Genomic DNA, 71,393 nt, shown 5'->3' on the forward strand with positions numbered 1-71,393 from the left:
TGTTGTAATGATCACCCCTCTCCCTGGAACTCCAATAATGCCCCATGCAACTGTCCAGTACATTATGGGGATTCTCCTGACCAGGAACCCATCAGTCTCCCAGCTCGGGCTGCAAGCTGGCTCCCTTAACCCCATTTAAATGGGTGGATGGTTTGGCAGGTTCTAATGCATGGGCAGGGATGTGTTTGGCTTCATTAGTCCAGTTTTGCCTCCATGTTAAACCAGAATGTCTTTTGTTAATGGGGTTATTAATAATGTGCTTGCTCCGGAATAAATCTCCCATCTCTCCCATTCTTAATAGGTCAATTATGCTTTTGTTTCCCACATTCTGAATGATAAATCACAGTTCCCATATTTCTATCGGATGATTCCAGAGGATGAAATCTGGTACATGGGGATTGTCAAACTTCTCCTACATTTCAGATGGACGTGGATTGGTTTGATTACCCAATGCAATGAAAACGGAGAACGATTCAGAAGTATTTTAACACATATGCTCACTGAGAGTGGTATTTGCATTGTATTTTCACAAAAAATTCAGCATGTGGGGCCAGACATTACTTTATTGTCCATTCAAAAGGAAGTCAGTGTATACGTTTTCTATTCAGAGATGCGCAAGGATAGAATTATGAATATACTAGACCTTGAAAATTACATTAATCATCACATTGTGGGGAAGGTCTGGATCACAGCCATCTTGTGGGATCTCACTTTGAAGTTGGAGTCCCATTTTTCATTTTTCCAACACATCCATGGCTTGTTTTCCTTCTTAATACCGACAGACAAAGGAACAAAATACGATGATTTCCTACCATTTTTCTCTGCTATGCATCAGACTGTGGAAGAAGCATTCCATTGTTTCTATTCAAAGCATCTCTTGATTGCAAAAGGCTGGGTGAGATGTAGAGAAAAGGAGAACTTGAAGACCATTCCCCAAGAGGAGCTTGAAAGAGTCTTTTCTTTGGACAGCTATCACATCTACAACAGTGTCCAGGCTGTGGCACATGCCTTACATGCTGCCTATTCATCCAGATCCAAGTGGATGGATATGGGGAGTGAAGATAAGTTTTCACATCAAAAGTTACAACCATGGCAGGTACTCATTTTCCTCCACATATAGGGCCACTGAAAATTGCAACCACTTGTCCCATGCCAGAATTATTGGGAAGCCTCGGACATCACACCAAACCTGAGATTCGACAGAGTGGGCCAGAGCCCTGGAAGATGCTCAAGTCCTACTTCTGGAAGGATATGGTGAGCTTGGGTGTGCTGTATCTGAGCAGATGGTGATAGTGGGAGAAGAAAGGTTGGCATGTCAAAAGCTGCATGGCAGGCCTTATATTTTCTTCATATCTCTCTCCATTGAAAATTACAATCCCCTGTACCATTCCAAAGTAAGGGCCTTGGTTTCAGAGTGTGTTAGGGTTAGGGATGAGGGTTAGGGTTAGAGTATAATCACTTGTCCCATTCCAGAATCATTGGACAGGTTCGCAACTCACACAATCTGACATTTGAGCCTTGGGAAGATACTCACACTTTACTTCTGGAAGGGTATGCTGAGCTTGGGCATTTTGTATGAACCCATCAAATACTGGGGCGATTCTCACGACCAACAAAAATCAGGCTAGGAGAGCCTAGCCCGATTTTTTTTGGTTGTAAGAACCACCGGGCTTGCAGCCCAGCCTGGTGGTTCTGGAGCGGGTAACCCGCTCGAGAACCCCTGCTAAAAAGCAGGTTTGCGGAGCAAGCGCTCCAGCAAACCTGCTTTTTAGGCTCATGAGTAGCCCCAGTGCGGCTTCACGCCGTGCCTACTCATGAGTAGACCCCTGGCTGGGAGGTGAAAAGCCGCCTCCCGGCTCGGGGGTCTCCCCAGTATGCCCTGCTTGCTCGAGCAGGGCATACTAGGGCTTGCATGCGCTGAACGGCCGCCACACCCCCGCTGGATCCGTTACGGAGCTGGCCCTCGTGTGGACGGCCGATCCAGCCACCCAGGGCTCCATGCCCACTCGTCTGCGGGGAGAGCGGGCTTAGCCCACTCTCCCCGCAGTTTTAACAAAAGCGGGTCTCACGGATCGTGAGACCCGCCTCACTAACTATCCTATCCTATTTGTATTACATAAACCACCATCTGTCCCTCAGGTCAGATCTTAGCCAAAGATGTTGGCCTCTATGCCACAAATAGGGTAGCACACACAAAGATTAGTTGGTTTGTATGACATGCCCAAGCGTGGCATAATCCTTCCACACACAGGGTGCACAAACATACCCAGCCACTCCACTGAACCTTAGATTCAGTGTGATGTGTGAAGTTGCCTATTCCCTTGGAAGCAGATAGTGCTAAAATTGCGAATATAGTGATGAGAGGACATTTTGTACACTTCTTAAGCAAACCGAGTTGTGCAGTCCTCTGAAGATTCCTCTTTGGGCCACCTTACACTCTTCTCATGGGACACCAAGCTTCCTGTAACAGACCTAGGTGCTGTAATCTCTGGTGCAATCTTTCTCAATCTGAGGAAGTGGCCAATCCCCCATGCTTCACACCTGGAGTAAGAGGTGCCCTGCCTCTCTCTACTGGGAAGTTCCTTTGAGCAGGAAAATTTCACTGTCTTCATCTGAGCTGGCTACTCTTGAGTGGGCTGTAATTCTGGTGACTACTTGGTTCAAATGTGGTACCTCATTGCCTCAGCCAAGCTCCCTCCTTTGTAGAAGTGTAGAGCCAGAGGCTCTCATAGATGTCAGGAGGCCAGTGTACCGATGGCAGCAACTACACAGCACTTTGAGCCCAATTACATGTTCTTTTCACTGGGCAGACTGTGCTATGAAGCTGCCAATAGGGGTGTGCAAAACCGGTTCAACTCCAAACTGAACCTGACCCCCCCCCCCACACACACACACCAAAATAAGGGTGGCCAGTCCAAATTCGAACCAAACCAGGCCTGGTTTGGATTGAACTGGTTTGGCCCAGTTCGACCAGTTCAGGATGCTTGTAAATGGGAACCCAGCATGGGCCTGGCTTGAACATCCATGCATGCACAAAAGCCATTTGTGTGACCACATAAGCAGTTTGTGGACCGGTTGTGCAGATTGAATTCGGTTCAAATTCAAACTGAATCACCGCTAGCAGTTGCATGTACACCCCTAGCTGTCAAGATGTCCTTCATTCCTCTCGCCACAGATTCACTGGAGATAGGATTGTCTTTTATGGTCTGATGCTTTAATACAAAACGCAGATGCCACTCCATACCAATAAAACACTACAGGTAATTAAATCTGAGAGTATTCTGCCCTCTCTTGGATCCCAAAATCTGCCCTGTGAAGATTTCACTCTCACTTGGGCTGTGGATGGACCAGGCCTCACTTACAGGCTCTTTGGAGTTCAAAAATAAGGGTATGTATATTTAGACATAATAACTTCCCAAAGTGTTGAAAAGAGAATTTGGGAATTGGCATCAGGTCCCTTGTGAAGCTTCTATGAGGATGGGAGACATTAACACAACCCTTGAAGGAAAGCATTCAAGCCTAATGTCATTAAAACCTGAATATCCAACATGGTTTTGTTTTTCACAAATACAACTTTTCCCTCTGTCATTGCAGCTTCATTCTTTCCTGAAAAACGTGCGGTTTTACAATACTTCCATGGATTTGGATAAGAATGAATATGACATTGTGCAGTGGGTGGTATTTCCCAATAGGTCCATTCTTAGAGTAAAAATCGGGAGTCTAGAGAAACAGGGATCCCCAGATCCAAAGTTCACCATTGACCAGGATGCCATTGTGTGGCCCAAATGGCTCAACCAGGTAGGGGGAAGTATTTGTTTCATCTTATTCTGTTTAACATCTGTTCAGCTCCAATCATACATCAGATGTGATACATGATTAAAAAAAGACTCCTACTAAATTAACAAGATGATATCTCAGGGAACATGAATAGAGGAAACAGGGGTGTAGCAAGGTTGGATTTGGCCCAGAGATGAGATTTTAAAATGCCCCTCTCCGTCAAAGTCCAGGTCCTCTGCACACCCCAGGCCCCCAAAGATTTAAGTCTGATATTTCAAAATAGGTATGCTGCCTGGAAATACATTTCACTGAATACACACATGCACACTTCACAATATATAGTGATATACATTGAATAATATATATTTTGTGCTACTTTTAATGCCTAGAACACACTAGAAACACTAATTATCAAAATGGCCCCCTGGCTGCTGATTAGCAAAGGAGACTGTCAGCCATGCAGTGTGAGACTATGTATGTTTTCTCAGAATTCTGAACAATTTCAGTAAAGTTTGATTCCAGGAGGTTTTTCACACAGGGCTTTTAAAGCCCTTTAACACACATCTCCTCTGGAATGGAGGTGCTGCATTCACATGTTGGCTAGATTTACCCTGAAGTCCCTGTGAGTTATTGGGGAGCAGTTCACACGCAATTCAGGTTTTTCACTGCTCGTTAGAGTGTAGCCTGATTTACAGAGGTGTATCTAGGGGATAATAGAGCCTAGGGCAAGCACTGAAATTGCACCCTTTGTCCAAACATCTGACACCCATCTTTCAGATAACTTTAGCTGAAAAATACAAGACAAGCTCGTTAATCTTTTAATCTTTCAAAAACTATTTAGAGTGGACATAGCCAGACCAAAAAATGCTGGAAAACTATTTCTGTATGCGGGGGCTCATGAAATACCCAAATACTATGTGGAGGTGTACTTGGAAAACTAAAAAGAAGTGCCTGTCTAATTCTTTACTATGCATTGTAGCATCACTATTACATAAATTTTAATAATAAATGGAGAATTTGGCTTTTCCCAGATACTCTGAAAATAATTAAAGGATATGCAGAGTAAACTGTGTCACTGCTTGGAATATATTCTAGTATTTCAGAAAGATAGTTAAAACGAGAGAAAGAGAGCAAGAAACTCCCAGTGGGCCTTAATACTAAGGATTTCACACTGATTCAAAGACAAACTCGCCATTAATAGTCATATTATTAAGACATCACATTTAACTCACTTATCATAAGAAGCAAAGTAAGAGCAAATGAATACAATCCTAGCTCATAAGCTTCAGCTCAGTATTCACAAGCCCTGTTTCTCTGTACATAGTGCCAAACTGAATATGTGTACAGTAACATATTATATTAAATTCTAAAAAAAATACCTGTAGCCCCTTTGGGGGGCTTCCTAAAGGCCATGGGGGGGTCTGCAAAGGTTCCCCCTCCCCCTGCTGGCCTCTTAATTCACCGCTGCATGAAGGCCTCACAGGGAGCATAAGAGCATGTGCGGTGGCCATTTTAAAAATTCTTTTTTAATATGGCTGCCAAAAACAAAATGGCTACCGCTCATGCTCAATTGGCCTATGCGAGGCCTGGCATGGCCTAGGGCCTCACAGAGGCCATTTGAGCATGCACGGTGGCCATTTTGTTTTTGCCAGTCATTTTTAATTTTTTTTTAATTTAAAAAAATGGTGCCCCCTTCAAGTGGCGCCCGGGGCACGTGCCCTGCCTGCCCTACCCTAGATATGCCCCTGCTGATTTATATCCGGAGTTTTTAAAAAATCCACTATTTTGCTTTGGTTCTTTGGGACAACTGCAATTTTGCAGTAAAGCCTCCCAGTAAACCTTTAGTAAAGCCTGCTGTGTGTAAAAGTCCCAGGTAAGTGTGTGGAGAATTGCAGCCTCAGGCAGAAAATCTAACCACATTTAGCTGGAAGTACATTTCATTGAAACCTAAAGGACTTACTAGCAAGGAAAGCATGTCTACTTCAAAATAAACTCCATTGCATTCAACTGTCTGAGATCCTTCCCTGGCAAGTGCATATAGGATTGCACATGCTCAGGGATGTAAACCAAACCAAACAAATTTGATAAATTTTTAAGATAGATGAGACATGGCAGAGCTCAAGGAGCTCCTGAAGCTACACCCCAGTCTGTCTTAAAAGTCATTCTCCCTGCTCCCCAATGTAGAAGTAGGGCTGGTTGTGGTCTCTCACTGTTCTGAGATAAAAACCACTCTCTGTAGGTGCTCAGAAGCAGGGTCATCCCTAGTGGGGTGTGGGGCTGGGGGGCAAATCAGCATGTGCAGGGCCTCCTTAACATTTCATATCATACAGAATCATACTGACTGATGACATATACAGTGTTAATAGTGTGAGTGAGGTTTTGGGACATGTCCAACCAGCTTGGCATTTCTAAAGAAAAAATAAAATAAAATAGAAGCACAACACATGCTTCACAGTTCTCACACAGACCTTGTGGGTTGCAAAACAACTTGAACATAAGTGCATTTATAAATGAATGAATGAATGAATGAATAAAATATTGTTTGTTCCAGAAGTTTTTGTAATTTTCTGCCATGAAACAAGCCACTTATAGGACTTTTTAGATAGAAAATAAGCCAGCAAATTCTCCAATCTGTTTCAAATATTCAGAGACTTTTCAGTCTCCCCCACCCCCATATCAAAGCCCTATGGCAAGCAGATCCTTATATATGGGGGGTAACCACCAAAAGGAATTCACATCATTCCTCTATTACTAAGCAGGCAAAGGCTGGTCTGTGCTGGGCAGAGGGTCTACAGAGAACTGTGGTGGGTAAAAGGCAGACAGCGATGGCCACTTTGCCTGCCTGCCTCCTTCCTTGCTTGCTGCCTGCCTGCCTGGCACTTGAGTTCAGGCTTCACGGAGGCCTGCACAGAGGCCTCTCTGGAAGCCCTGCCCACCCACCAATCAGCTGAGAGGCGGGGAGAGAAGGAGCTCTCTAGCAGCTTGCAGGCAGGCTGCTTAGATTGCAAGCCAGAAGGGCTGGCTGAGGGGCCTTGGGAGTGGGTGGACAGGCAATGGGGAGTCATATGACATGTCTCTGGGGGGGCCCTTCAAGGAAGCGGGCCCCCAGACGACTGCCTCCCCTTGTCTAATCATAGTTACGCCCATGAGAGGAAAGGCAGAGGTTTGTATGATGAGATATATGTACATTGATTGGCAGACAGCGACAGTTGTTTCTTGTAGAGTCAGGGCCTTAGGCAGATCGACCAAAATCCACACCCAGAAGGTGTGTTTCAAGCTCGGGGTCCCTAAGGACAGGAAGCCAGAGAAACTGAAACTGCTGACCAGGCTCCTGGTAGCTATACCACACCTGACTGGTGCAAATGTCTGCCAATCACAGGGCTGATCCATACATTAAACAAGGGATCTTATATTTGCCCTGTTTTAGAAATGGGCTGGACCTTTCTCCCTGAACCCTCATCTTTCCATCTCTGATCTTGTGCCTTCTGGGCTCCCATATTATCAGCAGCTCATCCTCCTCCACATCCCCCATGGGTCACCATTAACCATCACTCTTTTATACCATTTACATCTTTTGAGCTGAGGAAGAGAGAACCATGGGAATACTGCAAAATACCTATTCCCTTAGACAACACTTATTGCAAAATTCATCTTGGTGGTAGTGGCTGACATTCCGCAGAAGGGCACGTCAGCCCAGTAACTGTGTGCTAATGCAAAAATGGCCTAAATGCTAAAATTGCACAAATGACATGTGGGGTTACTCTTGTATAACATCATTTGCATTTTTTTTTTTTACTTTTGCATTAGCACAATCTTTATATTGTGCAAATGCAAAAGCAAAAAAAAATTGCAAATGATGTTACACAAGAGTAAGCCTATCATGTCATTTGTATAACTTGCCTGCGTGCAATGTTACTCGACTACTTTGCCCTTGCATGGTTTGCCAGCCAGTGAATGGGAACCTTCAAGAATGGGTTGCCGGAGAAAAGTTTTATTGTTGGGCGAAACTATCACAAAATCTCAAAATATGCAGAAGAATTGGACTGTGCTCTCCCAGTGAAGTCAAAGGAGGTGGGGGAAATCACATGCAGACTAAGGATGCACCAGCATGACAAAGCGCTGGTGCTACATGGGCAGTGCACTGCTGCCTTTGTTGTTGTTTGTTGTTTGTTTTAACCCATTTTGGGCACTGCTGCTGTTTTCCACACGAATACAGGACATGCACCCATGGGAATCTCCACTGTTTCTGGAAGCACTCCCTGCAGTTCAGAAATAGGTCCCTGAGGGTTGTGTGACCTTCAGGTAACTGTTCCTGGGTGGCATAGTTGCATGGTTGCTTTTAGGGCAGGGTAAATGGGTGAACACAATCCTACTCCCCCTACACAGACAGCAGAGTGAATCTTGTCCACAATGCAACAGCAGCTGCACCACTTTGCAAGAAGTTCTGGTGTTCCCTTAGTTTTCACGTGAGCCCCTATTTACTTTCTACATAGGGGAGTTGTACTTGATAAGCCATGGAAGTATTCGGTAGTGATGTGCAGTTCGGTCCGGATCCGGCGGTTCGATCCCGGACCGAATCGGGCCCTTCTGGGACCGATCCGGACCGAATCCGAGTCGGTTCGGCTCCGAACCGGCTCGGGTTTCCCGAACCGGTTCGGGAGTTCAATTGAGTCTCTGGAGTCAGTGGAGTGTCCCTTTAAAGTTTGAAGTGTGTCCTCCATTTTGTGGCTCATTCCTGAAACTTTTGCTCCTAGCATCCATTTTGTGATGCTATTTTCAGGCATTGTATTGGCTGCGCTATTGATCCTTTGATTGGCCAGAATGAGTCCTTTGGTCTGGTAGGCTGCTTGGCTGTTGCACTGTTGAGAGCTGGCACCCTGTTGGCCGTGGGGGGAGTGCAAAGGTGGGGGCTCCCAAAGGAGGGAATTTCAAACCTATATAAACCCAAGCCTCTTCTCTGGAAACTTCTCTTGGCTGCAGTTGTGGGATCATCTCTGAGACCTTGCTTGCTCTTTTGCTGCTGGTGTCTGCTGTGAGTCCCTGCTGACTGTGTGTCTGTCTCTCTGCTCTCTCTGTGTGTTGTTGTGTGCCACCTTGTCCATCTGCCCTCTGTCTGTCTCTGTCCAAACCTCTTTAATACTTTCCCCTCAACTTTTTCCAACTTTTCCTGTTGTGTTTTCTGTTCTCTTCACCCTTTCTCTCTCAACCCTTCTCCCAAAGTTTTGGCTTTCCCTCCTCCCCCCCCCCCCACCCCCATCTTCTGCATTGCTTTCCTGTTTTTGTGCCTTGCCTGACTTTTGTTCCACTTTTTGAGTTTCATTCAATTATTGCTTCTGTGTAAATTTATATATTTGCTGATTTTGGTTTTTAATTAATAACTTCTGCTATTGTTATTGCTGGCTGCCTGTCTGAGTTGTGTTTCTGAGGATTTAGTTTATATTATTGCTGCAATTTGATTCCTTGTGTTCTGATTTTGATTGTTAATTTGTTCCCCTCTGGCCCTGCTCCTAGCTTCCCCCCCTCCCTCCCTCCCTCCCACCCAGATAAGATTGTTTCCCTCCTGTGCTGCTGCCTGTTGAGCCTTGCATTCTTTGGATTTCTTTGTGGAATTAGGTTCTGGTTTTGGTTTTGCTCCCTGTGTGTGTCCCACCCACTCCCCCAGTCCCTCCCCCTGGTAGTTGTTACCCCCCCCCCCACCCTGAGACTTTCTGGCTGCCCTTTGGTTTCCTTTTTTTTACTTTGTGTATAGATTGTTTTGATTCAAATTTGATTGTTCCCCTGTGTGGTCCTGCTCCTAGCTTACCCCCTCCCTCCCCTCCAGAAACCCACTCCCCCCACTGCCACCTCCTCCTCCTCCACTCCTGCCCTGCCTACCCCCTCCCACCCAGACTGAGTGTTGTTCCCCATCCTCCCTGGTGCTGCTGCTGCTGCCTGTTGAGTCCTGTCTTAGTTACTTTGGTTTTTTGTGTGAAATCAATTAGCTTCTTTTGGTTCTGGTTTTGCTGTGTGTGTGTCCCATTCCTCCCTGCTGGTTGTTGTTGGTTCCTCTCCCCCCGCCCCAGACTTTCTGCCCATTGTTCCCAGGTGTTTTTTTTTTTTTTTGACTTTTTTTCATATTGTTTGGTTTGCTTTGATTGATTCATTGATTGTTCCCCTCTCTGTGTGGCCCTCTGCTCCCAGCTTCCCCCCTCCCTCCCCTCCAGAAACCCACTCCCTCCACTGCCACCTCCTCCTCCTCCACTCCTGCCCTGCCTGCCCCCTCCCACCCAGATTCATCCCCCTTGACGCATACTAATCCCCCCAAAACACACCCTGCCCTCTGGTCTCTCCCCCTCTTGCCCCCCGACTCCCTGCTACATACCCCAGACCCCCTGAAACACACTCCACCCCCCAAACACCCTCTGTTGGTCTCTCCCCCTCTTGCCCCCCTGACTCCCTGCTACATACCCCAGACCCCCTGAAACACACTCCACCCCCCAAACACCCTCTGTTGGTCTCTCCCCCTCTTGCCCCCCTGACTCCCCGCTACATACCCCAGACCCCCTGAAACACACTCCACCTCCCAAACACCCTCTGGTCTCTCCCCCTCTTGCCCCCCTGACTGCCTGCTACATACCCCAGACCCCCTGAAACACACTCCACCCCCCAAACACCCTCTGTTGGTCTCTCCCCCTCTTGCCCCCCTGACTCCCCGCTACATACCCCAGACCCCCTGAAACACACTCCACCTCCCAAACACCCTTTGGTCTCTCCCCCTCTTGCCCCCCGACTCCCCGCTACATACCCCAGACCCCCTGAAACACACTCCACCCCCCAAACACCCTCTGTTGGTCTCTCCCCCTCTTGGGACCGTCACCGCTGCTGCTGCTGTCCTCCTCCCACACCCGAATCCCCCTCCCTGCTGCTACATTACATCTCCTCCTCTCTTCTTCCTCTCTCTCTCTCTTTCTCTCTCCTCATCCCTTCACTTCTTCTTCCTCCCACAGCTGCAGCCACACAGTATCCTACCTCCGACCTCACCTGGAGGTCCCCGCCATCGGTTATTTTTCTTTTGAAAGTTGTTTTATTTCATTTGTCTCTGCTTGGGGGTGAGTTGAGCAACAACACATAAATAGTGTGGTCTCCTCACTTCTGCCCCTCCATCGTTGAACTACCCCGGTTGCCTGTGCCTCGTGCGGCCGCCCTGTTGTGTCCCAGCCCAGGGGGTTGGCTGTTGGCGGCGCATCCGTGACCAGCAGTGAGCGGCAGGAGAAGGACCGGAAGAAGAGGGGTTAGTGCGTGTGCAATTGTGCACCTTTTGTTGCCCCCTTTCTCTCCCTAGCTGGCGGTTTTAAATAGGGACACCCCTATCTTGAAATGCATTTGGGTGTGGGGAGGAGGGAGAGGAGATGTACCGTTGTAACTTGTGTCTTCATGCCCAATAAAGAAATTGCTGCTGCTGTGTGTTGCGTTGCATTGCATGCGTCTTGCAGGTGGTTTTTGAACAGGTGCCTTCTTCCAGAGTGTTTCCTTGCCTCTGGGGCAGTCTGAGTGGGGTCAGGGGATCGGATGCTGCCACTACATGCTGGGCCAATGCCATGCCAGAGTGCTTCCTTGCCTCTGGGGCAGTCTGAGTGGGGTCCTGGGTTCTGATGCTGCCACTACATGCTGGGCCAATACACACATATGATGATGATGTTCAATCCATGATGCTGCCATCAAGTGTTTGCTGCTGCTTGCTTGCCATGGCATTGGGCGGGCAGAGTCACAGAGTGGGTGGGTTCAACCTCTGTTTAGGTGTGACTGGGTTCTGGTTTTGGTTGTGTGCAATTTAGAGTCACTAAATAGGCTGCATTGAGTTTGATGCTCCCCCCACAGGAGCATTACTTGAGAACCACCCCCCAGAACCCACACTTTGTGTTCCAGTTCACTAAATAAGGCTTTCCTCCTTTGATCTGCAGGTTCCCAAGCGTTGACTGCGTCCCTCCCCCACCCCCGGTAGGTGCTGTGCCCTCCCCCCATCCACTCTCCCCCCCAAAAAAGTTAAAAACTTGCCACCCACACCACAACTACTCCACCCAACTGCCCGTGCCACCCACACCAGGGGTCCACCCTTTAACCCCCTATTTTTTTTAAAAAACCCTCCCAGACCCATCTCCCCAATTGGCTTGGTTGACTCCCGAGTCCCAAATTCTAAAAGGACACCCTCCCCCTCACTTCAATTGGCTTCCCCCCCATCAAAAAGTCTTCCTTTCCCCCCAATTGGCTTCCTTTTTTAAAAACAAACTCCCCCCCGCCGCCGTCTCCAAATCAGCTGCCTTTTTTTTGGCCCCTAAGCCCCTCCAAATTATTTTTTTGACCCTGTCTCTGGCCTTCCTCCTAAAGTCTCCCTCCTTCTGACCTAGCAGCATGTCTGAGCGCCGTGTGGCGGGCAGGGCTCGCTCAAGGCTGGCAGGCAGAGGTGGGAGAGGCCAGGTGCGGGGTGCGCCTGCGGCACGGGGAGGGAGAGGACGCGGGGAGCCTGAGGACACCCCAGTTCTCCCCATTGGAGAATTCTTTGCTCCGGCCCCATCTTTGGTGCGCAGGATTCAGTTCCCCACGCCTGCTGCCGCCAATCGCGGCAGAGGCAGAGGCACCGTTAGGGCTGTGGCGGGTCCCTCCTCGCCGGCGGCACCAGGTGCTGCTGAGCTACCGCCAGTTGTTGAGGTGGAGGAGACTGTGGAGTTGGAAGAGCAGGTAGAGGGCGGTGAGGACCGTGCGGCTGGCAGCGATGCAGCCAGGTTCTCCCTCCCTCTGGGGCCCCTTCCCCCTATCCTTTCGCCGCTCAGTGGGGCCCCCCCTCGTGAAGCCCGACACTCTGGTGGGGAGCGGTCTGGCGAGGTGGTGGAGGAGAGGCCTGCCTCTCCGATGCCAGTTCAGCCAGGCCCTTCCTCCGCTGTGGAGGGCGGAAGGGGCGGGTTGGGTGGCAGCAGTGGGCAGGCAGCGGCGGCCGCCCCCCCCTTGGACTGCAGCCACCCTGCGAGAAACGGCCTAGGACGGCGCCCAGGGCGCAGGAGGCCAAGGGCAGTGGTGCATGGGTGCATTTTGAGGTCCCTCAAGATGACCCATTCCACGCCCGCTGTGTCCACTGCAGGATGCTTGTCAGCCGTGGAAGGGACCCTGCGCACCTGGGTACGACGCCTATGTGGAGACACATAGAGCGTCACCACCCAGGTCTCAGGGGACAGGCTGGCAGCGCTAGTGCACCTTGTGCATCTGCCACTAGGGCGGGCAGCGGCAGTGTGCCAGCCAGCAGGCAGGCTACACTGCCCGTCCAGCGGTGGACACAGTCCTCGGGCAGCCAGCGTATTGTTCGCGTGGACCATCATCACCTCACCCGCCTCATAGGGGAGATGATTTCCACCGATGACCAGCCGTTTCAGGTGGTCGAGAACAACGGCTTCCGCCCGATTCTCCAATACCTGGCTCCCGAATACGTCATCCCCTCAAAGACCACGTTCAGCCGGAACGTGGTCCCCTCCCTGTACCGCCGGTGCAGGGAACTCGTGTCGGCCGAGCTGCGTGCAGCTCCGGCCGGGACAAGCGTGCATTTCACGACTGACCTTTGGACCAGTGTCAGTGGGATGCACGCTTCTTTCCTGGCCCTCACTGCCCACTGGTGGGGCCCGGAGAGTGAGGGGACCTCCGCGGGCGATGCTTCCGGGTCCGGCGCGGCTCCCGCTGCACTACGGCACAGGTGGGCCGTCCTGCACGTGGAGACGATGGACACGAGGCACACCGCGGAGGAGGTGGCGGCCGTACTCGACCGCCAGATAGAGGAGTGGATTGGCGGGTGTCCACACCTCTCCCGCGGCTTCATTGTCACCGACAATGGAGCCAACGTTACCGCCGCTGTCGAGACAGTCATGGACTGTGTGAACATACGGTGTATGGCACACACGCTCCATCTGACCGTCAGGGACGCCCTTGGCCTTAAGGAGCTGAAGGCGTCCCAGGAGAAGGGGGCCCGCCCCATCCCAGCTGCTGTTGCTGCCACGGCCACGCTTGTGGATAAGTCCCGCAAGCTGGCCGCCCACTTCCACCGCAGCGAGAAGTCCAGGAGACTGCTTCGCCAGAAGCAGGATGACCTCGGCCTTCCTCGCCATCTCATCCCTACGGATGTGGAGACGCGGTGGAACTCCACCTTCCTCCTGTTCCAGCGCCTGTTGGAGCAGGAGAGAGCCCTTGTCGCCCTGGCGAGGGACGAGTCCTTGGATGTCTGCGACTTCTCGAACGCAGAGTGGAAGCAGATGTCCGAGGCGGTGTCGGCACTCGAGCCCTTCCAGCTTGCCACGAAGGGCTTGTGTGGCGACACCACTCCCTTGAGCCAGGCGCTGCCCACAGCTGTTGGTCTCGAGAAGCTGATGGGTGGACTCCATATCTCTCTGACCACGCCAGAGGGTCGTGCTCTGGCTGGGAGGCTGAGGTCTGGGGTTGACAAGCAGCTCGTTGATGTGCTGGGAGACAGGGAGGAGTATGTCCTCGCTTGTCTCTGTCACCCAGCCCTCAAGGGCAATGCCGTGAGTGCCGACGACTTGCCCAGGTGGAAGGGCATCCTGGTCGAGAAGGTTAGGGAGGAGGAGGCCGCTAGGGCCCGCAGAGACCAGGGTGTTGGTAGTGGTGCGGGGGCAGCCCTCGCGGCCCAACCCGCACCCAGCAGCAGCATGGGCGGCCAGCCGGCGTCAGCTTCCCCTTCCCCTCCCTCTTCCCAGTCCAGCAGCGCGGCATCCCAGGCGGCGCCATCGCAGCAGCCATTTGCTACCGACTCGAGATCCGCCCAGTGGTTTCAGCGGTTCTGCTATGGCGCCATGCCTGGTATGCGGGAGGCTCGACCTGCCAGGCCCCCCTCCAGTGCTGAGCAATGCGTTGCGCAGTACTTGGAGGAGCCTGTGGAGGGAGACGGCGTGGACTGCGCACAGTTCTGGGCGAGCCGCCGCCAAGTCTGGCCGGACCTGGCGGTGGTGGCTGTGCGCCTCCTCTCCTGCCCCCCAACCAGTGTCCAGAGCGAGCGGGTGTTTTCACGTGCCGGGGATGTGGTGACACCCTCTCGCTCCCGCTTGGACCCTGGTCTGGTGGAGCAGCTGGTCTTCCTTAAGGTGAACCTCCCCCTGTTGGGCTACCCCAAGCTGGAGTTTGAGCCGGGCGAGTGATTACCGTGGGTTGCCCCATGGTTGGTCACCTGCCTGGCTCGACCTCTGTGCTTATCCCTACCCTCCCCCCTTCCACCTCTAGCTGAGCTGACGTGACAGATGCTGAGCCGTGCCAGCCAGTCGCAGCATGTAGTGTGCCCACACAGAGATGCAGTTGTAGTAGTAGTTGTAGTGCTGCGACTGGCCAGATGTTTACAATGCCCACGCCCACCTAAAAAGAAACCCAATGCTGACCAGCACAGGCCCTTTATCTATCCACCTGTCAGCATTTGGGGACCTGGCGTGGGCACGGCACACCCCCCCCAAAGTAGCACAGCCCACAGAGTACTAGACTTAGCGGCAGCGGCGGGTATACGTTCTAAAATGCAGTGTAGATATGTAAATACTGTATGTAAATAAACATGTAAATAAATTTTTCTTTTAAAACCCCATGTTAAAATCAAGCCTCAAAATTATGCAAAAGAAAGAAAAAAAGGTGACAAAGGGAGAACAAAATGATGAATGCCAAATGAATTGATTTTATTGAAAATGTTACCAGAAATCATGTGTGGGGGGCTTGGTTTACATGGAGAAAATGATTGGGTGATTTTTTCAAATGAAACGAATGAATTATTATCATCTTATGTTCATCTTGATTGTGGTCACTGTTGATGTTGGCTGATGGCAAAAAACCCCAAACCATCAGAATAGCAATGAACTGGCTGCCAACACAACATATTGATTGATAACTGTGCAGGGGGGGAATTGGGTCTGTGTGTGTGTGGTGCAGGCTCAGTCTGTCTCTTCCTGTTGTGTGTCTGTCTGTCTGTCTGTCTGTGTGAATGGATGCCTAGCACTGTCTCTGTGTGTGGATGCTTTCTGTGTGTAGTGTGGTGTGTGTCTGTCTACATGTTTTTTTTTCCTCCCCCCCAACTCCCTCCCCCCCATGCCTCCTTCCATCCTTCCCCTCTCATCCTCTCCCCTTCCTCTTCACCACCTTCCATCCTCCCTCCCTTCCAGCCCACCACCGCCTCACCTGCCCCTAACCCCGGTCTGGCAGATGATGAGAGTCTGGTCTCTCCCACCGAAGCACACACGTGAGCACGTGTGTGCACAAATATGTGGCTGACCAACTCTGAGCCGGACCCTCCCCCCTTCAATCCCCTCTACATCCCTCTCCCCCTCCCCTTTCCTCCCCCCTGCCTCCCTGCCTCCCTCCCTCCCCCCTCCTAGCTAGCAGCGCACACATACACACACAAAACACCTGTGGTGGCAAACACCACCAGCACACATGCACTCACACTGGTGCCACCACCTCTGCCTTGGGCCTCTGTGTCCTTGAGCAGATATGTGGTGGTGGACCAGAGAAGCATTTCTTTCCAGCAAGGCAAAAGGCATGCACTCACTGCACACACACACACACACACACACACACACACACACACGAAGAGGTGAAAAGACGAGAAGAGGCAACTTCTAGAACCAGCAGCAGCAGGTGAGTGTCGTGTAATTGTGTTGCTTCCCAAGGCCACTGCCCATGCTCAATGCTCAGTCTGCTAAAACTAAAGAACTAGCTACAATCATCCTTCCTCACACGCAGCTCAGCTGCACAGCACACTGACTAACTAGACACTACAGCTGGTGGTAGAAAAAACAGAAGTCTAGATTCTAGAAGATGTCCTGGTGGATTTTAAACTTTCAAATCTGTGCTAGGATTGCCTTGCCTCCTCCTCCTCCTGCTGCCTGTAATTGTGCCCTCTCCCCTTGCAGTTGCGCCGTCGTGATGGGTTGGTGATGTGCGTGCGCCGTCTACTTAGCTCTCTCCTCCTCATGTTGGCTGGGCTTGCCAGGCACTGGCTGGCAGCAGCTGTTGGCTGTGTGCTAGGCTCAGGCTGTGGCGCGCGTGACTGGACTGGGAATGTTATTGTAGCGGCAACACTGGTTGTGGTGGTAGCAGTAGTAGCTGTTGTTGTTGCTGGGCTGGTGGCTGCTGGCCTGTGCTGACTCTGCGCACTTGGTCTGGTCTGGTCTGGTCATTTGGATGCAGATGTAGGGTGTGTGTGCATCATCCATGCGGAACATCAGAGCAGAGCAGAGCAGGTTGGCTGGCTTCTGTCTGTCGGGCCTAGTCAGTGGCAGGCACTGAGTGAGGCGGTGGTTTCTTTGGGCATCACGTCACCCATCATGCAGAGCGGCAGGTCTGCTGCTCTGCTGCTCCGCCTCCTGCTTCTTCTCTGTGTGTGCTGCTCTTGTGCTTAGTGTGCTGCTCCGCTGCTGCTGCTGTGCTGGCAGGCAGCACAGCAGTGGCCTTTTTGTTAGATCAGAGAGTGGGTGTTATCTCTCTGAGTGTCCTCCTCTTACTTGCTTGGATAGGAGTGGTGGTAGTAGGTAGGCATTAAGATGGAATGACTAGGTGTTACGTGTTAGGGCGCCCAGAGAGAGGGGCCAAAAAGATGGGGTGGCAATTGTTGGGTTGCTCCTAGTATTATTGGTGAATTTCTGAAGAAAAATTTTTTTCCATTGGCTAGAATGGGGGTTCGGGGCTGCCCCAGACCCGCCTCTGTGGGGTGGCAGCACCGCCAAAGTGGGTCCGGGGCCATGGCAAAAATGCCCTCAGTCCCTCCCAGCAATCCCCGTAGAGATAGGAGTGATGGTTCTGTTGTTTTTCTGAGGTGTTCTGAGTGAGTGTGGATTCTGTGATAGCAAATGAGAGTGGATTCATGGTGTCTCATTGGAAATCTCATAAGCTATCATAGAATCTACACTCAGAATACCTCAGAAAAACAACAGAACCATCACTCCTATCTCTACGGGGATTGCTGGGAGGGACTGAGGGCATTTTTGCCATGGCCCCAGACCCACTTTGGGGGTGCTGCCACCCCACAGAGGTGGGTCTGGGGCAGCCCCAAACCCCCATTCTAGCCAATGGAAAAAAATTTCTTCAGAAATTCACCAATAATACTAGGAGCCACCAATTGCCTTGGGATTTTTGGGGTGGAGGACACCCATGGGTGGCTACCACCCACCCCAGCTTTTTTGCCCCTAAGGGCTCCACATTGTGAGTTATGGGCAAAAAATTGTTTTTTGAAAAAAATTTGTAAAAAATCAGAGGAAGGTCCAATCGACTTGAAATTTGGGTGGCAGGTAGAACACAATGTCCCCTTCAAAACCAGCCACTTTTTGTGATCCGAACCAGTTCGGTTCGGATCCGAACCGGTTCGAAACCGAACCGGACCGGGGGGTGGTCTGGCAAAACCAAAACCGAACCACCCCGGTCCGGTCCGGACCCGGTTCGGACCCGAACCGAACCGGGAGAACCGGTTTTATGCACATCCCTAGTATTCGGATGAACTGGTTTCATGCTGTGCTGCTGCAATAGATTCTCATCATTGTATTGATGTCTTTTAATTTGATCTTTTTGTTTTAAAATCAAATTATATTGGGGTTCTCTATTCTGTCTTCACCATAGTAACCTATGTTGTACAGGTGGACCTCATTATCCACGGGGGTTCCATTCCCACATATTACCATGGATAACGAAACCACAGATAATGAGTCATTAAAGCTATTCAGAGGGGCATGCAAAACCAGGCTAAGGAAGCCCAATCTGGTTTTGCATGTGCACTGCTGGGATTGGGCCCCATCCCGGCAGCATCGCAGCGGCAAACCTGACTACGGAGCCTCCCTGTAAAACAAGGCTCCCTGTTGGCTCCGGGTACGGTAGGAGGGATGAGCCAGCTTTTAACGTGGTGATTTTCTTTATTTAGAAGGGGGGAGTAACTGGTAGGGATGTGCGAAACATTTTGGATACAAAATGTTTTGTACCCAAAACAGCCTGTTTCGGGTGTTTTGTAGACAAAACAAAACACCCATTTTCCAGATCCAAAAGTTTTGTATACAAAACAAAACGTCCCTGTTTCGGCTACAAAATGTTTTGTTGTTTCGGGCCTCCATTTTGTGGTGATCTCTGAGTCAGTCTCCATTTTGTGTTTGACATCTCTTTGAATTTCCCACCCTTCCAGCCTTCTGGTCGGTGACCTAAATCATGGGCTGACCTGCTGACAATTCCCTCCTTGTTCCCCAGTGGCTCTTTTGCTTCTTGCCACTCTTTACTGACTCCACATTGACCAGGGGAAGGGTTGCTAACCCATGGGGTGCTGGGTTCTGTTGTTTCTGTGGTGTTCTGAGTGTAGATTCTCTGGTAGCATATGAGAGTGGATTCTTGTTTTTCACTGAAAATCTCATATACTACCAGAGAATCTACAATGAACACCTCAGAAACACAAAACCCAGTACCCCAAGGGCTTGTGGGTATGGAGGTGGTTGGCACCCTATGTGCACTACACAACTCCTCACTCTGGGAAACCCCAGTGCCCCCCAAGTGGAATTATGGGGCTGCTGAAACCTCCATTATTCCCTATGGGAGAAATCTTAAAAGACACGTAAACTTCAACAATTCACAAAAGATCAGCCCTTTGCCCAATGGAGAGGAGAACTGGTCTTGTGGTTGAGCATGACTTGTCTCCATAGCTAAGCAGGATCTGCCCTGGTTGCATATGAATGGGAGACTTGATGTGTGAGCACTACAAGATATTTCCCTCAGGGGATGAAGCCGCTCTGGGAAGAGCAGAAGGTTTCAAGTTCCCTCCCAGGGAAGGACCTGTTCATCTGTAGGGAGGTAAGATTTTTGAGGCTTCCTCCCCACTAACCCTCTTGCCCTTTCTCACTGGTTGTGAGAAAGGACTCATTGAGTCTATGGGAACATAGCAGGTTAGGTTCCCAAACTAAAAAAAGCACACACCAATAAAACAAGAAAAATTCCAAAAATGGGCCAAATAAAGTCCTCTACCATGCTCCTCGCATCTCCTGGAGTCCAGCAGTTCCCTCCAAATGCCCCAAATAGTCGCCCAAATCACAGATCTTTCCCCCAATATTTGTTGCGGCTGCTGAAATGAGCCGCAAAATGGCTCCCATGGACAAAATGGAAGCTGGAAATTACCTCCGTGGTCACTTCTGGCCCACCAGGAACCATGGATAAATTGGTTTTAACCCTTTTGTGTCTGAGGATAATTAAACTAGGTATCAATTAGACAACACCATGAATATGTGAAACCACAGATATACAATCCACGCATAACGAGCTTCTCTTGTAGTCCCATTCTGTGACTATACAGTGAGGGTATTCTCACAATCCATACAATGAAGGCTAAGGGAGCTTAGCCCGCTTTCCATGGATAGTGGCAACTACTGGGCTCGCAGGCGAGCCCGGTTTCCCCAAAGCAGGACATCCACTTAACTACCCTTCCCCTTAGCCCAGATTAGCGGAGCGAGTGCTCTGCTAACCCAGGATTTTTGGTCATGTATTGCCATGGCGTAGCTCCGTGCCGCGGCAACACACGAGGAGGCCCCTGGCTGGGAGGCTGCAAGCAGCCTGCTGGGTCTGGGGGTCTCTCCAGCATGCTCCACACACACGTGCGGGGCATCCTGGAACTTCCGGGGCCTATGTGGCTCATGATCCACGCAGCCCCCACCGGCTCCATGACAGAGCCGGCAGTCATGTGGGCAGCCAATCTGGCTACCCAGCACTGCCTTCTGCTCGTCTGCGGAGAGCGGGCTTAGCTAACTGATCGTGAGACTCGCCTCAGCAAATTAAAACTATAAAATAATCAACCAACCAACCAATCAATCCATATTTCTCCTAACTTTCCATGCAAAATTTATATTACAAAAGTATTTTCATTACCTCTTGAAACCTGGGAAATAATTAGAGTGTACTCATGACCGACAATGACGGAGGGAGGGCAGGTGGAGGCGAAGGCAAAATTTCATCTACCTTCACACCAGATGATTGAAAATTGCTGCTTGTTGCATGAATCGTGCTCCCACATGATCCATGCTGCTGCACATAGTACAGAACTCCAGAGGCCAGGAGAATGTGTCCTGGCCTCCACGTATCCCACAGTGAGTTTATCCCACAATGAGTGAGGTACATTGGAAGAAACCCCCATGGGATAGGCCCGTCTCTGTGTCTGTTCAGGCTACAAGCAGCCCGAGGGGTCGCATGACCCCGGAAACAGGGTCACGGGCATGCTCACACCCTTAAACTTGGTAAAAGGCTGGGCTTCAAAGTCGGGCTAGATGCCAGGCCCAATCCTGGTGCTGCACATGAGCAGCCTAACCCAGGCTGAGCTGCCCTAGTCTAGGTTAGGATGCTTGTGGGAGGACCCTTTATAGTAAATTCCCCCTCTTAGTGAATTCTAGCCACTACATCTGTGCACATTGAAAAATGCTGGAATGGCCTGATACAACTGGTAAATTGTCAGAAGAGGGTGACATCCACCCCACAACTGCCCAATTGGGATGGGTCAGGTCAGAACTCCAACATTTCTTCAATGTTTTGTTTGAGCCTTAACCTTTCTCTTTCTTCTCCCACTCCCTTTTCCTTATTAGAGAGCATGCGGGGGGCAGGGGGCAGCAGCTGTGATGCCCTCATCACTCTGTCGAGCATGAGATATGCCTCCACAGCCATTTTTGCCTTTTGTTTCAAAACATCCCCCTTTTCATTTTTGTAAAAAAGTTCCTATTGGTCCCATAGTAGCACAGTGGGGTGTGTGTATTTTTTAAAAAATACAGAATGCAGTCAAGAATTTAAAGAGAAACTGGGATTGGGGGGATGATTTTTAAAGCAGAAGCCACAGCGAATGGCATGCAACTGCAGCAGCTGTCTGTAGTGCTCTGTAGGAGTGAAGATGGCATCACACCTGTTCTCCTTGGCCCATATGCTGCACCTGGTAATGGGTGGAGAGAGGGAGGGGGAAGAGACGCTCCTGTCAGAAATGATGAAACTCCGACAAAGTTCTGCACTGGGATCCATCCCTTGTTCCCTGTAACAGAGATTCCCAGATGTGGTTGATAACAATTCCCGGAATTGTAGTCAACAACATCTGGGCATTCCTGTTACAGGGAACCCTGGTTCCGACCTTCAGGACTCTCTGCTGTCCTTTCTGAACTCTGTCCGATCATGCCTGAAAGACACGCCTGTTGGGCAATTTGAAAACACAGCCCTACTGGCCTCCAGGCACACTGCTAAATTATCCCCAACACATTATGCTTGAGACTTTTTGTCTTGTTGATTAGACCCTGCCTCGTGCCAGGTGCACCGAAAGCTGTCGCCCTGGATATGTCAAAATCACTCAGGAAGGAAAGCCAGTTTGCTGCTACGATTGTGCTCCATGCACGGAAGGGACAGTCTCCATTCAGGAAGGTAGGTGGCTCCAGAACAACCACCCTGGGACCTTTTATATAGGGCAGTATACAAAATGTTCTAACAAACAAACAAATAAATACAAAGGAAAACCCTTGGAGAATAGAGCAAAGATTTGCTCAGACATTTTCTGTGAGTGTCCTTTACATATATACATTGTTTAAGCAGAGTCCTTTTGTATTCTGTTTAAAATATCCATAATTAATTTCACAGAAGAAATTACCATGGGGATGGAAAGTAATGTCGAGGGGCCTCTAAATGGGACAGGCTTCATAACCACCAGCCTGAATGCATCTTTTATGCTTTAAATCACAAACACACCCATAGATGAATTGGGGTTTTGATGTATTATGTTTTGCGCTGGATAACGCCATTCACACAAACAAAAAACTGTGTTCTACCCAGGTTTGGGAGCTGTGTGTGCTCCCAATTTTCGGTTGAGTGGAAGCAAGAGGAAAACCTGGGTAGAAGTGATTGTGTGGAAGCAAAGTAGGAGGAAAAGCTACCCAGGTTCTTCTCCCACCTAGTTTCCACACAACCACTTCTACCAAGGTTTTTCTCCTACCAGGGGTGTACACAAAACCTGTTTGTCCAGTTTGGTTTGAGTCCAAACAGGTTTCAAACTGGGCATGTTCCCCTCCCCATCTTTTATGGCCTGTTTTGGGGCCATTTCAGCCCTCCCTGTGGTCATGGTGGCCATTTTGGAAGCTGCTGCTCATTCCCCCGGCCATTTTCATGGCCTGGGTCATGACTTGGCCATGAAAATGGCCAGGGCACATGCACAGCAGCCTCCAAAATGGCCACTGTGACAATGAAGGGGGCCGAAACAGCCTGAAAATAGACCAAACCTTCCCATAAAAGAACAGGGGGAAGCTGGCAGGGGGAGGGGGAACCTCTAGACACCCCCCCCACACACAGTGGTAAGATCCTTTTATGTGAAGAAGTACTGAACATGGCATTTGCTAATTCCCCATCATATCCTCTAGCAATGAACCTTTCTAAGACATTGTCAGTGGCCCCTCCAACTTAGATGGCTGTCCTCATCCTATTCTGTCACCCAACATACTATGAACATTGATCCAAGTGGTATCAAGACCATTTTATTCATTTCAGATGCAGATCATTGTAACAAGTGCCCAGAAGATCAGCATCCAAACAAGGAACGAGATCAGTGCATTCCCAAAGTGATAACCTTCATGTCCTTTGAAGAATCTTTGGGGATCATCCTAGCTTCATTTGCTCTATTCTTATTCCTCACCACAGGCTTTGTGTTAGGAATCTTCATTAAATACATGGAAACTCCAGTAGTCAAAGCCAACAACCGGGACCTCTCCTACATTCTCCTCATCTCCCTCTTGCTTTCCTTTTTGTCCTCCATTCTCTTCATTGGTCCGCCTCGAAAGGTAACCTGCCTTCTTCGCCAAACTGCCTTCAGCATCATCTTCTCTGTTGCCATCTCTTCTGTGTTAGCCAAAACCATCACTGTGGTGGTTGCATTCATGGCCAACAAGCCAGGGAACAGGATGAGGAAATGGCTGGGGAAGAGTTTGGCCAACTCCATTATCATTTCTTGTTCTGCGATTCAAGCTGGCATCTGCACCATCTGGCTGGGAATCTCTCCACCCTTTCCAGACTTTGACATGCACTCCCAACCTGGACAGATCATCCTGCAGTGTAACGAAGGCTCTGCCATCATGTTTTATAGTGCCCTAGGCTACATGGGCTTCTTGGCTGCCATCTGTTTTATGGTGGCTTTCCTAGCCAGGAAGTTGCCCGGGGCATTCAACGAAGCCAAGCTGATCACCTTCAGCATGTTGGTCTTCTGCAGTGTTTGGGTGTCCTTTGTGCCCACCTACCTGAGCACGAAAGGGAAATACATGGTGGTCGTGCAGATCTTCTCCATCTTGGCCTCCAGTGCTGGGTTACTGGCTTGCATCTTTATTCCCAAATGCTACATTATTCTCTTGAGGCCTGATCTAAATAAGAAAGAGCTTCTAACTGTGAAAATTAAAAATGGTACCTGATTCTTAGCATATTCTTTTCAGTCATGGCAATCAATGTTGAGCATAGCAATAATAAAACCAACATATTTGTCTTGGAATGTAGCCCCTCAGATGCTATTGTTACTGACCTCTCTTTCCCTCCATCTTGAAATAAGGTATCAATAAACTATAAACATGAATTCACCATCACCATCATCACTGGCAGGATTGTTTGGCGCATTTGCCTCCAGGGCGCTGCCGGGATCAGGGGCTATCCTGGTGGTTCTTACACTCAGCCTAAGCCTGGATGGGCATCCCTAGCCCGGGTTGGGCTGCTCATGAGAACAGCAACCTTTTCTGCATTGAAAATGGATATTATTGGCCAACTATCAAGCATGGTAATATTCTCCCTTGGAAAAGTGCCTGGTAATTCTTAGGTTTATATCACTTTCTTTGGGAATGTGATCTCGTGATGTGATGCAAGTGTTTCCACTTCTGATTATGTTAGGAATGTCCTATCATACATCCAATAGGTAGTGATTGGAAGATAGGCTATTGTGTGGTCCATGGTTTCTTCTCAGGCCCTTCACCATCTCCATTACCCTCCTCTGAACCAGTTCCACTATATTAAGATTTTTCTGAAATTGTGGGGCCTAGAACTCGATACAGTGGATGACAAGAGCAGCTCTAGATCGATGTTAGGAAACTTTGAAAGGCGGCCCTGAAGGTGTAGGCTACGGGGGCTGCTGCAGAAAACCCCTTCCAAGAAAGCCCTACCGTGCTGCTTCCATTGGAAGCAATGGCAATAGAAACCTGCAACTATTCAGGAGGAGTTTTAAGACTCAAGCTCCTCCTCCTCCTCCATCTCTGGCAGGGCTATCAGCTTGTACTTGAAGCAGGTGCTGTCCATGTTCTCTTCCTGTTAGAAAACCAATCTGGTACATTTCCTGCGGATCACTAGAGCCCATATCTCACCATCCTTGTTTCCTGGAGCTGCTGAGCACTTGGTCCTACTCCTCTGCACATTACACCCCTAAATTCCCACACAAAATTCCCTTATTCTTGTTAGCAAGCTTCCATACAAACATATTTATTAGTGTAGCAAAATCCTTCTACTCATCATATTTATATACTGCTTTTCAACAAAAGTGCTCAAAGCAGTTTACATAAATACACAAACATGATGGCTCTGTGAACCCAAAGGGCCCTGTTGTCGACTAAAAGACATAAGTTTGGCACCAGCAACAATCACTGAAGGGCTTCTGTGTTGGGGTTGGTCAGGACCAGTTTCTCTCCATCATCTAATTATAATAGAATCATCAATTTCGAAGGTGCATCCTGTGCCTCTTTTAAAGAGATAACTTAACATGCTCCTACTCTGGACTGGGACTTTCACAGCCCCCATTATCAAGATTTTGGTACTAATCTCTTCAGTCTGTATATTGGGGAATGGGGAAGATCTTCATGACAAACCCAGTTTCTGCTTCTCATTGGTAGGAATATGAGGGGTAAATGTATTGAGTGAAGGGGTGGATGCATTGGGCAGTAAAGGGTGGTGGCCCCAGTGTTGAGGCAGGGGTGGAGTGGACAGGAGGTGAACAACTTCTGACCCCAGCACAGTCGCTGCCTGAGGCCCTCACCTCACCTGGCCTCATCAAGGAGCAAACTCCGACCTGATGGATTTCTACCTGATGTAATCTGACATTTATCCAGAGCACCCCACCCACACCTATATATATATTTCTTTGGTAAACGTCGCCAAACTGAATGTCAAATTACTTCTAATGTGTGGGTAGGGCGTATCTAGGATAGGGCAGGCAGCGCACGTGCCCCGGGTGTCACTTGAAAGGGGCTACAATGCATAGTAGAGAATTAGACAGGCACTTCTGTTTAGTTTTCCAAGTATACCTCCACATAGTATTTGGGTATTTCATGAGCCCCAGCATACTGAAATTGGTAGTTTTCCAAGCACTTTTTGGTCTGGCTACACCCACAGCTAAATAGTTTTTGAAATATTAAAAGATTAACAAGCTTGACTTGTATTTTTGAGCTGATATTATGGTAAAGTTATCTGAAAGATGGGTGTCAGATGTTTGGACAGGGGGCGCAATTCCAGTGCTTGCCCTAGGCGCTATTTTTCCTAGATACGCCTCTGTGTGGGTTGATCCTGCATTTCCCCCTTTTTAGTTGTAAAATGAATGAATAAACAAGCAAGCAAACAAACAAATAAAAAGACCCATAATACTGCACCATCAAGCCATGGATTAAGCGTAGCTTGACCCTCAACCCATGTCATAATCTGAATCCACATCAAGTGAACTCTCACAATCACATTTTCTCAAGTTCTGCACCTGCACCTGATGCCACACAGGTTGTCTGTGATATTCCATAGGTGATTCTTCCAATATAATTAATAAAATTATAATGATTCTTCTTCTGGCCAAGTCTCAAACTATGATTAATCTTACTATGCCTTGTAGCATCACTATTACATAAGTTTTAAAAAAAAATGGAGAATTTGACTTTTCCCAGATACTCTAAAAATCATTAAAGGATATGCAGAGTAAACTGTGTCACTGCTTGGAATATATTCTAGTATTTCAGAAAGACTGTTAAAATGAGAGAAAGAGAGCAAGAAACTCGCAGTGGGCCTTAATACTATGGATTTCACACTGGACCGGGTCTCACAGTCAGTGACACCCGGTTTAGGGAGCTGAGCGGACAGGGAGCCCTGGGCAGCCAGATTGGCCGCCCACACAATGGCCGGCTCGGAGATGGAGACGGTGGGGGGAGCGGGGGTTGCGCGGCCCCTGCAAGGCCCAGTATGCCCTGTGCAAGTGCGTGTGGCATACTGGGGAGACCCCCGAGCCGGGAGGAGGCTTTTGCCTCCCGGCCAGGGGTCTACTTATGAGTAGGCGTGGCACGAAAGCCCACCGCGGCTACTCACGACAGTAAAAAGCAGGTTTGCTGGAGTGCTCGCTCCGCAAACCTTCTTTTTACGAGGGGTTCTCGAGCGGGTTACCTGCTCAAGAACCACCGGGCTCAGCTGCGAGCTCAGTGGTTCTTACGGTCAACAAAAATCGGGCTAGCCTCTGCTAGCCCGATTTTTGTTGATCGTGAGAATCGCCCCACTGATTCAAAGACAAACTCACCATTAAGAGCCATATTATTAAGACATCACATTTAACTCACTTATCACAAGAAGCAAGGTAGGAGCAAATGAATACAATCCTAGCTCATAAGCTTCAGCTCAGTATTCACAAGCCCTGATTCTCTGTACATAGTGCCAAACTGAATATGTGCACAGTGACTTATATTATATTAATTAAAAAAAAATTTTTTTTTACTTCTAGCCCCTTCAAGGGGCTTTCTAAAGGCTGTGCAGGGGGGGCGGATCTGCAAAGGTTTCCCCTCCCCCTGCAGGCCTCTAGAGCCTCGCAGGTACCATTTGAGCATGTGTAGTGGACATTTTTTAAAATAGTTTTTTTTTTAAATGGCCGCTGAAAACAAAATGGCCACCGTGCATGCTCAAATGGCCTCTGCGAGGACTGGCATGGCTTCACAGAGGCCATTTGAGTATGCACAGTGGCCATTTTGTTTTTGGTGGCCATTTAAAAAAAATAATTTTAAAAAATGGTGCTCCCCTTCAAGTGGCACCCGGGGCATGTGCCCTGCCTGCCCCACCCCAGATATGCTCTTGGTGGTGAATAATGTGGTGAATGCATCGGGCAGTAAAGGGTGCTGGCCCCAGTGTTGAGGCAGTGATGGCGGGTGGGGTGGACAGGAGGTGCACAACTACTGACCCCAGCACTGTGACCTCAGTCACTGCCTGAGGCCCTCACCTCACCAGGCCTCATCAAGGAGCCACCTCCAACCTGATGGATTTATACCTGATGTAATATGACATTTATCCATAGCACCCCTCTAACTGTTATAATATATATCCCAAAATAATGCTTTGATCCTGCATCCTGTGCAAGTATTTCTTTGGTAAAAGTTGCCAAACAGAATGCCAAATTACTTTAATGTGTGGGTTGATCCTGCATTTTCCTCTTTTTAGTTGTTAAATAAATAAATAAATAAATAAATAAATAAATAAATAAGACTCAGAACACTGCACCATCAAGCCATGGATTAAATGTAGTTTGACCCTCACCTGTCTCTTACTGACCCATTACATAATGTGATTCCTCATCAAGTGATCTCTTACAAACACATTTTCTCAAGTTCTGCACCTGCACCTGATGCCACACAGGTCGTCTGTGATATTCCATAGGTGATTCTTCCATTATAATTAATAAAATCATAATGATTTATTCTTCTTCTGGCCAAGTCTCAAAGGATTTTTCCAAAGATGAAATCAACATCAGAAAAAAATCCAATCAAGAGCAACATGCAGTCATTTTTCACAACTGTACCTGAAAGGACGGGTCCATAAATACCTCCTGAGACTTTGAGCTGTGATTTAGAGTAGGCAGGGATTCTGTTGATGTGAGCTTAAAGATCACACCATTCAGATCTGTATCCATGGCTGGACTTCTTCAGAGCTAGTAAATCAGGAGATTCCTGTCCTGCAGAGTTGTTTGGGCAGCTTCCAATTTATCTGGAGATGCCATTGAGAGCAGTCAGGATCAAGGTGCCTGTTGCAAGCATACACAGAATCATTCTGCTGCTGCTGCTTCTGTCCCACGGAGCCTGTGGAAGGGGGAAGGCAAGATGCCCATGGACACTGATAGGGGAAGAAACAACCCCATTTAGCTATTACAGGCCGGGAGACCATCTCATTAGTGGGGTCATCTCTGCAACAAGTGCTTTTTTTGAACGGCCCATTTTCAATACATCTCCCTCTACCAGATTCAAGTTGTAAGTAAATATGTGTTGATGGGTTTCATAGTACTCCTGCCTCTTCTGATTTCATAATTGTATTTATTTATTCATTCATTCATTTATGTATGTATTTATTTATTAGAAACATTTGATATACCGCCCACTCTGAAAACTCTGGGCAGTGTACAAAAACATGCAAAACAAGACAGCATTAAAATTACATTCTAAATTAAACTAAAGTAACTAACCGGGGGTGGGGGGGAGAGAAAAAGCAACAAATAGGTAAACTACAAGGTAAAAGCCTGGCAAAAAAGAAAAGTCTTCAATAGAGATTTAAAAATCAACAAGGAAGGAGCTAAATGAATCTGCAGGGGAAGGGAATTCCAAAGAAGTGGGGCAGCAACCAAGAAGGCCCTTTCATGGGTCCTAGCGCCCCAAACCTCTCGGAAATCGAGGACCGACAAAAGGGTCCTCTGAGCAGATCTGACCAGACGGGATGTAACTAGATGGGAGAGGCGGGTCTGTAGGTAGACAGGTGCCAAACCCCGCAAGGCTTTGAAGGTCAAATCCAGGTCCTTAAATTGAACTCGGAGCGAATAGGCAACCAGTGCAATGACTGCAGGAGAGGTGTTACCCTTTCATATTTTCTGGTACCCATAAGTAAATGAGCCGCTGCATTCTGGACCCATTGTACAATACAATTACAATAATCTAGACGGGAGATAACAAGGGCATGGATCACTGTCAGTGCTTACCTATCAAGGTAAGGGCATAGTTGACAAATCAGATGGAGCTGGGCAAAGGCACTTCTAGCTGCAGCTTCCACCTGCTGTTCAAGCAGGATGTGCGAATCCAAAAGGACCCCCAAATCACGTACAAGCTCCTTCGGGGGCAGTGCCACCCCATCTAAAACAAGGTTCACATCCAGCTGTTGGCCGGTATGAGGGCTGAGTAAGAGTAGTTCAGTCTTGGTGGGATTCAGTCTGAGTTTATTTTGATTCATCCAAACCTTAACAGCTTCCAGGCATTGAGTAAGCACAGAAACAGCATCTCCAGAATGGTCTGGGATGGCAACATACAGCTGAGTATCATCAGCGTGTTGATGTAATCTCACCCCAGACTGGGAAGTGACCTGACCCAGCAGCTCCATATAGATGTTAAAGAGGACAGGGGCAAGAACGGAACCCTGGGGAGCTCCATAAAGGAATGGCCATGGGTCAGAGCACCTGTCCTCAATGCATACCGACTGGACATGCCCCCTAAGGTAAGAACGGAACCACTGTAAGACAGTGCCCCCGATACCCAACCCACGCAGGCGGTCAAGGAGGATAGCATGATCGATAGTGTCATAATTTCCAACTAAGGAGGACCTTTTCCCATTATCTGGTACCTGTCCCAAGGAAAGCCTTTTACCTTCTTTAGGACCTTTCCCTTCTCTGTTTCTGGTATCTGGTACATGGTGATACGACAGCCACCAGCCTGAACGGCTTCAAGAAGGCTTAGATATATTCATGGAGGACAAGTCTCTCAATGGCTGCTAGTCTGAGGGCTATATACGGTACCGCCAGCCTAAAAGGCAAGATGTCTCTTAATACCAGTCGCAAGGGAGTAACAGCAATCCTCCTCCTCCTTTTTGGTCTGAATAATTTTAATAAAGTTGTGGCCCGTTATCTGTCCTGTTAAGATATGTCCTGTTATCTGTCTCGTCTCTTCATTTGGGTCTGAGTGCAATCACTTCTACCCAGGTTTTCCCCTTACCTTGCTTCCACACAACCGAAAATTGGGAGCACACAGAGCTCCCAAACCCAGGTAGAACACAGTTTTTGATTGTCTGAATGCCCTCCATATTGTGTGGAAGCAAAGTAGGAAGAAAAGCTAAAAGCTAAAGTTGTTGACTGTGTGACTGACCTCATTACCATGTCTCCAGATGGAAGAGATCCCTGAAGGACCAGGTACGAAGTTTGGGGGTGCTCATTGATCCAGCACTGTCACTAGAGGTTTAAGTGGCCTCTGTGGCTTGGAGTGCCTTTTATCAGCTTTGGCTGATACGCCAACTGCGACCTTACCTGGACCGAGATAGCTTGGACACACTTACTCATGCTCTCGTAAGCTCTCACTTAGATTAATGCAATGCATTATATGTGGGGCTGCCTTTGAAAACAGTCCAGAAACTGCAGCGGCTACAAAATAGGACTGCAAGATTATTAACTGGGACTGGACATTTTGATCATATAGTACCAGTGCTTCGTCAGCTGCGCTGGTTCCCAGTCTGTTTCCGGGCCCAATTCAAAGTGCTGGTTAACCTTTAAAGCCCTAAATGGCTTGGGACCGGGTTACCTGAGAGAGCCTCTTGCCCCATATGTCCCTACCCATACCTTAAGATCTTCTTCAGAAGCCCTCCTCCGGGTGCCGCTGGCAAAAGAGGTGAGGTGGATGGCTACCAGGGAAAGGGGCGGCCTTTTTGGTGGTTGCACCCCAATTATGGAATAGCCTCCCCAGTGAAATTCACCTGGCTTCATCACTTTCTTCTTTTAGATGCCAGGTAAAGACCTTTTTGTTCACCCAGGCCTTTTACATTTGGGTTTTCAGATTCTATCTGATCTTTAATTTTAAAATGAGTTTTTAAGCAGCTTTGTATTGTATTTTATATTTTCTGTTCACCCTTTTTGTCTGTTATGATTGAATGTTTTATGTGTTTTTATTGTATGTTTTAATCTTCTGTTGTGAGCCGCCCAGAAAACAATTTGTTATCGGGCAGCTAACAAAGTTTATTGTTATTATTATCCCGCAGCCCTTACTATTTACTTTTCCCATTGTTCTGTCTAATACAATGACATGGTTAACAAGCACTTTAATATCATCCTTAAAAGCACCTTATGAAAATAACAAATATTCATAGCCGTTCATAGTCACAATCACCTTGAATTTCTGGTACTTGGCAGAGGAAATATATCAGCATATTATGGTAGATTTTGTCTTACCTGTATGTATTGTTATATTTATTCCACTTTTTGTAATTCTGAATGCCTGTTATTGTCACCTTTGTTTTTGTTTGGCCTATGGCTGCAATAAAAGAACTACTACAACAACATATTATGATGCAAGCAGGAAGTGCCCTCCTCTTCTTGTTCTTTTGGGCAAGCAGGGGAATGAAATGAAACACAGTGCACAAAGTCAGGAAGAGTTTAAACCTGACCATCTTTCTTTTATTCAAGTTGAGGGCCAAGAAAGTCCTTGCATTGCCATTAACCTGAAGACAGAGAAAGATAAAGCTTTGCTGGAGGAGTGATAGGTGAACTTGCTGCACCTATTGAATTTCTAGCTGAACAATTACTATAGTAGGGCTGGCATTTGGGGGAAGTGCTGTGCCTTACAGAAATGCATCAGGAAGAAATTCACCAGGGACACCTCTCCGTCATCTAATTATAATAGAATCATCAATTTCAAAGGTGCCTCCTTTAAAGATAACTTAACATGCTCCTTCTCTGGACTGGGACTTTCACAGCACCCATTATCAAGATTTGGTAGTAATCTCTTCAACCTGTATATTGGGGAATAGGGAAGATCTTCATGACAAACCCAGTTTCTGCTTCACATTGGTAGGGATATGAAGGGTAAATGATGGGGTGAGTGGTGAGCAGAGGCGTATCTAGGGAAAACAGCGCCTAGGGCAAGCACTGAAATTGCGCCCCCTGTCCAAACATCTGACACCCATCTTTTAGATAACTTTACCATAACATCAGCTGAAAAATACAAGAAAAGCTCGTTAATCTAAAGAAGTGCTCTTTTTGAACGGCACATTTTCAACACATCTCCCTCTACCACATTCGAGTTGTAAGTAAATATGCGTTGATGGATTTCATAGTACTCCAGTCTCTTCTGATCTCATAATTTCCGACTAAGGAGGACCTTTCCCAATTATCTGGTACCTGTCCTAAGGAAAGCCTTTAACCTCTTTTAGGACCTTTCCCATCTCTATTTCTGGTATCTGGTACATGGTGATGTGACAGCCACCAGCCTGAATGGCTTTAAGAGGGCTTAGATAAATTCATGGAGGACAAGTCTCTCAATGGCTACTAGTCTGAGGGCTACATAGGCCATCTCCAGCCTAAGAGGCAAAATGCCTCTAAATACCATTTGCTGGCGAGCAACACCAGGAGGGAGGGCATGCCTTCATCACTTTCCTGTGGGCTACCCAGGAGCATCTGGTGGGCCACTGTGGGAAACAGGACGCTGGACTAGATGGTCATTGACCCTGACCCAGAAAGGTTGCTCTTATATTCTTATGTTCCTCTCCAGAGGAAAACATTGTCCCTGTTTTGTACCTTTTCTGCTTTGGGGGCATCATAATCACAAGATCACCATGTAATCCCTTCCCTAGTTTATACCCTGCAAACTGAAGAGGCTGATTCTGTATCTTAAATTCTGTTTATGCCACTTTGCGTGTTTTTGTAACAGAAAGAGGAATGTAAAAAGAAAAAAGAAAAAGAAAACCCAAATATCCACTGCCTTTTATGTAAGAGGAGAGGGAATGTGCTTACAAATTTCACTCATGCTAAAAAGTATTTGAAAATTGCCACTTAAGTACTCACTGTAACTTCTGTATCATGTAAGCAGTAAAAGCTTTTCAGTGGATTCACCATCCATCCAGGATAACTTTCTACAGGTTCAGGATCTCTGTCTGGTGCATTCCAACATTATCTGCAGCATCCCACAAATGGGCAGCTAAGAAAACGTGCCCTTCATACCTTGTAGGAGATTTGCCTTCTCACAGTTCTGCTGCTGAAATCACCTGCACTGGATTCGAGATCCCTGTTCAACTCTTTAAAACTGTGCACTTGAGACAATGGCCAAAAGTGGTTTTCAGCAGCTGCAGGACTTGCAGAGAGCTAAATTAAATCTTTGATGGCTCCTAAGCATTTAAGGGATATGTCTTTAAAATCTAAACAAAAATGTAATAATGAGGTCATTCAGACAGTCAAGAACTGTGTTCTACCTGGGGTTGGGAGTTGTGTGTGCTCCCAATTTTTGGTTGTGTGAAAGCAAATGAAGAGGAATACCTGGATTGAAGTGATGCAAGCAAGGTGTGCAAGCAAGGTAGGAGGAAATGTTAACTAGGAGGCTATTCATGTGTGAGTACATAACCAGGAGGCCAGCCTTGTTTTGCATGCATGTGAGAACAACCACGATCGCATCCATTCCTGGCAGCACCATGGCGGCAAACCCGTTTGAGGACTCTCCCCTCAAAATGGGGTTAGGAGAGTGCACACTCTCCTAACCGCATGTTTTTCTGATCATGTGTCAGTCACGGCTGCAAGCCACAACTGCAAACTCGGGGGGAGAAGGGGGAATCCCAATAATGCACTGCACACTCTGCATGGTGCATTATTGGAGCTCCTGTGGGGTTAGACAGTGTGGGGTGGCGCATCCCGGCACCCCAACCCTCAGACCTATCGGCAGAAGGAAGAAGGACTGCGGCGAAGGTACCTCCAACCAGCCTTCCCCGCAGCCCCCCCACCACATCTCACTGCTCATGAGAAGAGGCTCCATGTTTTCCTCCTACCTTGCTTCCACTCAATCACTTCTACCCAGGTTTTCCTCCTACCTTGTTTCCACACAATCACCAATTCCAAGCAAGCTTCTCTGAGAAGTTAAGCCAACTCCTGATGAAGTTGATATGGAGAAATAGAACTGGGTATCATCAATGTATTGATAGCACCCAGCACCAAATCTCTTGACGCTCTCTCCCAGTGGTTTCAGGTAGATGTTAAAAAGCATTGGAGATAGAATGGAGCCCTTTTGGTCTCCATAGAATAGCTGTCACTTTGAGGAGCAACAATCTCCACAGGACACCATCTGGAATTTATTTGAGAGGTAGGAGCAGAACCACTGCATAGTGGTGCTTCCCACCTCCAACCCCCTCAGGCAGTCCATGAGGATACCGAGGTTGATGGTATCATAAGCCACCAAGAGATCCAAGAGGTTCTACAATATCTCTCCCCCACTACCAATTCCAAACTGCAGATCATCCAGCAGGCTGACCAATGAAGTCTCCACTCCATAGCACACCCCAAAGCCACTTTGCAACAGGTCTTCTTCTTCCAAGACTGACTGGAGTTGAGAAGCCAACTCCCTCTCAATCACCTTGCTGAAACCACGGAAGATTGGAGACAGTCCTATAGTTGCCTAAAAGATCCAATGCAGGTTTCCTCAAAAGTGGCCTGTCTTCCCTCAGACAGACACTGATGATACTAACAAAACACTATCCAATAATTTATCTGCTAAATTGTATGAGCCATGTAGAACAAGGGTCAAGAGAACAGGTGGTAAGGCAAAATTCTCGAAGCAACTTGTCCACATCCTTGGGAATCACAAACTGAAATTGATCCCTCATAACCATACAGGAGGAGCTGCTGGACACCTCCATAATAGACTCTGCAATAACCATGGAATCCAGTTCAGCTCAAATCTGAACTTTAACTTGTAATTTCCTTGCTTTTTGGAACATGAGTGGAAATGGTAAGTACCTTAACTCCCCTTTTAAACCATTTTGAATTTATTTCCAAAACCATTTTGAATTTAGAGACTGAGTGCTCCATTTTAACAAAGATACATCCAACCTAATTTTGACCTTATTTTGAATGACAATAGTGAGCATTGACTGATGATTCCCCTTTCAGCAGTTTGCTATCATTCAGTGAAGCTATAAATATCTGACTTAATTTCTGAAGCATAGCACACTCCTCATTCCATGCACATCTGCCCTTATATTTTTTTTAAAGGGAAACAAAAAACCATTTGTATTTATGCATTTCAAGAATAGTTACCCTGCCCATCATATGTAAACCATTGAGGCTATTCTCACAATCAGGCGAAATTGGGCAAGCGGAGCCTAGCCCGATTTTGCCTGACCATGAGAACCACCGGGCTCGCAGCCTAGCCTGGTCTCACAAAAGAGGGTCACCGGCTTAAACAACCCTCCCCTAAGCCCAGGTGAGCGGAGCGAGCGCTCCGCTCACCTGGGCTTTCCGCTCATGAGGCTCTGGATGCAATCCATCATGACTATACTTCCAGAAATATTCTGAGGTTTATTAGTGAGCAAGAGCTACGGAGCTGAACAGCTGGAATTTGATATGTTGTGGTCCTTGGGAGAATAATGTGAGCACATATGTTTTGTTTCAGGATAGACATCAGAAGGTATTGGAACATCCTGTCCTTCATGTTTGCCATTCAGGAGATCAATCGGAATCCCAGGCTGCTACCCAACATCACCCTGGGCTACAGCATCTATGAGAACTATTATGATGCAATAATGACTTCTGACACTGTGGTGGACCTATTGTCTACTGGGAAGGTGAATGTTCCAAACTACAGTTGTGGAAGACGGAGTAATCTGGTGGCTGTTCTTGAAGGGTCTTTCTCTGATATCTCCATCCAGATGTCAACCACGTTGGGCATCTACAAAATTCCACAGGTATGAAGGGGTGGATCGAGGCTAAGTATAAACTAAGGACCGGGTCTCACGATCAGTGAGACACGGTTTTTACCGGTGAGTGGGAAGAGCAGGCTAAGCCTGCTCTCCCCACTCACAAGTGGCAGGGAGCCCTGGGCAGCCGGATCGGCTGCCCACATGATGGCCATCTCCGTGACAGAGCCGGCAGGGGGTGGGGGGAGCGGGGGCTGCACGGCCCCCGCAAGCCCCAGTATGCCCTGCGCAACTGCGCAGGGCATACTGGGGAGACCCCCGAGCCGGAAGGAGGCTTTTCGCCTCCTGGCCAGGGGTCTACTCATGAGTAGGCATGGCACGAAGCCGCACTGCAGCTACTCACGAGCCGAAAAAGCAGGTTTGCTGGAGCGCTCGCTCCGCAAACCTGCTTTTTAGCAGGGGTTCTCGAGCAGGTTACCGGGTCAAGAACCCACGGGCTCAGCTGTGAGCCCTGTGGTTCTTACGACCAACAAAAACCAGGCTAGGCTCTCCTAGCCCGATTTTTGTTGGTTGTGAGAATCGCCCCTATGAGTTAATAGCAGAGGAATTTCAGATCTGTTGAGGGACATATTCTCATCTGTGATGGGAATGTGAGAAAGTGCAGTAATCAAAATAGCTTACATGTATGACCTAGGCTGTGTTCACACAGTCACAAAGAACCTAGTTTAGAACTTAATCCTAGTTTAAAACTTAATCACTTCACCTAACTACATTTAACCAGGATGGTTATCTATCCTGGTTAAAAGCTGGTTAACTGTAGCAATTTGACCACAACTGCTTTGAAAATGATGGGTTCACACAATCAGCTCTGGTGGGCTTTCTAATTCTGATTAAGCCTTTAACCAGCATCCTTGTGAATGTGTGAGACTGGATAACCTGGAACTAACCACACTAAAGGAGATCATACTGTGTCCATAATTCCTAAATATAACATCTGTTAAGGGTGTGGCCCTTCACAGCAGTGGTTTCCCAGCATTTGGGTGCTTAAGTGAATATGGAAAACTCTGAACACACCATGAACCCTTTCTCATGATCTGTGTGAGAGAGAGAGCTTGAGGGAGAGTGGGGAGGAAACCTCAAAAAGCTTGTCTCCCTGCAGATGATGATTGTTGCTGATCTGGGCACAGAGATCACGGGCACAGATGTGTAGCTGTCTTCTCCGCCAGATCAAAGGGTTGTGGTGTTGGGACAATCACCCCATCCCCTGGAACTCCAATAATGCCCCATGCGAGTGTGTATTGCATTATGGAGTTTCTCCTGACACCGGCCAGGAACCCATCAGTCTCCCAGCTCCGGTTGCATGCTTTCTCCCTTAACCCCATTTAAGTGGGTGGATGGTTTGACAGGTTTGCCGCTGAGGCACCATTGGGATTGGGCATGATCCCAGCCGACGGTTCTCATGTGTGGGCAGGGCAGGGTTTGGCTTCATTAGTCCAGTTTCGCCTCCATGTTAAACCAGAGTAGCCATTGGTGGACTTTAATAATGTGCTTGCTCTGGAATAAATCACCCATCTCTTCCATTCTTAATAGGTCAATTATGCTTTTATTTCCCACATTCTGAATGATAAATCACAGTTCCCATATTTCTACCGGATGGTTAAAGAGGAGGAAACCTGGTACATGGGGATTGTCAAACTTCTCCTACATTTCAGATGGACGTGGATAGGTTTGATTACCCGAGGCAATGAAAATGGAGAACGATTCAGAAGGATTTTAACACCTCTGCTCACTGCGAGTGGTATTTGCATTGTATTTTTACAAAAAATTCAGCATGTGGGGCCAGACATTACCTTATTGTCCATTCAAAAGGAAGTCAGGGTATATTTTATATTCAGAGGAGCGCATTGATAGAATTATGAATACTAGCTCTTTACCAGACCTTGAAAAATACCTTGAGAATTCAATTGTGGGGAAGGTCTGGATCACAGCTGCCTCGTGGGACTTCACTTTGAATTTGGAGTCCCATTTTTCATTTTTCCAACACATCCATGGCTTTTTTTCCTTCTCAATGCAGACAGACAAAAGAACAAAATACGATGATTTCCTACCATTTTTCTCTGCTATGCATCAGACTGTGGAAGAAGCATTCCATTGTTTCTATTCAAAGCATGTCTTGATTGCAAAAAGCTGGGTGAGATGTAGAGAGAAGGAAAACTTGAAGACCCTTCCCCAAGAGGAGCTTGAAAGAGTCTTTTCTTTGGACAGCTATCACATCTACAACAGTGTCCAGGCTGTGGCACATGCCTTACATGCTGCCTATTCACCCAGATCCAAGAGGATGGATATGGGGGGTGAAGATAGGTTTTCACATCAAAAGTTACAACCATGGCAGGTACTCCTTTTCTTCCACATATAGGGCTACTGAAAATTGCAACCACTTGTACCATGCCAGAATTATTGAGCAGCCTCACACATCACACCAAACCTGAGATTCGACAGAGTGGGCCAGAGCCCTGGAAGATGCTCAAGTCCTACTTCTGGAAGGATATAGTGATCTTGGGTGTGCAGTATCTGAGCAGGTGGTGATAGTGGGTGGAGAAAGGTTGGCATGTCAAAAGCTACATGGCAGGCCTTCCATTGGATTGGATTGCTAACTGGTTGAAAGACAGGAAACAGTGGGTAGGTATAAATAGAGATTTTTCACAATGGAGGGAAGAAAGAAGTGGGGTCCCCCAGGGATCTGTACTGGGATCGGTGCTTTTTAATTTATTCATCAATGGTCCAGAAGCAGGGGTATGTAGCGAGGTGGCCAGATTTGCAGATGATACCAAACTCTTCTGGATAGTGAAATCCAAAACAGATTGTGAGCAGCTCCAAAAGGATCTCTCCAAACTGGGGGAGTAGGCGACATAATGGCAAATGCAGTTCAATGTTAGCAAGTGTAAAGTGATGCACATTGGGATAAAAAAACCCAACTTCAAGTATATGCTGATGGGATCCGAGCTGTTGGTGACTGACCAGGAGAGGGATCTTGGGGTCGTGGTGGACAGCTCGTTGAAAGTGTCGACTCAATGTGCGGCAGCTGTGAAAAAGGCCAATTCCATGCTAGGGATCATTAGGAAGGGGACTGAAAATAAAACGGCTAATATTATAATGCCCTTATACAAAACTATGGTGTTACCACACTTGGAGTACTGTGTAGAAGTCTGGTCACCACATCTTTAAAAGGACATTGTTGAACTGGAAAAGGTTCAGAAGAGGGCAACCAAGATGATCAGGGGCCTAGAGCACCTTTTTAATGAGGCAAGACTACAACACCTGGGGCTTTTTAGTTTAGAAAAAAGACGACTGCGGGGAGACATGATAGAGATCTATAAAATCATGCATGGTTTGGAGAAAGCGGAGAGAGAGAGATTCTTTTCCCTCTCACACAACACTAGAACCAGGGGTCACTCCATGAAATTGATTGCCAGGAGGTCTAGGACCAACAAAAGGAAGTACTTTTTCACACAATGCGTGATCCACTTGTGGAACTCTCTGCCACAGGACGTGATGACAGCCAACAACCTGGATGGCTTTAAGAGGGGTTTGGATGACTTCATGGAGGAGAGGTCTATCAATGGCTACTAGATGGAGGGCTGTGGGCCACCTCCAGTCTCAAAGGCAGGTTGGCTCTGAGAACCAGTTGCAGGGGAGTAATGGCAGGAGAGAGGGCACGCCCTCAACTCCTGCCTGTGGCTTCCAGCAGCATCTGGTGGGCCACTGTGCAAAATGGGATGCTGGACTGGATTGGCCTTGAGCCTGATCCAGCAGGGCTGTTCTTATGTTCTTATTTACTTCTGGAAGGGTGTGCTGAGCTTGGGCATGTTATATGAACCCACCAAACACTACATATCCTATGCTATTGTGGTAAATAACCCACCATGTGTCCCTCACGTCAGATCTTAGGTAAATATGTCAGCCTCCATGCCGTGAATAGGGTAGAATATACTATTAGTGGTGGGTTTGTATGACATGCCTAAGCGTGGCGTAATCCTTCCACACACAGGGTGCACAAACATTCCCAGCCACTCCACTGACACTTAGGTTCAATGTGATGTGTGAAGCTGCCTATTCCCTTGGAAGCAGATAGTGCTAAAATTGAAAATATAGTGCTGAGAGGACATTTTGTTTATTTCTGAAGCAAACTGAGTTGTGCAATCCTCTGAAGATTGCTCTTTGGGCCACCTTACACTCTTCTCACAGGAAACCAAGCATCGTACAACAGACGTAGGTGCTGTAATCTCTGGTGCAATCCTTCTCAATCTGAGGAAGTAGCCGACCCCCCATGCTTCACACCTGGAGTAAGAGGTGCCCTGCCTCTCTCTACTGGGAAGTTCCTTTGGGCAGGGAAAATTTCACTGTCTTCATCTGAGCTGGCTACTCTTTGAGTGGGCTGTAATTCTGGTGACAACTTGGTTCAAATGTGGTACCTCATTACCTCAGCCAAGCTCCCTCCTTTGTGGAAGTGTAGAGCCAGAGGCTCTCATAGATGTCAGTAGGCCAGTGTACTGATGGCAGCAACTACACAGCACCTTGAGCCGATTTACTCTGCTATGAAGCTGCCAATAGGGATATGCAAAACCGGTTCAACTCCAAACTGGACCTGACCCCCCCACCAAAATAAGGGTGGCCAGTCCAAATCCGAACCAAACCAGGCCTGGTTTGGATTGAACTGGTTTGGCCCAGTTCGACCAGTTCAGGATGCTTGTAAATGGGAACCCAGCATGGGCCTGGTTTGAACATCTATGCATGCACGAAAGCATTTGTGTGACCGCATAAGCAGTTTGCGGACCGGTTGTGCAGATCGAATTTGGTTCGAATTCAAATTGAATCACCGCTGGAAGTTGCATGTAGACCCTAGCTGTCAAGATGTCCTTCATTCCTCTCACCATAGATTCACTTGAGATAGGATTGTCTTTTATGGTCTGATGCTTGAAGACAAAACGCAGATGCCACTCCATACCAATAAAACACTACAGGTAATTAAATCTGAGAGTATTCTGCCCTCTCTTGGATCCCAAAATCTGCCCTGTGAAGATTTCACTCTCACTTGGGATGCGGACGGACCAGGCCTCACTTACAGGCTCTTTGGAGTTCAAAAATAAGGGTATGTATATTTAGACATAATAACTTCCCAAAGTGTTGAAAAAGGAATTTGGGAATTGGCATCAGGTCCCTTGTGAAGCTTCTATGAGGATGGGAGACATTAACACAACCCTTGAGTGAAAGCATTCAAGCCTAATATCATTAAAACCTGAATATCCAACATGCTTTTGTTTTTCACAAATACAACTTTTCCCTCTGTCATTGCAGCTTCATTCTTTCCTGAAAAACGTGTGGTTTTACAATACTTCCATGGATTTGGATAAGAATGAATATGACATTGTGCAGTGGGTGGTATTTCCCAATAGGTCCATTCTTAGAGTAAAAATCGGGAGTCTAGAGAAACAGGGATCCCCAGATCCAAAGTTCACCATTGACCAGGATGCCATTGTATGGCCCAAATGGCTCAACCAGGTAGGGGGAAGTATTTGTTTTATCTTATTCTGTTTAATATCTGTTCAGCTCTAATCATACATCAGATGTGATACATGATAAAAAGCAAAGACTCCTTCTAAATTAACAAGATGATATCTCAGGGAACATGAATAGAGAGGTTTGCATAATAAGAAACAGGAACCCCTGCTAACTTGGCAATGAGGCACCTTTTTAATGTAGTGATTCTCTTTATTTAGCAGGGGGAGAGTAACTGGCCCTATCCACCCCCAGCACAGTACCTCCAGTGACTGTTGCTGGGGTCTATCATATGTTTCTTTTTAGATTGTGAGCCCTTTGGGAACAAGTACTCATTTTATTTATTTGTTATTTCTCTGTGTAAACCTCTCTGAGCCATTTTTGGAAGGGTGGTATAGAAATCTAAATAAATTAAATTAAATTAAATGAGATGTATGTACATTGATTGGCAGACAGCGACAGTTGTTTCTAGTGGTGTCAGGGCCTTGGGCAGATCGACCAAAACCCAGACCCAGAAGGCGTGTTTCAAGCTCGGGGTCCCTAAGGACAGTGGCCTGAACTGGAAGCCAGAGAAGATGAAACTGCCGACCAGGCTCCTGGTAGCTATACCAAGCCTGACTGGTGCAAATGTCTGCCAGTCACAGGGCTGATCCTGCTGTAGACTCCAGAGGAAAGGGTTGTGGTATGCAAGGACAAGATAGTGGAGTTGAATCAGGAATATTAAAGGTTTAATGAGATAGATATTATTTACAGAGAGGCAAGTGCAGACTGCTTGTCCTTGCTCTTGCTGCTGGCTGTTTGTTAGCCCCACCTCTACTCCAGGACTGGAATAAAAGTAACTAAAGCACCATTCAAAAGCTGGCCTGAATCAATGAATGGGTTAACCAAAAACACCACACCTGCTATCCTCTATGAGAAAATGACTCTGAGGCCTGAACACGCACAAGCTCTGGTAGCTCTCTGGACTTGTTTCCACCCTACATTCCAGCTGAAGTCTAGGAGGCCCTCAGAAGTATTTCAAGACGAGCTCTTGAAATAAGCTGTTCAGATCCCATACATTAAGCAAGGGATCTTATATTTGCCCTGTTTGGGCAATGGGCTGGATCTTTCTCCCTGAACTCTCATCTTTCCATCTCTGATCTTGAGCCTTCTAGGCTCCCATATTATCAGCAGCTCATCCTCCTCCACATCCCCAATGGGTCACCATTAACCAACACCCTTTTATACCATCTACATCTTTTGAGCTGAGGAAGAGAGAATGCCACCATATGAATACTGCAAAATACCTATTCCCTTAGATTATAATAATAATAATAATCTTAATATAATAAATAAATATATAATATAATATAATAACTATACAAAATATAATAATTAAAATATAATAATTAATATTTGGATTAGATTAGGTTATAACAATAATTCCCACTTATTGCAAAATTCACCATGGTGGCTGACATACCGCAGAAGGGTACATCAGCCCAGTGTTAATGCAAAAAAGTCATGAATTGTAAAATTACACAAATGACACGATGGGCTTACTCTTGTGTAACATCATTTGCTTTTTTTTCTTCTTTTTTTTTTTGCTTTTGCATTCGCACAATCTTTACAGTAGTATAACTTGCCTGCATCTAATGTTACTCGGCTACTTTGCCCTTGCATGGTTTGCCAGCCAGTGAATGGGAACTTTCAAGAATGGGTTGCCAGAGAAAAGTTTTATTGTTGGGTGAAACTATCACAATATCTGAAAAGCTTGGAAATATTCAGAAGAATTGGACTGTGCTTTCCCAGTGAAGTCAAAGGAGGTGGGGGAAATCACATGCAGATTAATGATGCACCAGCATGACTTAGTCTGTAATTAAGAGAGCGTCTTCTTCATTACAAGCTCCACCACCGATTGAAGTCATCTTAGGAGGTCCATCTCCAGTCACCGCCAACTCGTTTGGTGGCTACACAGAGACAGGCCTTCTCAGTTGCAGCCCCGAGATTGTGGAATGCGCTCCCTGCTGAGATACAATCCTCCCCTTCTGGCAATTTTCAAAAAACACCTGAAAACCCATCTTTTCGCCCAAGCTTTCTCAGCTTCCTAATATTTTTGGGTTTTAATTTCTGGTTATTATTTAAATTGTTAAATTGTTTTAAAGTTTTTGTATATGTTTTAAACTTGTTTTATGTTATTGTAAACCGCCCAGAGATGAAAGTTTGGGGCGGCATACAGATTTGATAGATAGATAAATAAATAATGATGACAAAGCGCTGGTGCTGCATGGGCACTGCTGCCGTTTTTTTGTAGTTGTTGTTTATTTGTTGTTGTTTTAACCCATTTTGGGCACTGCTGCTGTTTTCCACACGAATACAGGACATGCACCCATGGGAATCTCCACTGTTTCTGGAAGCACTCCCTGCAGTTCAGAAATAGGTCCCTGAGGGCTGTGTAACCTTCAGGTAACTGTTCCTTGGTTGCATGGTTGCTTTTAGGGCAGGGTAAATGGGTGAACACAATCCTACTCCCCCTACACAGATAGCAGAGCTAAGCTTGTCCACAATGCAACAGCAGCTGCACCACTTTGCAAGAAGTTCTGGTGTTTCCTTAGTTTGCACGTGATCCCCTATTTATTTTCTACATAATGGAGCTGTACTTGATAAGCCATGGAAGGATTCAGATGAATTGGTTTCAAGCTGTGCTGCTGCACTTGATTCTAATCATTGTATTGATGTCTTTTAATTTGATATTTTTGTTTTAAAACCAAATTATATCGGGGTTCTCTATTCTGTTTACACCAAAGTAACCTATGTTGTACAGGTGGACCTCATTATCCATGGGGGTTCCACCCCGACATGTTACCACGGATAATGAAACCATGGATAAAGAGTCATTAAAGCTATTCACATGGGCGTGCAAAACCAGGCTAAGGAAGCACAGCCTGGTTTTGTATGTGCACCGCCGGGAATGGACCCGATCCCGGCAGCATCGCGGTGACAAACCTGTAAAATGAGGCTTCCCATCGGCTCCGGATAGGGGTGGGGAGATGAAGCGCCTTTTAATGTGGTGATTTTCTTTATTTAGAAGTGGGGGGGGGAGTAACTGGCCCTATCCACCCCCAGCATAGTACATCCAGTGACTGTTGCTGGTGTCTATCTTATATTTCTTTTTGGATTGTGAGCCCTTTAGGGACAGGGATCCATCTTATTTATTTATTATTTCTCTGTGTAAACCACCCTGAGCCATTTTTGGAAAGGCGGTATAGAAATTGAATAGATAAATAAACAAACAAACAGACAGACAGACAGATAGACAGACAAATAAATAAAGCAGGAACGCACTTGCATGGTACATTATAGGAGCTCTGGAGGGCGGGGCAATGCAAGGCAAAGCATCCAGCAGCCCGACCCTCAGAGCAACTGGAAGCAGCCAGCAATCATCTGGGTGGGCAATCTTGCCCGCCGAGAGGGAAGGACCTGCTCATCTGTAGGGAGATAAGATTTTTGAGGCTTCTCCCCACTAACCCTCTTGCCCTTTCTCACTGGTTGTGAGAAAGGGCTCATTGAGTCAATGGGAACATGGGGGGTTAGGTTCCCAAACAAAAAAAGCACACACCAATCAAACAAGAAAAATTCCGAAAATAGGCCAAATAAATTGCCCTACCATGATCCTCTCGTCTCCTGGAGACCAGCAATGCCCTCCAAATGCCCCAAATAGTCGCTCAAATCACAGATCTTTTCCCCAGTATTTGTTGCGGCTTCTGAAATGAGCCACAAAATGGATCCCATGGACAAAATGGAAGCTGGAAATGACCTCCGCGGTCACTTCCAACCCACCAGGAACCACGGATATGTTGGTTTTAACCCCTTTGTGTCCAAGGATAATGAAACCAGGTGTCAATTAGACACCATGAATATGTGAAACCACGGATATACAATCCATGCATAATGAGCTTCTCCTGTAGTCCCATTCTGTGACTATACAGTGAGGGTATCACTCTATGGAGCATGAGATATGCCTCCACAGCCACTTTTGCCTTTTGTTTCAAAACATCCCCCTTTTCTTTAAAAAAAGTTCCTATAGGTCTCATGGTAGCACAGTGGGGATGTGTATTTTTTATTTAAATAAAGAATGCAGCCAAGAATTTAAAGAGAAAATCAGGTGGGGTGATGCTTTTTAAAGCAGAAGCCACAGTGAGGCGGGTCTCACGATCAAGGAGACCCGCCTCGGGATGGTTAGCCCACTCTCCCCACTCACGAGCAGTCAGTCCGCTCCAGGAGGCTGAACCGGCCGCCCACATGACTACCGTTACAAAGCCAGTGGGGGCTGGAGGGATCAGGGGCTGTGCGCCCTCCGGAAGTTCCAGCATGCCCTGCATGCTGGAGAGACCCCCGAGCTGGGAGGCTGCTTTTGAGCCTCCCAGTCGGGGGTCTACTCATGAGTTGCTATGGTGTGGAGCCGTGCCACAGCAACACACAATTAGAAAAACCTGGTTTAAGGGCAGGGATACTTAAGCGGGTGACCCCCTTAAGAACCACCGGGCTCGCAGCGGAGCCTGGTGGTTCTCACGATGGGAGAAAATCAGGCTAGCCTCCGCTAGCCCGATTTCCTCCCATCTTGTGGATAGCCTCAGTGAATGGAAAGCAACTGCAGCAGCTGTCAGTGGTGCTCTGTAGGAGTGAAGATGTCATCACACCTGTTCTCCTTGGCCCATATGCTGCACCTGGTAATGGGTGGGGAGAGGGAGAGGGAAGAGACGCTCCTGTCAGAAATGATGATACTCCGACAAAGTTCTCCACTGGGTTCCATCCAGTGTTCCCTGTACAGAGATTCCCAGATGTGGTTGACAACAATTCCCCTAATCCCCAGTCAGAGGCCATTGCAGCTGCAGATGATGGGAGTTGTAGGCAACAACATCCGAGCATTCCTGTTACAGGGAACCCTGGTTCCAACTTTCAGGACTCTCTGCTGTCATTTCTGAACTCCATCCGATCATGCCTGAAAGACAGCATCTCAGGTCTGACATGCCTGTTGGGCCAACTTGAAAACACAGCCCGACTGGCCTCCAGGCACACTGCTAAATTACCCCTAACACATTTGCTTGAGGCTTTTTGTCTTGTTGATTAGACCCTGCCTCGTGCCAGGTGCACCGAAAGCTGTCGCCCTGGATATGCCAAAATCACTCAGGAAGGAAAGCCAGTTTGCTGCTACGATTGTGCTCCTTGCACGGAAGGGACAGTCTCCACCCAGGAAGGTAGGTGGCTCCAGAACAACCACCCTGACTTGTTATATAGGGCAGCATACAAAATGTTCTAATAAACAAGCAAACAAATAAATACAAAGGGAAGGCCTTGGAGAATAAAGCAAAGATTGCTCAGACATTTGCTGTGAGTGTCCTTTATTACATTGTTTAAGTAGAGTCCTTTTGTATTGTCTTTAGAACATAAGAACATAAGAACAGCCCTGCTGGATCAGGCCCAAGGCCCATCTAGTCCAGCATCAGTGGCCCACCAGATGCCACTGGAAGCCACAGGCAGGAGTTGAGGGCATGCCCTCTCTCCTGCTCTTACTCCCCTGCAACTGGTACTCAGAGGCATCCTGCCTTTGAGGCTGGAGGTGGAGACAGCCAATAACCTGGATGGGTTTAAGAAGGGTTTAGATATCTTCATGGAGGAAAGGTCTATCAATGGCTACTAGTTGGAGGGCTGCGGGCCACCTCTAGCCTCAAAGGCAAGATGCCTCTGAGTACCAGTTGCAAGGGAGTAACAGCAGGAGAGAGTGCATGACCTCAACTCCTGCCTGTAGGCTGCCCAGTGGCATCTGGTGGGCCATTGTACGAAACAGGATGCTGGACTAGATGGGCCTTGGGCCTGATCCAGCAGTGCAGTTCTTATGTTAACATTGATCCAAGTGGTATCAAGCCCATTTTTATTCATTTCAGATGCAGACCATTGTAACAAGTGCCCAGAAGATCAGCATCCAAACAAGGAACGAGATCAATGCATTCCCAAAGTGATAACCTTCATGTCCTTTGAAGAATCTTTGGGGATCATCCTAGCTACATTTGCTCTATTCTTATTCCTCACCACAGGCTTTGTGTTAGGAATCTTCATTAAATACATGGAAACTCCAGTAGTCAAAGCCAACAACCAGGACCTCTCCTACATTCTCCTCATCTCCCTCTTGCTTTCCTTTTTGTCCTCCATTCTCTTCATTGGTCCGCCTCGAAAGGTAACCTGCCTTCTTCGCCAAACTGCCTTCAGCATCATCTTCTCTGTTGCCATCTCTTCTGTGTTAGCCAAAACCATCACTGTGGTGGTTGCATTCATGGCCAACAAGCCAGGGAACAGGATGAGGAAATGGCTGGGGAAGAGTTTGGCCAACTCCATTGTCATTTCTTGTTCTGCAATTCAAGTTGGCATCTGCACCATCTGGCTGGGAATCTCTCCACCCTTTCCAGACTTTGACATGCACTCCCAACCTGGACAGATCATCCTGCAGTGTAATGAAGGCTCTGCCATCATGTTTTATAGTGCCCTAGGCTACATGGGCTTCTTGGCTGCCATCTGTTTCATGGTGGCTTTCCTAGCCAGGAAGCTGCCCGGAGCATTCAACGAAGCCAAGCTGATCACCTTCAGTATGTTGGTCTTCTGCAGTGTTTGGGTGTCCTTTGTGCCTGCCTACCTGAGCATGAAGGGGAAATACATGGTGGCCGTGCAGATCTTCTCCATCTTGGCCTCCAGTGCTGGGTTACTGGGTTGCATCTTTATTCCCAAATGCTGCATTATTCTCTTGAGGCCTGATCTAAATAAGAAAGTGCTTCTAACTGTGAAAATTAAAAATGGTATCTGATTCTTAGCATATTCTTTTCAGTCATGGCAACCAATGTTGAGCATAGCAATAATAAAACCAACATATTTGTCTTGGAATGTAGCCCCTTAGATGCTATTGTAACTGACCTCTCTTTCCCTCCATCTTGAAATAAGGTATCAATAAACTATAAACATGAATTCACCATCACCATCATCACTGGCAGGATTGTTTAGCGCATTTGCCTCCAAGGCACTGCTGGGATCAGGGGCTATCCTGGTGGTTCTTACACACAGCCTAACCCTGGATGGGCATCCCTAGCCTTGGCTGGGTTGTGCATGAGAACAGCATCCTTTTGTGTGTTGAAAATGGATATTATTGGCCAACTATCAAGCATGGTAATATTCTCCCTTGGAAAAGTGCCTGGTAATTCTTTGGTTTATATCACTTTCTTTGGGAATGTGATCTCGTGATGTGATGCAAGTGTTTCCACTTCTGATTATGTTAGGAATGTCCTATCATACATCCAATAGGTAGTGATTGGAAGATAGGCTATTGTGTGGTCCATGGTTTCTTCTCAGGCCCCTCACCATCTCCATTACCCTCCTCTGAACCAGTTCCACTATATTAAGATTTTTCTGAAATTGTGGGGCCTAGAACTCGATACAGTGGATGACAAGAGCAGCTCTAGATCGATGTTAGGAAACTCCTCCTCCTCCTCCATCTCTGGCAGGGCTATCAGCTTGTACCTGAAGCAGGTGCTGTCCATGTTCTCTTCCTGTTAGAAAACCAATCTGGTACATTTCCTGCAGATCACTAGAGCCCATATCTCACCATCCTTGTTTCCTGGAGCTGCTGAGCACTTGGTCCTACTCCTCTGCACATTACACCCCTAAATTCCCACACAAAATTCCCTTATTCTTGTTAGCAAGCTTCCATACAAACATATTTATTAGTGTAGCAAAATCCTTCTACTCATCATATTTATATACTGCTTTTCAAAAAAAGTGCTCAAAGCAGTTTACATAAATACACAAACATGATGGTTCTGTGAACCCAAAGGGCCCTGTTGTCGACTAAAAGACGTAATTTTGGCACCAGCAACAATCACTGAAGGGCTGCTGTGTTGCGGTCAGTGGCGTATCAGGGGGAAACGGCACCCAGGGCAAGCTCTGGCCCTGAAATGGCGCCCCCGCCCACCTACCCCCGGCCCCCACATGCCTGTGCCGGCAGCGCCCCAGGTGGCAGATCGCCGGCAGTGGTGGCGATTCGGCGGTGGCGGGCGGTAGCGGGCGGCGGCGGCAATTCGGCGTTGACTGGTGGCCGCTCGAGCCACTACATCGCCGCCAGCCACCAGCCACCGCCGCACTTGGCGGGCGACCCGCCGCCACCGCCGCCCGCCACCGCTGAATCGCCGCCGCACGCACGCCGCCACACTCAGCGGGCGATCCAGGGGGGGCGGGGATGCCACTTTTTGGTGCCCCCCACATGACCCACTGGGGTGGCGCCCAGGGCACGTGCCCTGCCTGCCCCCCTATCGTTACGCCCCTGGTTGCGGTTGGTCAGGGCCAGTTGCTCTCCATCATCTAATTATAACAGAATTATCAATTCCGAAGGTGCCTCTTTTAAAGAGATAACTTAACATGCTCCTTCTCTGGACTGGGACTTTCACAGCCCCCATTATCAAGATTTTGGTACTAATCTCTTCAATCTGTATATTGGGGAATGGGGAAGATCTTCATGACAAACCCAGTTTCTGCTTCTCATTGGTAGGAATATGAGGGGTAAATGTATTGAGTGAAGGGGTGGATGCATTGGGCAGGAAAGGGTGGTGGCCCCAGTGTTGAGGCAGGGGTGGGGTGGACAGGAGGTGAACAACTACTGACCACAACACAGTCACTGCCTGAGGCCCTCACCTCACCTGGCCTCATCAAGGATCAAACTCTGACCTGATGGATTTCTACCTGATGTAATCTGACATTTATCCAGAGCACCCCACCCACCCCTTAACTGATATATATATATATCCATCCCAAAATAATACTTTGATCCTGCTTCCTGTGCAAGTATTTCTTTGGTAAATGTTGCCAAACTGAATGCCAAATTACTTTTAATGTGTGGATTGATCCTGTATTTCCCCCTTTTTAGTTGTAAAATGAATGAATAAACAAGCAAGCAAACAAGCAAACAAACAAACAAACAAACAGACCCATAATACTGCACCATCAAGCCATGGATTAAGTGTAGCTTGACCCTCAACTGTTTCTTACTGACCCATGTCATAATCTGAATCCACATCAAGTGAACTCTCACAAACACATTTTCTCAAGTTCTGCACCTGCACCTGATGCCACACAGGTTGTTGTCTGTGATATTCCATAGGTGATTCTTCCAATATAATGAATAAAATTATAATGATGTATTCTTCTTCTGGCCAAGTCTCAAAGGATTTTTCCAAAGATGAAATCAACATCAGGGAGAAAATCCAAACAGGAGCAACGTGCAGTCACTTCTCGCAACTATACCTGAAAGGACTGGTCATAAATACCTCCTGAGACCCTGAGCTGAGATTTAGAGTAGGCAGGGATTCTGCCAGTGTGCGCTTTCAGATCTGAATCCATTGCTGGACTTCTTCAGAGCTAGTAAATCAGGAGATTCCTGTCCTGCAGAGTTGTTTTAGCAGCTTCCAATTTATCTGGAGATGCCATTAAGAGCAGTCAGGATCAAGGTGCCTGTTGCAAGCATACCCAGAATCATTCTGCTCCTTCTTCTGTCCCACGGAGCCTGTGGAAGGTGGAAGGCAAGATGCCCATGGACACGGATAGGGGGAGGAACAACCCCATTTAGCTATTACAGGCCAGGAGACCATCTCATTAGTGGGGTCATCTCTGCAACAAGTGCTTTTTTTGAACGGCCCATTTTCAACACATCTCCCTCTACCAGATTCAAGTTGTAAGTAAATAGGCGTTGATGGGTTTCATAGTACTCCAGCCTCTTCTGATTTCATAATTGTATTTATTTATTTATTTATTAGAAACATTTGATATACCGCCCACTCCCAAAACTCTGGGCAGTGTACAAAAACATGCAAAACAAGACAGCATTAATATTACATTCTAAATTAAACTAAGGTAACTGACTGGGGGGGGGGGAGAAAAAACAAATAGGTAAACTACAAGGTAAAAGCCTGGCGAAAAAGAAAAGTCTTCAATAGAGATTTAAAAATAACAAGGAAGGAGCTAAATGAATCTGCAGGGGAAGGGAATTCCAAAGAAGTGGGGCAGCAACCAAGAAGGCCCTTTCACGGGTCCTAGCGCCCCGAACTTCTCGGAAATCGGGGACCGACAAAAGGGCCATCTGAGCAGATCTGACCGGAAAGGATGTAACTGGATGGGAGTGACAGGTCTGTAGGTAGACAGATGCCAAACCCCGCAAGGCTTTGAAGGTCAAAACCAGGACCTTAAATTGAACTCGGAGCGAATGGGCAACCAGTGCAATGACTGCAGGAGAGGTGTTACCTTGTCATATTTTCTGGCACCCACAAGTAAACGAGCCGCTGCATTCTGGACCGGTTGTAGCTTTCTGATCATCCTCAAAGGTAACCCTAGATAGAGGGCATTACCATAATCTAGGCGGGAGATAACAAGGGCATGGATCACTGTCAATGCTTGTGGATCAAGGTAAGGGCATAGTTGACGAATCAGATGGAGCTTGGCAAAGGCACTTCTAGCTGCAGCTTCCACCTGCTGTTCAAGCAGGATGTGCGAATCCAAAAGGACCCCCAAATCACGTACAAGCTCCTTCGGGGGCAGTGCCACCCCATCTAAAACAAGGTTCACATCCAGCTGTTGGCCGGTATGAGGGCTGAGTAAGAGTAGTTCAGTCTTGGTGGGATTCAGTCTGAGTTTATTTTGATTCATCCAAACCTTAACAGCTTCCAGGCATTGAGTAAGCACAGAAACAGCATCTCCAGAATGGTCTGGGATGGCAACATACAGCTGAGTATCATCAGCGTGTTGATGTAATCTCACCCCAGACTGGGAAATGACCTGACCCAGCAGCTCCATATAGATGTTAAAGAGGACAGGGGCAAGAACGGAACCCTGGGGAGCTCCATAAAGGAATGGCCATGGGTCAGAGCATCTGTCCTCAATGCATACCGACTGGACATGCCCACTAAGGTAAGAACGGAACCACTGTAATACAGTGCCCCCGATACCCAACCCACGCAGGAGGTAAAGGAGGATAGCATGATCAATAGTGTCATAATTTCCAACTAAGGAGGACCTTTTCCCATTATCTGGTACCTGTCCCAAGGAAAGCCTTTTACCTCCTTTAGGACCTTTCCCTTCTCTGTTTCTGGTATCTGGTACATGGTGATACGACAGCCACCAGCCTGAACGGCTTCAAGAAGGCTTAGATATATTCATGGAGGACAAGTCTCTCAATGGCTGCTAGTCTGAGGGCTATATACGGTACCGCCAGCCTAAAAGGCAAGATGTCTCTTAATACCAGTCGCAAGAGAGTAACAACAATCCTCCTCCTCCTTTTTTGTCTGAATAATTTTAATAAAGTTGTGGCCCGTTATCTGTCCTGTTAAGATATGTCCTGTTATCTGTCTCGTCTCTTCATTTGGGTCTGAGTGCAATCACTTCTACCCAGGTTTTCCCCTTACCTTGCTTCCACACAACCGAAAATTGGAAGCACACAGAGCTCCCAAACCCAGGTAGAACACAGTTTTTGATTGTCTGAATGCCCTCCATATTGTGTGGAAGCAAAGTAGGAAGAAAAGCTAAAAGCTAAAGTTGTTGACTGTGTGACTGACCTCATTACCATGTCTCCAGATGGAAGAGATCCCTGAAGGACCAGGTACGAAGTTTGGGGGTGCTCATTGATCCAGCACTGTCACTAGAGGTTTAAGTGGCCTCTGTGGCTTGGAGTGCCTTTTATCAGCTTTGGCTGATACGCCAACTGCGACCTTACCTGGACCGAGATAGCTTGGACACACTTACTCATGCTCTCGTAAGCTCTCACTTAGATTAATGCAATGCATTATATGTGGGGCTGCCTTTGAAAACAGTCCAGAAACTGCAGCGGCTACAAAATAGGACTGCAAGATTATTAACTGGGACTGGACATTTTGATCATATAGTACCAGTGCTTCGTCAGCTGCGCTGGTTCCCAGTCTGTTTCCGGGCCCAATTCAAAGTGCTGGTTAACCTTTAAAGCCCTAAATGGCTTGGGACCGGGTTACCTGAGAGAGCCTCTTGCCCCATATGTCCCTACCCATACCTTAAGATCTTCTTCAGAAGCCCTCCTCCGGGTGCCGCTGGCAAAAGAGGTGAGGTGGATGGCTACCAGGGAAAGGGGCGGCCTTTTTGGTGGTTGCACCCCAATTATGGAATAGCCTCCCCAGTGAAATTCACCTGGCTTCATCACTTTCTTCTTTTAGATGCCAGGTAAAGACCTTTTTGTTCACCCAGGCCTTTTACATTTGGGTTTTCAGATTCTATCTGATCTTTAATTTTAAAATGAATTTTTAAGCAGCTTTGTATTGTATTTTATATTTTCTGTTCACCCTTTTTGTCTGTTATGATTGAATGTTTTATGTGTTTTTATTGTATGTTTTAATCTTCTGTTGTGAGCCGCCCAGAAAACAATTTGTTATCGGGCAGCTAACAAAGTTTATTGTTATTATTATCCCGCAGCCCTTACTATTTACTTTTCCCATTGTTCTGTCTAATACAATGACATGGTTAACAAGCACTTCAATATCTTCCTTAAAAGCACCTTATGAAAATAACAAATATTCATAGCCGTTCATAGTCATAATCACCTTGAATTTCTGGTACTTGGCAGAGGAAATATATCAGCATATTATGGTAGATTTTGTCTTACCTGTATGCATTGTTATATTTATTCCACTTTTTGTAATTCTGAATGCCTGTTATTGTCACCTTTGTTTTTGTTTGGCCTATGGCTGCAATAAAAGAACTACTACAACAACATATTATGATGCAAGCAGGAAGTGCCCTCCTCTTCTTGTTCTTTTGGGCAAGCAGAGTTAGGGTTAGGGAAATGAAACACAGTGCACAACGTCAGGAAGAGTTTAAACCTGACCATCTTTCTTTTATTCAAGTTGAGGGCCAAGAAAGTCCTTGCATTGCCATTAACCTGAAGACAGAGAAAGATAAAGCTTTGCTGGAGGAGTGATAGGTGAACTTGCTGCACCTATTGAATTTCTAGCTGGACAATTACCCCAATCCATTTGGGGGAAGTGCTGTGCCTTACAGAAATGCATCAGGAAGAAAATTCACCAGGGACACCTCTAGCAAATGACTGGGGAAGCTGTGCTTGTTGCATTCCTGGCTGACCACATCCTTCCCAAGAACAATGTCAAGCCGAAAGACCAAAGTAATGTATGAGAGTGATAATGTGTGAGCTTAACTTTTAAAGCCAGCATATTGTGGAATGAGGGGAAAATGCCTTTTCTGAAAGCTGCTTTGTAATTACTTTGTTCTCATGGAATGGGAAAGTGTCTTTGCAAAAAGAGTGAGACAGAACTCAGGTTTGCACTGGTCAAGAAATGGTTAATAGAGTCTGAAAGTGTGGAATGGAAAATTCCTTGCTGAGTTACTTATCTATCAAGGACAAACGGGGCTGGGGACACGCTGCAAACCTTATTAGCATAGGCGTCGAATGATAGGTTCTTTCAAACTGTAACTGTTCTGTTTCTTGGAATGTGGAAGCGTCTTCTGTTAATTGGTTATCTGTTTGCTGAGAAACCAAAACTTAAGGCAAAGTCCAGCCTTAAGACAAATACATGCACAAATGTAATGAACTGATTGGTTCTTTGGGGCTGAATGTTGACGCCTAATTGTGTAGTAATGCCAAATTATAAAAACTTGTGACCCAGGCAGCTGGGCACGTCTCTCAGGTTTTACCGTTAGGTACTGGGAGCGTCACCAGCGCTGGTTTTCAATAAACGGTGATTTTGCTTCCTTCAATCATCCTTTGTTTGCCTGGTTTGTGGTTCTGAGGAATTTGTTGGCCCTCAGGTAACAATATTATGTGAGATGATTACCCAGGTCTCATTTGGACATAATGTCAAATCAGAGGCAAACATGCCAGAGGTTTTGAACCCTCAGTTTGTAGTGAGTTCTGCTACTGAAACCTGAGGTTAGAAGGCAGCACTGGCTACATTCACATCTAACACAAAACTGGAGCTGAAGGGACCTCTGGTTTAAAATATTGTATACGCAAATGTGGGCAATCGCAGTTTGAACAGAAAATGGACCAGAGGTTTCCCTCCCTAGACAGTGATTTGTATCTTCAGTTTGTTGTAGTGAGGTCCGCTGCCTGGACCTCTAGTTCCATGGTATCAGCTTTACGTACGAATACTGGCCCTGCAGTCTGGTTGCTTTGTCCCTGGAGTTGAGGGAGGATCCTCCTCCCTCAATCTGGCTGCTATTGGCTGCTGGGGCTGTCCTTCAGTAAAGAGGGAAGCCTAGTTAGCCAGTTCTCTCTGCAGAGAGGAAGCTCTCCTGAATGTCTGAATTTGGACAGGGAGGGGTATCCTATTATCCCTCCATGGGAGGGGTATCCTACTATCAGGGAGGGGTATCTTATTAACAAGGCGGGGTATCCTATTATCCCTCCCTATTATCCCAGTAGGAGGGGTATCCTATTATCTGACTTAATTTTTGAAGTACTGCACACTCCTCAACTCCTCATTCTGGCATTGCAATGCACATCTGCCCTGTTTTTTCCCCCCTAAAGTAAACAAAAAATCATTTTTCATTGTGTATTTCAAGAATAGTTACCCTGTCCAACACATGTAAACCATTATGTGGGAATCAGCCACCATTCTGCTTTTGGCTCTGGATTCAATCCAGAATGACTATACTTCCAGAAATATTCTGAGATTTAGAAGTTAGCAAGAGCCACGGAGCTGAACAGCTGGAATCTGATATGTAGTTGTTCTTGAAAAGAGAATGATGTGGTTACATACATTTTGTTGCAGGACAGATATCAGAAGGTATTGGAACATCCTGTCCTTCATGTTTGCCATTCAGGAGATCAATCGGAATCCCAGGCTTCTACCCAACATCACCCTGGGCTATAGCATCTATGAGAACTATTATGATGCAATAATGACTTCTGACACTGTGGTGGACCTGTTGTCTACTGGGAAGGTGAATGTTCCAAACTACAGCTGTGGAAGAAGGAGTGATCTGGTGGCTGTTCTTGAAGGGTCTGACTCAGATACCTCCATCCAGATTTCAACCATGTTGGGCATCTACAAAATTCCACAGGTATGAAGGGCTGGACAGAGGCTAAGTATAAACTAAGCCTTAATAGCACAGAAACTCCATTTCTTCAGATCTGTTGAGGGACATATCATCTGTGATGGGAATGTGAAAAAGTGCAGTAAAGCGTTTCATTCATTCATTCATTCATTTTTATTGAACATATTTATATATCACCCAAAACCTGCAACTCTGGGTAGTGTACAACAAAAAACAATACAAATTAAACAAAATAAAAATGATTAAAACATTAAAAACATCTAAAACCCAACATTAAAAACTATTAAAACTGTAAATCTAATTTTTAAAAAGCCTGGGTGAAGAAATGTTTCTTCAGTGCCTTTTTAAAAGTTGTCAGAGTTGGGCAGGCTCTTATTTCAACAGAGACCGCATTCCAAAGCCCAGAGGCAGCAATAGAGAAGGCCCGACCCTAAGTAGCCACCAGACGAGCCGGTGGCTACCATAGACGAATCTCTCCAGATGATCTCAAAGGGCAATGGGGCTCATGGTGAAGAAGACATTCTATTATAATAAGTTGCGTGTATTACCTAGCCTGTGTCACAAGGATCCTAATTTAAAAGTTGATCCTGGTCAACCCACTTCAGCGAACCATCATTTAAACAGGATGGTTATGTATCCTGGTTAATCCTGGTTATATCCTGGTTATATCCTGCTTATCAATCCTGGTTTTGTATATGTTTTTAATTTGTTTTATGCTATTGTTAACCGCCCAGAGATGAAAATTTGGGGCATGTACAAATTTGATAAATAAAATAAAATAAAATAATAAAAATAAATAACTGTTGGTTAACCGAAGCAATTTGACCATGATTGTCTTGAAATTTTGAGTTCACACAATCAGCTCTGATGGGCTCACTAATCCTGATTAACTTTTTTACCAAGATCCTTTTGAATGTGTGAGATTGGAGAAGCTGTAACTAACCACAGCAAAGGAGATCATACTGTGTCCATAATTCCTAAAATAAACATGTTAAGGGTGTGGCCCTTCACAACTGCAATTTCCCAGCATTTGGGTACTTAAGTGAACATGGAAAGCCCTGAATACACCTTGTTAAATCAGGAAGTCTTTTGTTAATGGAATTATTAATAATCTACTTGCTGCAGAAAGCAAAACACATCACCCATCTCTTCCATTCTTAATAGGTCAATTATGCTTTTGTTTCCCCCAATCCGAGTGATAAAACTCAGTTCCCATATTTCTACCGGATGGTTCCAAAGGAGGAAATATGGTACATGGGAATTGTCAAACTACTCCTACATTTCAGATGGACGTGGATTGGACTGGTTATCAAAGGCAATGAAAACGGAGAACGATTCAGAAGGATTTTAACACCTCTGCTCACTGAGAATGGTATTTGCATTGCCTTTTCACAAAAAGATCAGCAAGTGCAGTCAGACCTTACTTCCTTGTCTATTCAAAAGGAAGTCAAGGTATATGTTTACTATTCAGAGATGCTCAATTCTAGAGCAATGAATATAAGAGAACTGGAAAAATACATTAAACATCACATTGTGGGGAAGGTCTGGATCACAGCTGCCTTGTGGGATCTCACTTTGAAGTTGGAGTCCCATTTTTCATTTTTCCAACACATCCATGGCTTGTTTTCCTTCTTAATGCCAACAGACAAAAGAACAAAATATGATAATTTCCTACCCTTTTTCTCTGCTATGCATCAGACTGTGGAAGAAGCATTCCATTGTTTCTATTCAAAGCATGTCTTGATTGCAAAAGGCTGGGTGAGATGTAGAGAGAAGGAGAACTTGAAGACCCTTCCCCAAGAGGAGCTTGAAAGAGTCTTTTCTTTGGACAGCTATCACATCTACAACAGTGTCCAGGCTGTGGCACATGCCCTACATGCTGCCTATTCATCCAGATCCAAGCGGATGGATATGGGGGGTGAAGATAAGGTTGCATATCAAAAGTTACAACCATGGCAGGTACTCCTTTTCCTCCACATATAGGGCTACTGAAAATTGCAACCACTTGTCCCATGCCAGAATTATTGGGCAGCCTCAGACATCACGCCAAACCTGAGATTCGACAGAGTGGGCCAGAGCCCTGGAAGATGCTCAAGTCCTACTTCTGAAAGCATATGGTGAGCTTGGGTGTGCAGTATCTGAGCAGATGGTGATAGTGGGAGAAGAAAGGTTGGCATGTCAAAAGCTGCATGGCAGGCCTTCCATTTTCTTCATATCTGTCTCTATTGAAAATTAGAATCCCCTGTACCATTCTTTTTTTCCCCTTCAAATTCAATTTTTATTAATTTTAACGATAGTAATATTATCATTCATTACAAATACGTACAAAAAAGGTGGACTTCCCACTCACATTTCTTCGTGAATCATCAACTATAAAATTTACCCTTGCTATAATAATAATTCAAGACATAAATTCAAACCCTTACAAACATAATTCATTTAACCAACCTGCTATTTTTACTAAATTTCAAACCCTGCTGTCAAGTCCATAGTAGGAAAGTAATTCTTTAGATACAACAAGAATGGTTTCCAATCTTCTTTAAAACATTCCAAGTTTTGATCTCTTAATAGTGCTGTGAGTTTTGCCATCTCCGCATATTCCAAAATTTTTATCAGCCAGTCTTCTTTTGAAGGCAGTTCACTGGTCTTCCATTTCTGTGCATATATAATTCTAGCCACCGTAGAGGCATACATAAAAAATGTTAAATTAGTTGTAGAAATTGCACCTTGTGTTACTCCCAGCAGGAAGGATTCTGGCTTCTTAGGAAATGTCATTTTAAATATTTTCTTTAATTCATTATATATCATATCCCAATAGGCTTTAGCCTTCCCACAGGTCCACCACATATGAAAAAATGTGCCTTCAAAGTGTCCACACTTCCAGCATTTGTTTGAAACATCTTTATATATTAATGCCAATTTTTTTGGTGTCAGATACCATCTATACATCATTTTATAATAGTTTTCTTTTACAGCATAACATGCAGTAAATTTTAAATCATTTTTCCATAACTTTTCCCAGGCTGCCATTTCTGTATTACACCCCACATCTTGAGCCCACTTTATCATAGTCGTTTCAACCACTTCCTCTCTTGTCTCCTCCAAAAGCAACAGTTTATACATTTTAGAAACTAATTTTTCATCATTTTGACATAATTCCTTCTCAAAATTTGAAGTCTGGTCCTCAAATCCAACTTTAAGATCTTTCTTATACATCTCATTTAGCTGATGGTATTGAAACCAATCTCTAACCAAATCTTGTATTTCAGTTAAGCTTTTTAACTTACAATTCTTTTCCTGAAAATGTAACAAATCCCTATAGGTAATCCAACACATTTTTATATTTACTTCTTTACGTGATAAGGCTTCAGTCGGAGATACCCATAACGGAGTTTTAGGTTCAAACCAATTTTTGTATTTTAACCACACCCTCATTAAACTCCTTCTCACATAATGGTTCAAAAAATCTTTATGTATTTTACTTTTTTCATACCACAAATACGCATGCCATCCAAACCTTCTGTCAAATCCTTCCAAATCAAGAATTCTAGGGTTTCTTAATGTTATCCATTCTTTTAACCATATCAAACAAACAGCATCAAAATATAAGCTTAAGTCTGGCAAGGTAAGACCACCTCTTTCCTTTGCATCTGTTAAATTCTTAAAATTAATTCTTGGTCTTTTCCCCTGCCAAACAAACTTAGTTATGTCCTTCTGCCATTGCTTAAAACAAGTTAAAGTGTTAATCCCCTGTACCATTCCATAATAAGTGCCTTGGTGTCGGAGTGTGTTAAATGCAATGATATTAGGGTTAGCGTATAATCACTTGTCCCTATCCAGAATCATTGGGCAGGTTCACAACTCACACAATCTAACACTTGAGCCTTGGGAAGATGCTCACACCTTACTTCTGGTAGGGTTTGCTGAGCTTGGGCATGTTGTATGAACCCACCAAACACTACATATCCTATCCTACCTTTGGTACATAACCCACCATCTGTCCCTCACTTCAGATCATAGGTAAATATGTCAGCCTCCATGCCAGAAATAGGGTAGAATATACAAAGATTGGTGGGTTTGTATGACATGCCCAAGCTTGGTGTAAATCTTCCACCCACAGGGTGCACAAACATTCCCACAGCTCCAGCCACTCCACTGAACCTTAGGTACAATGTTATGTGTGATGCTGCCTGTTCTTTTGGAAGCAAATAGTGCTAAGATTTCAAATATTGTGAGGAGGGGACATTTTGATATTTCTGACGCAAAATGAGTGGTGCAGTCCTCTAAAGATTCCTCTTTGTGCCACCTTACACAGTTCTCACTGAATGCCAAGCATTCTATAATGGACCTGGATGCTGTAATCTCTGGTGCAATCCTTCTGAGTCTGCAGTGGCCTATTCCCCATGCTCCACAGAGTAAAAGTTGCCCTGCCCTTCTTTACTGGGAAGTTCCTTTGGACAGATAAAATCCCACTGGCTTCATCTGAGCTGGCTATTCTTTGAGTGTGCTGTAATTGGGGTGACTGCTTGGTTCAACTGTGGTACCCCATTCCCTCAGCCAAGCTCCCTCCTTTGTGGAAGTGTATATAGAGCCAGAGGCTCTCATAGATATCAGGAGGCCGGTGTACTGATGGCAGCAACTACACAGCACTTTGAGCCCAATTACATGTTCTTTTCATTGGGCAGACTGGGCTGTGAAGCTGCCAAGATGTCCTTCATGGCTCTCACCATAGACTCCCTGAAGAAGGGACTGCCTTTTATCATCTGAAGCTTGAAGACAAAATGTAGATGCCGCTCCTCACTAATAAAATACTGTTGGGGTTTGTGATTGTTTAGGAAAGCACCAAGGAAGCTACCACTCCAGTTACAGAATGCAGAGTTTAGTTGTTGCAGCTATTTAAGTAACACGCATGGAGATCACGGTAGAGTCTAAAGTAAATAGGTTTATTAGTGCAATATATTTGGGTTAGGAAAGACCTACCCTCTTTATCAGCTACATAATGAAAAGGTAGAGGGAGAGAGAGATGTTTCCATCCACTCTCTAGGCAGAAAGGAAGAGGACTTACAAGAACCCCTGGCTTCTTGGTGTGAAAATACATTAATAACTTCCCAGACTGCTGAAAAAGGAATTTAGGAATGGACATCAGGTCCCTTGTGAAGCCACTATGAGGATGGAAGACATGGAGGTCATTCACACAATCAAAAACTGTACTACCAGAATTTGGGAGATGTGTGTGCTCCCAATTTTTGGTTTTGTGGAAGCAAAGTAAGAGAGAAATCTGGGTAGAAGTGATTGTGTGGAAGCAAGATAGGGGGGAAAGCTACCCAGGTTTCCCTCTCACCTTGCTTCCACACAATCACTTCTACCCAGGTTTCCCTCTCACCTTGCTTCCACACAGCCAAAAATTGGGAACACACACAGCTCCCAAACTCAGGTAGAACACAGATTTTGATTGTGTGAAAGACTACATGGACACAGCCAGTGTTCCCTCTAACAGAAATTCCAAAATGTTCTTGACTACAACTCCCATAATCCCCAAGCAAAAGCTGTTGCAGCTAGGGATGTGCGAACAGTTCGACGTTCAATAAGTTCTATGTTGAACCTGTTTGGTTCGATGGTCCGGTGTCGAACTGAACCATCTGCTGTTCTGTCTGACTCCGGACCGAACAACCCCCAACTGTTCGAGGTGTTTGCGAACGTTTTTGGTTTTTAAAAAAATGTAGAGACCAATCACACAGGCACACGGCCTCCAAAATGGCCATTGCGACGTGCACGGAATGACAAAAACCAGCCAAACAGTTGACAGAACTGGCTGGAGGAGGGGCATAAAGAAAGCTGGCAGGGAGGGATAACCTCCGTGGGCCCCCACGGCCTCCAGACACTCCGCCAAAGGGAGTCAGGTTAAAAAATATATTTTTAATTTTAATGAAAAACATTTGTGAACACCTCCCACCCCCGAATCAAACCAGGGGGGCAGGTCAAGGGGCTGCCAGACTGAACTGGCCAGGTTGGGTTAGAGTCCGGTCCGGGCTCGAACTGAACTGAGCCAGCCAGTTCCACACACAACCAGTTCCCTAGTTGCAGCTGGGGATTTTGGGAGTTGTAGTCAACAACATCTGTGAATCCCTGTTAGATGGGGGTTAGGGTCACAGCTCTTGAGTGAAAGGATATTGAAGCCTAATATTGTGAACTGCCCAGGGACTTTTTTGTATGGGGTGGTATATAAATGTTTTAATTAATTAATTAAAATCATATCATTAAAACCTGAATATCCATCATGTTTGTGTTTCACAAATACAAGGTTTCCTTCTGTCATTGTAGCTTCATCCTTTTCTGAGAAACATGTGGTTTTACAATACTTCCATGAATGGCATGTATTTGAATAAGAATGGGGACCTGGCGTCTGATTATGATATTGTGCAGTGGGTGCTATTTCCCAATAGGCCCATTCATAAAGTGAAAATTGGCAGTCTAGAGAGACGGGGATCCCCAGATCTAAAGTTCTCCATTGACCAGGATGCCGTTGTGTGGCCCACATGGCTCAACCAGGTAGGGGGAAGCATTTGTTTCATCTTATTCTGTTTAACATCTGTCCAGCTCTAATCATTTGTTAGAGGTGGTACATGATAAAAAACAAGGAATCCTACTCAGTTAATCACCTCTCAGGGAACATGAATAGAGGAAAGGCAGAGGTTTGCATATTGAGATGTATGTACAATGATTCACAGACAGCGACAGTTGTTTTTAGTGGTGTCAGGCCCGTAGGCAAATAGACCAAAATCCAGACCCAGAAGGCATGTTTCAAGCTCGGGGTCCCTAAGGACAGTGGCCTGAACTGGAAGCCAGAGAAGCTGAAGTTGCTGACCAGACTCTTGGTAACTAGACCATGCCTGTCAAGCCAGCATGGTGTAGTGGTTAGAGTGCTGGACTAGGACCGGGGAGACCCGAGTTCAAATCCCCATTCAGCCATAAATCTAGCTGGGTGACTCTGGGCCAGTCACTTCTCTCTCAGCCTAACCTACTTCACAGGGTTGTTGTGATGAGAAACTCAAGTATGTAGTACACTGCTCTGGGCTCCTTGGAGGAAGAGCGGGATATAAATGTGTAATAATAATAGTATAAATGTCTGCCAATCACAGGGCTGATCCTGCTATAATCTATTGCCTTTTACATGAGAAAGTGAATCCGCTGAGGCCTGAGCACACACAACCTATGGTAGCTGCCTTGGCGGGTTCCCAGCCTACATCCATGATGTTTCGAATTAAAGTCCATGAGGCCCTCAGTGGAATTTCGAGACGAGCTCTTGAAATAAGCTGTTAAGGTCCCATACATTAATCAAGGGATCTTATATTTGCCCTGTTTTGGAAATGGGCTGGATGTTTCTCTCTGAACCCTTATCTTTCCACCTCTGATCTTGTGCCTTCTAGGCTCTCATATTCTCAGCAGCTCAGAATCTCCCACATCCCCAATGGGTCACCATTAACCACCACCCTTTTATACAGTCCCTTCCCTTTGAGTTGAGGAAGAGGGAGAATGCCACCATGTGAATACTGCCAAATGCCTACTCCCTTAGACAACACTCATTGCAAAATTCACCGTGGAAGTGGTGGCTGACATATCGCAGGCACGTACATCAGCCCAGTAACATTGTGTTAATGCAAAAATGGCATGAATGCTAAAATTCCACAAATGACATAAAGGGCTTACTCTTATGTAGCAACCATTGTACTTTTTCTTCTTCTTCCTTTTGGCATTCACCCAGCCTTTACAGTAGCATTTCTTGCCTATGTGCAACGTTACTGCTCAGATACTATGCCCTTGCATGGTACACCAGTTGATTCCATTCATTGTGTTGATGTCTTTTGATTTAATCTTTTTGTTTTACAATTGAATTATTTTGGGATTTTATATTCTGTTTTTACAGTCATTTTCATTATGTTATAGTCAATCAATCCATGTTTCTAACTTTCCATGCAAAATCTACATTTCAATGGGGTTTTCATTACCTCTTGAAACTTGGGAAATTATATATATATGGAACATAGGAAACTGCCCTATACTGAGTCAGACCCTAGGTTCATTTAGGTCAATATTGTCTACACAGACTGACAGCGGCTTCTCCAAGGTTGCAGGCAGGAATCTCTCTCAGCCCTATCCCTTACCTCCCCCACCCGGCAACTGCCCAATTGGGTTGGGTCAGGTTGGAACTCCCAACATTTCTCCAGCATTTTGTTGGACCTTTAACCTTTCTCTTTCTTCTCCCAATCCCCTTCCCTTACCAGAGAACATGTGTGGGACAGAGGCCAGTAGGTGTGATGCCCTCATCACTCTACGGAGCATGAGATATGCCTCCACAATCACTTGCCTCCACAACAACTTGCCTTTTGGTTTTTTTCCATTCCTTAAAAAAAAGTTCTTATAGGTCCCATGGCAGCACAGTGGGATCAGGGTTCCTTTTAAGGCATGAACACATGCTCATGCAAACAAGTGGGGTTTTTTTTAATGTCTGCTTAGTTAATTTTAGATCCCACTCAGGTTGAGTCAGGAAGGTCCCACTCTCAATGCACGCATGCACACACGCTCCCTTGTTACTGCTGCCCAGAACAAAAACTCATTCTGCACACAGATGAGAAAAATTAGAGAGAACACTGATGAATGCATAGATGATAGACAGATTATAGCTAACTCCCATCTATATCTATATGTAATATTTTACAGAATGCAGCCGATAACTTAAATGGGAAAGGGGGCTGATTTTTAAAGCAGAAGCCACAGTGACTGCAAAAGCTGTTTGTGCTGCTCTGTGGGAGTGAAGATAGCATTGTACCTGTTGTCCCTGGCCCCTGTGCTATCCCTGGTAAAGAGTGGGGTGGGGAGATGGTCCTGCCAGGGTGGAGAGAAACGTTGGAACTCCAACAAAGTTCTGCACTGACAGCACAAAGCTGAGTCTGGGGTTCCATCCAGTGTTCCTTGTAACAGAGATTCTGAGATGTTGTTGACCACTCCATAATCCAAGGCCATTGATGCTGGGGATGATGGGAGTTGTAATCAACAACATCTGGGAATTCCTGTTACCAGGAACCTTGCTTCCAACTTTCAGGGCTCCCTGCTGCCATTTCTGAACTCTGTCCGATCATGCCTGACAGACAGCATCTCAGGTCTGACATGTCTCTTGGTTCATCAAGACCTCATTGCCCTACTGGCCTCCAGGCACACTCTAAATTCCCCCTAACCGATTTTGCTAGAGGCTTTTTGTCTTTTGATCAGACCCTGCCTCATGCCAGGTGCACCGAGAGCTGTCGCCCTGGGTATGCCAAAGCCATTAAGGAAGGAAAGCCAGTTTGCTGCTACGATTGTGCTCCATGCACGGAAGGGACAGTCTCCACCCAGGAAGGTAGGTGCGTGGCTCCAGAACAAAGGGCGGTCCTTGGAGAATAGAACAAAGATTTGCTCAGACATTTTCTGTGAGTGCCCTTTTATATATATGCATTGTTTAACTACTGTCCTTCTGTATTCTGTTTATAATAATATCCATAATTAATTTCACAAAAGTAATTACCTTTTGGGGATGGACAGTAATGGGGAGCAGCCTCTAAATGGCACAAGGTCCAAAACCACCAGCCTGTATGCACCTTTTATGTTGTAAATCACATACACACATCCTGTTGTCTTTACATATGATTGAGGACGCCCTTCTTTAAATAAAAATACCAGGAAGCATGACTAGGCCCTTACTTTGCAGGGGGAAATGGCAGAACTTAACAGGCCTGACTAGTGCCCTGAACGAAATGCGTAACTATCAAGTATATGTGAGAGAATCCTCTTCAGTGTGCTGGGTTTCCATGGCAGAGGAGGAAACAGCTTTAAGAAAGAGAACAGCAGGTCCTTGCCTGATCTCCACCACCACATGCGGCTTCCTCCTGGGGCAATGTGCATCCCAAGAATCCCCACACGGTGCCAGCACGCACATGGCGCCCATGTGCTGAAACCATGGTGTCGTGTGTGGATTCTTGGGACATGCGCCACCCCAGCAGGAAGCTGCAGGGGGTGGTGGAGAGCAGCTCCTTACCTGTTCCCGAACTGTGTTCGAACTGCAATTTGAACTGCAGTTCATGCACATCCCTAAACGTTTTTTGTTTTTTTTAGAACCTTTAATTTTCATCTCCTTTTAAAGTAAAAATGTACAGAAGACTACTTGGAAATAATACTGTAGGGTACCGTGAATGGATAACTATAGGCCCTCTGTGCACAAACCACCTAATGCCTACAGGTCTTCCATCTGAGAGACCGTTCTGGTAGATCATCTGTATTTAGTTCACAGCAGCTTAGTGGTTCAGGATCCGAAGATTGCCTGGGACTATTTTGTTCTCCAGTACAGCTCCTGGTGGAATATCTCTTCTGTCTCCATGGTTTGTAATAATGATGACTGTTCCCTTTAATGCAACATTTTTGCCAAAGGTGGCATTGCCTGAAACAGTCAGATGATCCAGTTCGAGCATATCTGGTATACTTTCAAACCTCCTCAGATAGTCTTGAACCTTGGTGAAAGAGCTTCCCAGTTTGACTAGTGGGCACAACAGGAAATTCCCTTTTTTTCACTCATTGTTAAAGATCCAACATTAAGGCTATATAGGTTAGACATCACAAGAAGATCAGATGTGGTTTTGACAGGCAAGAAGCGGCTACGGGGGTGCACTTATTCCCAGTGAATTGTCAAAACTTTTAACAGCAGCACCAAGACATCCCTAAACTGAAGGTCCATGAAGTCTTTTTGAATTACTAGGGCTGTGCATCCATGTTGATCCCACAGATATATTTGAGCTGCCAGGCCCTCTGTTGGGTACTGTCAGATGGAGCAGGAGCCTCTGACTCCAGGAGTGCTGATTGAGGTCCCTGCTGTGATTACGGAATTCTGCCAGAGTTCCAACACGTCTGTCAAAACCCATCATCCTATCCTGCCCCGCCCTCTCCTCCTTCCCTTCCTCCTCCTTTTCCTGAGACCTAGGAAAAGCCCCCCCTCCCCACTTTAGCTGTCCTTCTAGTTGCCTGCGTGGCCCAGTAATCCTAGACAATGTTGGGCTACTAAAGCACCATGTAGGACAGCTTTCCTTCTAGGGCACGGACTGGCCCTGAACAAGAACCACAGACATGTCAGAGTCTTGACTGGCCCAGTCCATCAAAGACAATATGCCAGTTGAAAGGGGCCAACACAGCCCCTCCCAACAGTCTCACTGTTGGCTCGGGTTGCTTCGGAACCTGACATCTTTTGGGCCATGCACAGGCCTATATGAATCAGCCAGTGCTCTTAAATCAGGTATGTAGTTCTTGGGCTAGGGAGACATGAATTCTCATACCTACCCAGCCATAAGCTTTCTACATCGTAAGCATATTCACATGCGCAGCCAGACCCAGGCTAGGGCAGTCCCTGGGTTAGGCTGCATGTGTGAACCGCCAGGAGTGAGGTTGCTCCCAGCACTGCCCTCTTGCCAAGCTCCACTTTTTAAATAAGTGTTTAGCCAAGGTCAAGCAAACCTGTGGTTCACTTAACCTCAGCTGGTGAACAACTGCGATTGCTGTCAGGATAAATGGCTTTCCAGGCCCACCGCCATTTCTGGCAGCAAGCGGGGGTGGGTGGGGAGGAACAGCTGTGCCGAGTGTGGCAGCCACTCCAAGAAGAGAAGCCACCCACTCATGCCCCGTTGTGCCCTGGGATGTGGGATAGGGGAAGTCCTCCCACTCGTAGCATCTCCCTCAACTGCACCACTGCTCGTGTGGGAGTGTGGTGGCGGTGGAGGGGAGGACAGATGCTGCTTATTTATTTATTTATTTATTTATTTATTTATTCATTCATTCATTCATTCATTCATTCATTTATATTTAAAATATTTCTATGGTGTCCCTCAGGGCTCTGTATTGTCTCCGACATTGTTTAACATCTACATGAAACCGTTGGGAGAGATCATCAGGAGATTTGGTGCAGGGTGCTAGCAGTATGCTGATGACACCCAAATCTATTTCTCCATGTCAGCATCATCGGGAGAGGGCATAACCTCCCTAAATGCCTGCCTGGAGTTGGTAATGGGCTGGATAACAAACTGAGACTGAATCCAGATAAGACGGAGCTACTCGTGTGGGGTCGGAACTCAAGAGATGAGTTTGATCTGCCTGTTGTGGATGGGGTCACTCTTCCCTAGAAGGAACACGTACGCAGTCTGGGGGTGCTTCTGGATCCAAGTCTCTCCTTGGTGTCCCAGGTTGAGACAGTGGCCAGAGGTGCCTTCTTTCAGCTTCGGCTGATACACCAGCTGCGTCCGTTTCTTGAGTTAGACGACCTCAAAACAGTGGTACATCTGCTGGTAACCTCCAGACTGCATTACTGCAATGTGCTTTATGTGGGGCTGTCCGGAAACTACAGTTGGTCCACAATGCGGCAGCCAGGCTCGTCTCTGGGTCATCTAGGAGATACCATATTACTCCCGTATTGAAGGAGTTACACTGGCTGCCAATATGTTTCCGGGCAAAATACAAGGTGTTGGTCATAATCTATAAAGCCCTAAACAGCTTGGGCCCTGGGTTTTTAAGAGAACGGCTTCTTCGTAATGAACCCCACCGCCCATTAAGATCATCAGGAGAGGTCCGTCTGCATTTGCCACCAGCTCGTCTGGTGGCTACTCAGGGACGGGCCTTCTCCATTGCTGCCCCGAGGCTTTGGAATGCGCTCCCTAGTGCAATAAGAGCTTCCCCATCTCTGACAGCCTTTAAAAAGTCGTTAAAGATGCATTTCTTCACCCCGGCTTTTAAATGATATTGTTTTGATTGTTTTGAATGTTGTTTTTAGAATATTGTTTTTAAAAATTTAAATTGTGTTCTACATTTCTTGCTTTAAATTTTTTGTTTTGTTTTGCTTTTGTTTTTAATTAATGTTTTAATTTTTTAATCTTCTTGTAAACCACCCAGAGACGTAGGTTTTGGGCGGTGTAAAAATATGATAAATAAATAAATGTGGTAAATAAATGAATATACCATTCAAAACTTGCATCTCTGGGCAGTTTACAATTAAAATCATTTAACACATTAAAAACATTTAAAACCCAATATCAAAAATATTAAAACTAAAAATCTAATAAAAAGCTTGTGTGAATAAATGTGTCTTCAGTACATCCACAGGCTGAGAACTCTCACGAAACCTGAACAATTTCCCTTGTTCAGTCACCACACAGAACCAGTTCCATTCTGTCCAACTCCCAACTGCTTCCAACTGCCACCTCCTGTCAGTATATAAATCACTCCCTGAACATTCCATATATGGTCAACCACTGCTCACTCATTCTCCCTCTCCAACACTACTCCGCATGTATGTTTCTCCACAGAGTGTGTGACAGAGTACCACAGACAATGATACAAGTAGGTTTTGAGACAGTTTTTATTCTTTTCAGATGCAAGCCATTGCAACAAGTGCCCAGAAGATCAGCATCCAAACAAGGAACGAGATCAATGTATCCCCAAGACTGTAATCTTCCTGCCCTTTGAAGAATCTTTGGGGATCATCCTAGCTTCATTTGCTCTATTCTTATTCCTCACCACAGGCTTTGTGTTAGGAATCTTCATTAAACACATGGAAACTCCAGTTGTCAAAGCCAACAACCAGGACCTCTCCTACATTCTCCTCATCTCCCTCTTGCTTTCCTTTTTGTCCTCCTTTCTATTCATTGGTCAGCCCCGAAAGGTGACCTGCCTTCTTCGCCAAAGTGCCTTCAGCATCATCTTCTCAGTTGCTGTCTCGTCTGTGTTGGCCAAATCCATCACCGTGGTGGTTGCATTCATGGCCACCAAGCCAGGGAATCGGATGAGGAAATGGCTGGGGAAGAGTTTGGCCAAATCCATTGTCGTTTCTTGCTCCACTGTTCAAGTTGGGATCTGCATTGTTTGGCTGGGAATCTCTCCACCCTTTCCTAGCTACGACATGCACTCCCAGCCTGGACAGATCATCCTGCAATGCAATGAAGGTTCAGTCACTCTGTTTTACTGTGCCCTGGGCTACCTGGGCTTCTTGGCTGCCATCTGTTTCACAGTGGCTTTCCTAGCCAGGAAGTTGCCTGGGGCATTCAATGAAGCCAAGTTGATCACCTTCAGCATGTTGGTCTTCTGCAGTGTTTGGGTCTCCTTTGTTCCTGCCTACCTGAGCACAAAGGGGAAATACATGGTGGCCGTGCAAGTCTTCTCCATCTTGGCCTCCAGTGCTGGGTTACTGGTTTGCATCTTTCTTCCCAAATGCTACATTATTCTCTTGAGGCCTGATCTGAATAAAAAAG

General features: G+C 46.4%; 3 protein-coding genes across 3 annotated transcripts in view; all 3 read left to right on the forward strand.

The window, feature by feature from the left end:
* Positions 1-20,711: 20,711 nt before the first annotated feature.
* Positions 20,712-32,286, forward strand: LOC128343885 (vomeronasal type-2 receptor 26-like). The gene is made up of 4 exons (XM_053293320.1): positions 20,712-20,885; positions 22,062-22,188; positions 23,452-23,997; positions 32,213-32,286. Exons 1-4 carry the CDS (start codon positions 20,712-20,714, stop codon positions 32,284-32,286), a joined length of 921 nt encoding a protein of 306 aa, XP_053149295.1.
* Positions 32,287-36,216: 3,930 nt separating this feature from the next.
* On the forward strand, positions 36,217-48,884 carry LOC128343886 (vomeronasal type-2 receptor 26-like). The gene is made up of 3 exons (XM_053293321.1): positions 36,217-36,471; positions 47,090-47,216; positions 47,904-48,884. Exons 1-3 carry the CDS (start codon positions 36,217-36,219, stop codon positions 48,812-48,814), a joined length of 1,293 nt encoding a protein of 430 aa, XP_053149296.1. The 3' UTR covers positions 48,815-48,884.
* A 17,244-nt stretch (positions 48,885-66,128) lies between these two features.
* The window catches only part of LOC128343887 (vomeronasal type-2 receptor 26-like), a 5,300-nt gene continuing 35 nt past the window's right edge, over positions 66,129-71,393 (forward strand). Inside the window, exons 1-2 of the mRNA XM_053293322.1 lie at positions 66,129-66,475; positions 70,518-71,393. The exon at positions 70,518-71,393 is cut by the window's right edge and continues 35 nt beyond it. Of these exons, the coding sequence (XP_053149297.1) occupies positions 66,217-66,475; positions 70,518-71,393 (1,135 nt within the window). The 5' untranslated portion in view covers positions 66,129-66,216. The remainder of the gene's footprint in view (positions 66,476-70,517) is intronic.

This window comes from Hemicordylus capensis, chromosome 2 (assembly GCF_027244095.1).
Source record: "Hemicordylus capensis ecotype Gifberg chromosome 2, rHemCap1.1.pri, whole genome shotgun sequence".
In the NCBI taxonomy this organism is placed as follows: domain Eukaryota; kingdom Metazoa; phylum Chordata; class Lepidosauria; order Squamata; family Cordylidae; genus Hemicordylus; species Hemicordylus capensis.

What these genes read in the sequence shown, in the direction of transcription:
- LOC128343886 (XM_053293321.1), top strand. Translation starts at nt 36,217, where the DNA reads ATGTTTGCCATTCAGGAGATCAATCGGAATCCCAGGCTGCTACCCAAC. An exon ending in GCATCTACAAAATTCCACAG is followed by an intron (nt 36,472 to 47,089) that starts GTATGAAGGGGT and finishes CTTGTTGATTAG; the next exon opens with ACCCTGCCTCGTGCCAGGTG. An exon ending in GACAGTCTCCACCCAGGAAG is followed by an intron (nt 47,217 to 47,903) that starts GTAGGTGGCTCC and finishes TATTCATTTCAG; the next exon opens with ATGCAGACCATTGTAACAAG.
- LOC128343885 (XM_053293320.1), top strand. Translation starts at nt 20,712, where the DNA reads ATGACGGAGGGAGGGCAGGTGGAGGCGAAGGCAAAATTTCATCTACCT. An exon ending in TGGCCTCCACGTATCCCACA is followed by an intron (nt 20,886 to 22,061) that starts GTGAGTTTATCC and finishes CTTGTTGATTAG; the next exon opens with ACCCTGCCTCGTGCCAGGTG. An exon ending in AGCCAAGCTGATCACCTTCA is followed by an intron (nt 23,998 to 32,212) that starts GCATGTTGGTCT and finishes CTTTTATTCAAG; the next exon opens with TTGAGGGCCAAGAAAGTCCT.